Below are 72,089 nucleotides of genomic sequence, written 5' to 3' on the forward strand. Positions count from 1 at the left end.
ACCTGATGTTTTTCTAATTCAAGAAACCAAAATGAGTAGAGAAAAAGTTGAATCTTTGAAGTTTTTCAAAAATGGTAATGTCAATGGTGGTAGTTCGGAAGGTGCTTCTGGAGGCATAGCTACCATCTGGAACCTTAATACTGTCAAAGTCCATGTTCTTATTCAGAAAAATAATTTCTCTTGCATTAAATTCAAGCATTTAAAAGATGGTACTTTATGGGTCCTCACTAACATTTATGCTCCCAATACCTTGAAAGCTAGAAATTCCTTCTGGAAAAAACTTATAGAAGCTAGGGACAACTTCAAAAATCTTAGCTGGTTGGTCATGGGAGACTTCAATACTCCTTTGAGAGAGGAGGAAAAATTTGGAGGAAGCCCCTCTCAGCTGGAAAGTAGGCTGGTCCTTATGGACTCTATTAATACTCAGGCTCTCAATGATGTGGAAATAAAAGGATGCAATTACACTTGGACTAATAGGAGAACTGGTAATGATCTTATCCAAGTTCATCTTGATAGGACTCTCATCTCTGATGACTTGTACAGTCATTATTTCTATTCCCCGTCGGCCCACATTTGGGCTAGGTCAGATCATTTTCCTATCACCTGCATTGCCAAATCAATTAATAAAAGGAGACACTTTCCCTTCATATTTGAAAAAATGTGGACCCTTCACCCAAATATTAAAAGTAATATTAAAAAATGGTGGAGTATCCAAGTTGAGGAAACTGCTATGTACAAAGTTGTTAAGAAGCTTAAAAGTGTAAAGGATAATATAAGACTCTAGAATAAATCCAGCTTTGGGAATATCTTTGAGGCTAAAGGTAAAGTCTAGGAAGATCTTAAAAAAATACAGGCCCAAATTTAGAAGGATGGTTTCAATACTGTGTCCATTGCTGATGAAAATGAGACTCTTAAAAAATACCATGAAATCATTGCTAAAGAGGAAACTTTCTGGAAGCAGAGATCAAGATGCATTTGGCTCAAGGAAGGAGATAGGAATACAAGATTTTTTCATATGTCGACGATCAAGCATAAAGCGGCTAATAGGATAACCAAACTAATTGTGGATAATGGGGAGTTGGTCAAGGAGGAAGAAATAAGGAATGAAGCTAAAAGGTATTTCTCAGAACTGCTCAAGAGGGATCACAGATTGGATGTTGAAGCTCAAACTTATTTCCTTCACAATATCCCCTGTCTCATTGATGAATAGATGAATGTCTCCCTCTCTTCCATTCCTTCGATCTTGGAAATCAAAAATGCTATTTTTTTCTTTTGATGCTAACAAAGCGCCTGACCCAGATGGTTTCCCCATGTTCTTTTTCTACGATTTTTGGGACATTGTCGGGAAAGATGTCTCCAATGGGGTCAAGGAATTTTTTGGGGCTAGAAAAATTTTGAAAGAAATCAATGGTACTTTCATTGCTCTCATCCCCAAAACCCAAGGTGCAGATTCTATGGACAAGTTTAGACCAATCAGTTTATGCAATTATTTTTATAAGATTATCTCCAAGGTTCTTACTACTAGAATTCTGTTTGTCCTTCCTGCTTTGATTAATCATCAACAAAATGGTTTTGTCCCTGGAAGACAAATTCTTGACTCTATTATAACTATCCATGAGAACATTCATTCTCTTGTTAGAGCTAAGAAGTAGGGTCTCATCCTCAAGCTTGATCTCTCCAAGGCCTATGATCGGGTTGAATGGTCTTTTCTTGTGAAGGTTCATATGGCTTATGGTTTTTCCACCTGAGTTATCGACCTCTTCAGCCAGTTTATCACCTCAGCCTCTTTTGTTGTTCTTGTCAATGGTTCCCCTTCCCCCTTTTTCCAAGCTTCTAGAGGACTAAGGCAAGGGGATCCCATTTCCCCCATCCTCTTCATCATTATGGCAGAATGTTTTGGAAGGTCCATGGAAAATATGGTTATGCAAGGTTCGTTTAAGGGACTCCAACCTTCTTTTGCTAACCTTATTTGCTCCCACCAATAGTTTGTGGATGATACTATTATCATGGGGGAATCTAGTATCTCTGAAGCTAAAATCTTGAAGAGTACTCTTTGTAAGTTTGCCTCAGCTTCTAGTCAGCTCATTAATTGGGTCAAAAGTGAAGTTTTTTATAAATACTCCTGAGAGAAGACAACAGAGAATCAACAGAATCTTGGAATGTAGGATTGCTGATCTTCCTATGACCTATCTTGGCCTCCCCATGGGAATTGCACCTCCTAATCCTTTTTGGAGCTCACTAGTGGATAAATTTCATAAAAAACTAGCTGGTTGGAAAGGAGCCCTTTTAAGTCACGTTGGAAAGCTTCAACTTCTAAAATCTTCTCTTCAAAGTATACCAATCTATGCCCTAAGCCTTTTCAGAATTCCAGTTAAGTATACTGATGCAATTAAGAAAATTTTGAAGAAAATTCCTATGGTCAGGGGTTGAGGACAAGAAAAGAATGTCTCTGGTGGCTTGGGATCGGGTTTGTAAACCGAAAAGTAAAGGAGGTCTGGGCCTGAGAAGAATCTGAACCTTAAATGAAGCTCTCCTATCCAAACAGGTCTGGAGAATGTTCCATTTAGACACTGAATGGTGTAAAATCTGGCGAAGTAAGTACTCTCATCTGTCCTCCTCTCTTTCTTCTTTTATCAATTCGGAAATCAATATTAATGGGTCCCATATATGGAATCATGCCTCTAAGTGCAGAGAAAGCATTGCTAAAGGAGTAATTTGGAAAGTAGGAAATGGTAGGAAAGTTAAATTTTGGGAAGACCCCTGGCTTTTTGATAAACCTTTGATTGAAATCCCTAAATGGGCCCCTCATGCTTCCTCCTGTATTAGAATTTTCGGCCCTTTAGTTGCAGAGTATTGCTCTGGCAATAAATGGCAGAATATTGAGAGTATCCACCCTAGCCTCACTAAGATCAAGATCCATCTGTCTTCGGTCTAGTTGAATAAAGAGGAAGACTCCCTTATTTAGAAACATGAACCCAAAGGTATTATAACTATTTCTTCAATGTATGGTGTCCTTTCCTCCACCCCTCCTGTTAATCATTTCTGGTCTAAAGCTTGGATTAAGGGTTTGACCCCCAAAATCAACTTTTTCTATTGGACCATCCTTCAAAATAAGATCTTGACCCTAGACAACCTCAAGGGCAGAGGTTTTGCCTTCCCTAATAGATGTGCATTGTGTCTTCAAGAGGAAGAGTCAGTGGACCACCTGTCCATCCACTGTTCCTATTCTACCTCAGTCTGGGAAAGATTTCTTAAAAGTTTTAGCATTGATTGGGTGTTTCCTAACACTATCAGTGAACTGTTCTCCTCTTGGAATTTTCATTGGACTAACTCCTTTTTGAGATCTTTGTGGTAGCTATCACTTCCTCACATCCTGTGGGGATTATAGAAAGAAAGAAATAATTGTATCTTCAGGGACATATCCCTCAATCAGGATATTGTGTTCTAGAAAATACAATGGGTGATTATGGAGAATATTGGGATCATTGAGGGTCCTTGTTTATCGACCAACCCCCTGGAATCCAACATTTTAAACTCCTAAAATTTTAAGATTGCTAGTAGTTCTGACCCCAATCAAAATAAAATACTTGAAGTTAGGTGGAAAACCCCCCCTCATGGTTGGTTCAAAGTCAATTTTGATGGTGCAAAAAAAGGTAACCCAGGCCCTGTGGGGTGTGGAGCTATTCTTAGAGATAATAAAGGTATTTGCAAGGAAATGGTTGCTATCCCAATAGGGAGCCAAATAAACCATAAAGCAAAAGCAATGGCATCTCTCCAAGGTATTCTCCTTGCAAAAAAATGGAATTGCCCCTACATATGGATTGAAGGGGATTCAAACAACATCATCAAATGTCTCAAGGGGACCTCTAAGCCCTCATGGTCTATCAACAATATCATAAAAGCTGCTAGAGACCTTATTAGCACTTTTGAAAAAAGTTACATATCCCATATCTACCGTGAAGCCAATGGGTCTGCTGACTAGGCAGCCAATGCGGCGGTTAATAAAGATGAAATGATTACGTGGATGGGAGAACAAGGACTCCTTGAGGATGTCAGACTAATCATTTTTAAGGACCGATATAGTAGCACTCCAAAGATTTTTGATGGACAAAATAATAATGAAAAGGACTAAATGGAGTACTTCAAGATATTATAATAATGTCAGCCTCATTTATTATAATACTTATTCTATCACTTCCCACACTTTCTGGGTTAAATTGATAGTTTCGAGAATATTTCTATCTAAAAATCTCTGCAAATTTTCAAAATTCGGCTCTGAATAGCGAAAATATGGGCGGAAATAGATGGCGATACGAACCTAGCAATTGCAAGGAATGGAAATAGAAGGAGGCGGTCTAGAGCATTTTGCAGAAGGGTGGATTTTCGAAATTCATGGAGAGACTCCACGGATGGGATGATACGATTACCAGTTTTTTCTGCAAAAACTGGAGAAAGGGTATGTTGAGAATGGGAGACTAGTCTATTGTAATTGATGAAGACCTTATTTCCCAAGCCATGGGTGTCAGAAGGGAAGGATGCAACTTCTATAGAGACAGAAAAGTCAGTAAGGAGGCCATTGACAGATATCTTGAAACCGAAAAGGAGAAAAATGCCTGGTGAAGCTAAGTAAAACTTACTATCCCCCTAGGGCTTTTATTAAACCATGGTGGGAGGTCCTCTTTGTTTTAATGTGCTACATTACATTGGATGGTAGGTTTACTAAAGTATACAGCTACCATTTTGTTTTGCTGAACCATTTTAGGCATGATGAGAAGGTTAATTTTTCCTTATTTTCTGTTATGCTCGATGAATGCCACTATTAAGGCCTACAAAGAGAACCCTATGGGGGACACTTCCATGCATCAAGGCTTAAAGGTCCTTATTTATGACCATCTCAAGGCCAATCAAATAGCCCACCCGCAACCCTCTATTGAGTTTGAGGAGGATGGGTCTGACTTTGTCTTTTCAGTGGATGAGGATTTTGATAGTGACCCAATGAGTGATTCTGAGGAGAGCTTGGATGTTTCAGATTTTGAAATTGGAAAGAAGAGGAAATATATGAAAACAAGACCTTCTTCCTCAAAGGGTAAATAACCTAAAGGTAGAATCCTCCAGATTAGCTCTTCCTTGGAGGAGGAGGTCTCTGAAGACTCAGAGAAGGAGAAACCTCAGGGTTCTCTGAAAAAGAAAACTAAAGTCCACACTCAGACTAGAAACAAGCATAAGAGGAAGGAGGAGAATGTGAAGGAGCTAGAGGCTTATAAGCAAGAAAGGACGTCGAAAGCTGAACAGAACCTGGAGCAGGTGACCACTGGCGAGGCTCTTAGGGTTGAAGACACAACTACTATTCGTGACACTCCAAAAAAGAAACAGGATATCCCTGGTAAGATTGATCCTCCCCCTAACCCTCCTCCAGAGGGTATGAAAGGTTTTATGGACACTATGGAGTGGCTAATAATTGGTTACAAGAAAGTTGTGGATGACAACAAAAAGCTCAGCCACAGAATTCAGATTCTGGAAACTATCAACACTGGGGAAGGGAAGACTATGGCTGATTACATTGAGGACCTGAAAAATACCATTGCAAAAGCTGAAAACATAAGAGACTCCTTCAATCCCACATTTGAGAAAATAGAGAAAGACTTGCTGGAAAGGAAAACTCTAGATGACGCTATGGATCAAATTGTTTTGGGCACTGCCAGTAAAGTCAACAAAATTGAGGATTGCCTCAAGAGTATTGCAGAATAGAGTTTAAGCATCCTGAAGATTTTTGCTAGCAACACTAATACTCTCATCAACAAATTGGACAAGGAGAAGGAGACCCTGGATATTGACCCTGACACTGAAGGCACAGGAGACGCTCAAAGACCCAAAACTAGAACCAGAGGCAAAAAGGAAGAAAATAAACCTAACAAGGACCTAGATGATCTCAAAGCTATTGGGGCCACCTATGACTAGTTGGTGAAAAAGGCGGAGGACCTTTTGAAGACTATAGTTGTGTAGTGCTTTCCTAGTTTCTTTGTTGTTTTTATCTTTTGCTGTCTTTTTGGTTTGCTGGCTTTTTTGCCAGTCATTTTGTAAGCGGTTTATATGCTCTGGACTTTTAGATGTCTTATCTTAATCTCCTATGTTAAAGGTTTTGGGTCTTGAAAACCTATTGTTCTTAATTAATCAGAACCATAAACACATGCTTGCATGAAGATTGATGTAATTTTATGCTCCATGATGTTGAAAATGTTGGAAGAATATGGTGGGATGAAATGTTGTCTTGAATACTTGATGTTGATTGACGTCATTTAATGAAGTGTAAATATGAATGCAAGATTATGGACAGATGAAAATGAATCAAAGGGATGCTCTTATATAGGGTTACAAAGGTAATTTACTAATTAGGTTGACCTCCAATGGTCAAATTGGGACACCAAGAACCAAAATCACCTAGGAAGGGACGTGCACCAATATTTTCAAAATAGGTCCTATTTAAGGAGGACCAAGGCACCCTGGGCACCCCGGTCCAAGAATATGAAACCTTCATTCCCTAGTCCACCAATAATAGGGTAGACAAGTGCAAAAATAAAGCACACAACCTAAGACACAGGTTCAGTTTGTTATCCCCATTTTCAGCTATTGTGCAAACATGGGACAACCCCTACAAATGTTGTCCAAATTTGTAGCCCATATTCTCTAAGCACTTAAATCAAGGTGTTTTTTATGTTCCCCATTGTCCATATTTTAGTCCTTGTAAAACACCTTGGTTTGAGTCTAGGTTGTCTTTTCAAAAATTGATTGATTGTTATAACACTTGGTTTTTATTTTTAAGTGCATTTTCAGGGTTTAACTCTTATTTTTTACTTGTTCTTATGTCTTGGTGTATTTTAGGGTTATAAACTTGAAATACACATCTTACTGCATTTTGGGTTCATAAATCTAAAATACACCTATTATCATTTGGCACATATGGAATTTAATGCTAGGAGTTTGTAAGATAATCAGTTTCTTCTTCTTTTTTAATCTTTTCTTCTTTCCATTTTTACCAATTTCATGCCCTAGTTTCAAATAAGTTTAGGGTTTTCTACTTTTTCTATGTTTTTAAGCCATGTTTTATTTTATATTTCAATTGAATTAATTACCTCTATAGACACCTAAAATTGTCATAGCCTAATTAAATAAATATTTTATTTATTTAATTATTTTATCCTAAGCTTTCTATTAATTAAATAGATTTTTATTTATTTAATTTATCCTTTTCCTAAATTAAATAAATAGTTTATTTATTTAATTTTTTTATAAGTAATGGGCCGAAGTCGATAAGGCGTACATACCCTACCCCCTTGTGGGATTTGAACTTGTGGCCTCTCTTTCAAGAGCACAAGTTCTCCACCACTAGGCCAACTCAAATTGTACAAATAGTTTATTTATTTAATTGGCCCTATTTTTCTATTAATTTAAAAAAAATTATTTATTTAATTAATTCATTAGCTTTTTCCCTTCATGACTGGTGCAGTCACAGTTAGGAAGGACCTCAAGGAGATCAATCTAGACCATGCAGTAGGAGTAAAACACAACTGAAACAACACAAGACGATGGAGGTAATGCAGAACTGATTGAATTATATCTTGAAAACCAATTACAATTGACTGGCAATGTGTGGGCTACAAGATTCAGCTCATTGACCTGAATACATACATGCTTAATTACGATATCGATCAACTTCAGACCTCTTAATCTCAAGATAGATCTTCTATGTTCTAAAAACTAAATTCTACAAGCTTAACTACATTGATTTATATGATCAAAAGGGATTTGCGTCGACCCAAGATGAATCAAATGCCGATGAACAAGATGAAACATGTAAAACCACTAGGTCGGCCTCTGCTAAAGATAATCCTCCGAAAAATCAAAAGGATGAAGTGCGGACCAAAGGTAAGGTCAGCCACACACCAAGGAGTGTTGGAAACAATGAACTAAATCTTTGCAAGCTACGAAAAGGATCTGCAAGATTCACCAATAGGAAAATAGGTCCAAGTGGTTCCAGTGTTCTAAGTCATAAAATTGTCTCAAATTCTGGAATCAATAACTTGCTGGAAAAAGATCCAAATGTCATGCGGACTTAGGGAAAGGAAGATAATCATGTCCACAAGAAAAATATAGCTCCATGAGATCTAATGAGCAAATGCAAGAAAATGCAGAAAGAAATGCAAAATAGAAAATAATCTGGAAATAAATGTTTTTGGTTGATGCAAGATTGCCAAGAACTAGGGATGCTCTCGCATCAATGACACTTGTAATTCATCTCATAATTTACGTTTAATGACCTTTGTAATATTTTCCTCTTTTCTATACCTACCCTCTAAAGTGATCCAACCATTAATTCCTCCACTTCTTAATCTTATCCCTCCTTTCCTAGGGTACTCTCTATATAAGAGGATCCTTTCATCCTTATCAACCCTAATGCTCTAATATACTAATGCTAATGCAAATCATAAGCAATCAATCAATCAAGTGTCTACACAACCATAGTCCATTCTTTATTGAGCTCTTGTGCACACATAAAATCTGAGAGCAACCAACATATCAAAGCAAGATCAATGGATATAGGCAATAATGGAGATCAAACCCCAATGAGCATGTGAATGGTATAATCTTTTATATTTGTCACTAACTCATTTGGGTGCATTTTCCAATGAACTATGGGATTTCTTTCATTTTGTCAGATCTTACAAGGCAATTTGTGTGAATTTTTTTTTTAATTTGTCGGAATTCTGGCGAACCTTGTTGTCACTGGAATCTTGGAAAGAAAAGGTGATGGGAAATGTTATTGTCCCTGCTTGATTGTGGTCTAGCTTGGAAAGAAAAGGTGATGGGAAATGTTATTGTCCCTGCAAACATTGTAAGGGCTTAAAGACTAGAAGACTTTTAATCACAACAACTGAGAAATATTGTAGGCAACATGGTCACATTGAAGGGGGGCATGATTATCGTCCACTAGTAAGTTATTCATTATATATGTTTATATTGATTGCATTTGTAAATGTTTATATAGCTTTAACAATTTATATACATAAAAAATCACTTCTTAATGAGATCATGATCATGGTTTATTTATGTTGATTGTTTTTATATAGGTGGGGCGCCCTAGGGCACATGATATGGACTACCACGACCCAAAGAATGTGGTTTTCCAAGTGGAGGAACATGGAGGTGTGAATATTGAAGCTGAAGATAATGATCCTATGGAAGAAGATGATCATGCGCCAGAAAACACAGTTGAAGATGATGGTACAAATACATTGATCCATAACACATTTAGTATTGGCACAACTGATCATGATGATCAAGATGACTTTAAAGTTCTTCATGATTTACCTATACTTGAGAAGGCTTACGAGCCCCTTTACAAAGGCTCCCAAACAACTCTTCTCTCTACTGTATTGTTGTTGGTGAACTTGGAGGTTATGAATGATTTATCCAACATAACAATCTCACGTATGTTAAGGTATGTCATATTTGTCATCTTTTTTCATCTATTTTTGTTGTTATTTCATCACTAGTAAATAAAGGGTGAAATATGTACCATTCATATTCTTTATATTAACAAATTATTTTTTTTGTTCAAGAATGATAGGTGATTTTTTGTTACCACCATCAAATATTCTACCTCACTCATATCAAGAATTATCAGCCATTATGAAAGATATTGGAATGGAGTATCAAGCAATTGATGCATATCCCAATGATCATATTATATATCATAAACAACATGAATTTGCAACAGAATACCCTGAATGTCATATCAGTAGATATAAAATAGATCAAATAATTAAAAAGGTGCCTCGCAAGGTTATTCGTCATATTCCCATTATTCCACGTTTGCAACGATTATTTAGGTGCGAAAGCTTGGCGCAATTTATGGATTATCATGCATGCAATAGAATTCGATATGACATTCTTCGAATGCCTATGGATGATTCTGCATTTACGGACATAGAGGAAAAATGGCCACACTTTAAAGAAGAACCTCATAATATCAAGATTTCATTGCCAGCATACGGTGTCAATCCATTTGGAGAGATGAGATCTATTTTGTAATGCCCGCCAAAATACCCTAGAGAAATAAACCAAAATCTACTAACAAAAGATAATTTTTTTTTCTTTTAAGATAACCATTACAACTACGCTATTACCAGTATCTATTAATGCAACATTACTACCATAATTCATCAATGCATCGTTAACTATATACATGAATATATAAATCAACAAGAACATAACCATAGAATCATATTACTCAAGTGAAACATCTATTTAATCATTAACCTAACTACATAATAAAACCATATAATGCATCTCCATTCCCTAGGGTATCTCAATTTCACTACTTGACATCAAACTAACACATCCCATATCCAGCTAGAACACCATATCCTATCATCCAACTAAACATTTATTTCCCATGCAACTATGATAAAACATTAACACATATGTATAACTCTATTCCCTTTCATACTCTTTCTAAGGTTCATTTTTAAGTACCAATTGAATATTTCTAATACCCGTCTTTACTCATTTGAACACTTAATACACCAAGAATACTATCCATAGCCATATGCAAGATCATATCAGCAAGTACTTATCTACATCCAAATAGGATTCCAATCTACTAAACAGGTTCGAGAGTCATATGATTCTACATAAATACAATCTAATATTTCAATCCTCTAATTTAAACATAGGATTTCATTTTCAACATGATAAACATATCTATAATGTGAACCACATACCAATACATCATCTTATAACAATATCAATACCACAGTTCTTCTATATCAAGTTAATTTACATAGAGCACATGGAGCAAGCACATAGTCTCTTTGCTACATCCCATCCTAATTATTAATAATACAAGTTACATAGACACATATTCATATTCCTCATTTACAAGACATCATAATATGGTAGCATCTCGAATACATAGAAATCAGCACCATAGGACAACCACATAATAAAGAGCCATATCTCCTTATGAACCACAACTACTCTCTTAACTTACATATCTCAAGATATCTAACATTGGAGATTAACATCTTTCAAATAAAGACATATATGATAATTAACATAATCACTACTATCCATAAAATATACTCAAGACATAGCATACATATCTCTAAATTATTTAATTCCTTTCTAATCAAGAACAACATCTACAATTAGAATATCCATTTACAACAATCTTATTCAATACATTTTTTTCAGAAATCATCTTACTACATGTTCTATAATACATGATCTCAATATGTTGATTACATAGTATTCTTCACATTTCCATCTTTCATAACATATGATATCAATTCTAATTACATAAATATGATCCAAGAATCTAGACTCATGATGAGATACTATAGATCCAAATCCATACACATTAACATCCAAGAAGAATATCCCAATGGTAGAAGGAATCAAACCACCCCCTGTGCTAGGAGATGACATAAGGTTCCTACTCACACTTAAGACCTAAGTTGACAACTAACAACCATAGGATACAATATGACACTACAAGACTCCAACATAAGAATATAACATCAAAATACATCACATGGCTAAATCAAAACAATCAACCTCCGGAGGCACAATAAACAACAAGGTATATGGATAATAGACACATGTGGGGTAGAGTGTCATCACATGCTAGCCTCATGTGGCATCTATCTCCACCATGGAGTCACTTAAGGGAGATCGGGTATACCGCTCCAACAGTCTTCCCAATCTAGGATCCCAAGAAACACCTCCCTGGGTCTGTCCAATTGGGCCATACAACAACATATTCTTTATCTTGATTAGGTGAATTCCTAAATACCCAACCCACTAATCAATTATTAATAATTTTATCACTTAAAAATTAAACCATAAACTCTTCATGTGGTTCCATAGGTCTAGACCCCCTTCCTAGAGATCTAGTGCTCATAACCTAGGGCCAACACATGCAAGAGCCCACTCTCCCACACACAGACTGTAATGCCCGCCAAAATACCTTAAAAAAACTAAACAATAATATACAAATGGAGATAATTTTTTTTTTCTTAATTAACCTCTAATAACATCTAATGCAACATATAACATCTCCATCTATTTGCATTCTTTAACCAATTAACCAATATGAACATACATCATTGCTCATTTCATCAAATAACGCAAGCGGAAATAACACAACATCAATAATCTTTCTATAGGGTACTTTAACATCATTACTTAATTCATTTCCACAATAAAATACTACACACACGATAGGTATATTTTGCCTTCATTCATGCATCATATTCTAATTCTTTAACCATTAAATATGCAACCTACAACATTACTTTATTCCTCATGATATGCATAATTTCCTTTCTATCAATGCATCTATGTGAATCATTCCCATTTACTAGATCCAATTAACATCTTCTAACATATTCACTTATTAATCTATGAATATTCCTCTTTCAAGACTATTTAACATTCTAACTAGCATTTAAGCATTCCATGCAATAATACAACTAATCCATAAAGAAATTCCATTCTATTCCAACTATAATCCACTTTATTTCCATGAATCATAAAATCACATATCTACAATAGTACAAATACAATGTCTCTAAATTCCAATCTCCAACTACAATTCATCTTACAATTACAACAAGAATGAACTCCCAGAGGCATACAACTCATCAAGACATAAATGCATCCAATAAGCATAATCATAAATCATAAAGGGGAAACACATGTAGGAGTGGAGTGTCATCACATGCCATCCTCATAACATAATAACACAAGGCACTAGCCTGATGGACATGTGGAGCCATCTCAACCTATGAGAGACTAAGGGAGATTAGCTTACCGTCTTCATGGCCTTCCCATGCTTATTCTAAAACATCCTCCCTAGGACTAAGTCATGAGGCACAAATCAATTTATCATCTTATTAATTAATCTAACTACCCAACCCATCAATTATTATGTTATCGCCTATTTACAAATCACGGAAAACTCCAATGTGCCCTAGTGATCTAGACTTCATGCATCCTTACAAGGAACCTCATGCAAACCTATCTCTCATGACACCGGTCATCACAAGGAAGCCCACTCCTCCTAACATGGCCCAACAATAAATCACAAGATGCTCTACCAACATAATTACATGAAAATAATACACAATGCAGCCAACAACTTACACACATTCTCTTACACGTGAACAAGGCTACAACAACATCAATATAACAAAATGAGCCTCTTGGCTAGCAATAAACAAAGGCATATCAAGCCATCAAATGCTTCCGTCAAATAAATAATAACATCATAGCAAGGCCTATTCACTTGCTGGCCCAAAACAACATAGAAAACATCTCAATCATCCATGGCCTATCCACATGGAAGAGAGTCTAAAATACTCACAACGCATAGAAGAACAAATATACTCAAAACTATAAAAATGCATTAAAACTGGGAAATACTAACAAACCTCAAATAAAGCCTCAGGTACAAAAATCATTTCAAGAAAATAATTCAAAAATGACCAAAACTGGGAAAATACAAAACACAGACAGGTTAGCACTTTTGCCCCGCGAGACAATGCTTATGCCACAAAGAACAACACAAATGCTACATAGGACAACGCTTTTGTATTCCACAATCGCGCATATGCATTCTGTAAGAGCGCTTATATTTCCAGATTAGCGCTTATGCATCCTAAGACAATGCTTATGTTGCGCAGAGCAGTGCAAATGCCATACAGAACAATGCAAATGCAATACAGAACAACGCTTTTGCAGAAACAATGCTTTTACACAAAACTTACGGAAGACTCAGAAAACTTTCGGGTAAAATAATAAATTACAGGCTTAATGAAAAGGCTCGAAAAACATATGAAAAGAAATGCCTAGAAACAAAGAATACTTGGGTATAAATACAATAAAATAACTCAATCGATAAACCAAATTTTAAATCAAATAACTTCATAACCATTTCTCACAGAGCCGTGAAATGCCATACACAGGAAACCAAAAACATATATTCCAGCAACTATACAAACCTCAAATATTATAAAGTTTCTCCCCAAATATTTCCTTTCAGCAATAATAAAACTATAGCATATAATATTATTTCAACCCAAGCCCAAAACAATGCAGACACAATGGATACATAGAGAAGCCATTGAAAACAAAATACAAAGTGAAGAACTCCAACCTGCAACTTGAAGTAATGGAAATGAAGCTGCAGAAGAGCTCCCACAAGCCAAACCAAATACAATCCAAGCTCCAGCCAAAAACCAAGAGAGAAGAAAACCAGAACCAAGGAAGACGCTTGCTGAAATTTTTTCCAGAGAAGAGCAAAAATCAACCCGGAAAACTTCACGAGAAAGAAAATAAAAAGCAACAATAATCCAAAACGCTAGCCTCAACTTCGGCCAATCAAAATATTCCATTTTGGAGTATATTTTACCAACCCACCATATAATATAATTTATTCACCCATTTTGAATTCGACCAATGAGAGTGAAGGGTAGGTAAGGTAAATGAAATATTCTTATCTAGCTAAGTGGGATTGTTTTTATTTCTTTATTTAATTTAATGTGTTCATACACCCCACTTAGGAATAAAAGTGAGACTATTAAATAAATATAAGTTGTAAATAAATAATCCAAACGGGGATTAAAATCAAATAAACCAAAAGCTAATAAAATAAATTAAAGAACCAAATAAATATTAAACCATAGAAAGTGAAATAAATAATTAAATAATCAAATACCATTAAAGATTAAATCACAAATATTAAATAAATATTCAAATACAATAAAGCTCATCAATTATTAAATAATCATAAAATCAATAAACATTAATTATCAAATAAATATAAATACCAAATAATTAAATATTCAAAACTTATAAATTAAATTCACTAAAATGAACATTACCAAATATAGAACTACACATCAAGAGCCACATAATTACTCTAACATAATCAAGAAAATCAACCGGCATAAACTGAACTCACAATACCAAAAGACCAAGCTTACTAACTGACATGGCAAATTATGCCAAGACACTGACTACTCATGGTGAACAACTTAGACCTAGAGTATGTGAGGGGAAACTCATGCCATCTTTGAACCACATAAGCCATTGGAACTAAAGACATGCTCGGACCTGTGAAGCCAGGTGGAGTCGATGTCTGGTACCTGCAAAATCTTGCAACCACAAAACAACAATACAACATATACATATACATATATAGAACAAGCAGGTGATAGAGAATTACAACGACACATCCCACTCACAATGAGTGATGTGGAATCGTCTCTATCACGAAGATAGTCAAACAATAGTCAAACACATCTCATAAACATCTCATCATATGTATTCATGAAGTAGGGTTAGCGTAATCATAATCATCATCAAAACCATGATAAATCTAATCTATCAATAATCCATCACATAATGAGCATATAAAATCCATCAAGTACATGTATCATCAAATCACATGATCAATCATGATAGTACCAACATCCATATAGATAATCAAAATAACATATGTCCAATAGTGTCTAACATCAATCATAAGTCACTAAAGTACATGAGTAATCCTCATCCAAATCATCAAAATATAGTCTAGATAAGTCTATCAAGCATAATATAAAAGTCAACTCTAGTCAAAATAAGTTGAGTCAAGGGTGGACACTACATTCTCCCCCCCTTTGCCTAGGCTTACTCCTGGAAGCCTGAGAACAAATAGGGATATAGCTCTCTCATCCACACTACATCCTCCCAAGTAGCTGAAGAATCATCAATCGGATCCCACTAGACCCTTACCTGATATACACTCTGACCTCTGAGATACATCTCTCTATGCTATAGAATGCGCACGGGCTCCATAGAAAGCTACATGTCCTTGACCTGTAAAGCATTCCAATCTAGCACATGCCAAATACCAGGATGATATAACCTCAAAATTGAAACATAAAAGACATCATGGATGTGAGAAAATCTAGGCAACAAGGCAAGGAGATAAGCCACAAGACCAATCCGCTCCAAAATCTCAAAAGGTCCAACAAACCGAGGTGCCAACTTATAGCCTTTTCTGTAATGGATCAGACTCTTTCGCGGGCGAACTCTCAAAAATACCCTATCACTAATAGAAAACTGCCTGTCCACTCAATGGGCATCCGCATATTTCTTCTGTCTATCTTGAGTGGCTAATAAATGCTCTCTAATGTGAGCCACCTGCTCCTCCATATCCTGCAACATCTCTGATCCAATACGCACTCTATCCTCTAAATGGTCCCAACTCAAGGGCATGCGACATGGTCTACCATATAATGCATGATAAGAATACATACCAATAGAGCTATGGTAACCATTATTGTACGCAAACTCAACCAAATAGAGATAATCCTCCCAATGAGATTGCTGATCCATCACATACATCCTCAAAATATCCTCCAGAGCCTGGTTCACCCTCTTTGTCTATCCATCTGTCTTAGGGTGATAAGCTAAACTAAAGTTCAACTGCGTACCCAGATCATGCTAAAGAGCTATCCAAAATGTTGATGTGAACATTGGATTGTGATCTGATATGATCCATCGAGGAATACCATGCAACCTCACAACTCCCTCCAAGAAAACCCGAGCTATTGTTGTTGTTGTATACAAAGAATTGAATAGAGAAAAGTGTGCTACTTTGGGCAATCTATATACAGTGACCATAATAACATCATGATAGGGTGAAGACATGGGAAATCCAACTATAAAATCCATAGATATAATATCCCATTTCCATCTTGGAACCAAATGTGATTGTAATAATCCTGCGGGATGGTGATGCTCTGCCTTCACTCGCTGACACTCTAGGCAACATGCCACAAAATCTGCAATATCTCTCCTCATACCAGACCAATGATATATCTATCTCAAATCCACGTGCATCTTCTTGACACCTGGATGTACCGAGTAAGGTGCATGATATGCCTCTGACATGATCAAATCTCAAAGACTATCTGATGGTGGAACATAAATACGTCTCAAATGTCTAAGAAGTCCATCTAATTCTACTGAGTAACTTGCATACTTGCCCTCAAGAGCTCTACCTATGGAAACCTCTACAATAATCTCCTGATACCATACATTTGAAGGAAGGGCACTAAGAATACAGCTCCCCAAATCCACACTAAGAGACATTGCTGAAATCTCATGCCTCCTGCGACTTAATGCATCTGCTACCACATTCTCCTTACCCTGAATATATCTCACCTCAAAGTCGTACTCGCATAAGAACTCCATCCATTGCCTTTGCCTAGCATTCAAATTTGGTTGCATGAAGATATACTGCAAACTATGATGATCACTATGCAACTCAAATCTATGTCCAAGAAGGAAGTGCCTCCATCTAACCAAAGCATGAACCACTGCCACTAACTCAAGATCATGGGTGGGATAATTCTACTCATGATTCTTAAGTTTACGCGACTCATAGGAAATCACACAACCATCTTGCATCAACACTGCTCCTGGACCTTCCAAAGAAGCATTTGTGCACACTACAAAATTCCCCAAAGGATCTAGCACTGCTAAAATAGATGCAGTGGTCAAACGCTCCTTAAGGATCTGAAATGCTATCTCACACTATTCTATCCAAACAAACTTCTTCCCTTTTCTCTAAAGAGAAGTGATAGGATGAGCTATCCTGGAGAAATCCTGAACATATCTGCAATAATATCTTGTTAAACCCATGAAACTACGCACCTCTCCCACATTAGTGGGTGTTGGCCAATCAACAATCATTTGAATCTTCAAGCGATCGACTACGGTACCCTCTCCAAAAATCACATGACCAAGATACCTCACCTCTATCTGGAAGAAATCACACTTCGCCAAATTGGCGTATAACTGATTCTCCCTAAGACACTGTAAAACCTGCCTCACATGACCCTCATGCTCTTCAACCGATCTCGAATAAATCAAAATATCATCCAGAAATACTAATACAAATCTATCCAAATACAACCTGAATACACCATTCATCAAGCTCATGAAAACCGAAGGTGCATTCATGAGACCAAAAGGTACCACTGTGAAATCATAATGACCATATCCAGTGCGAAAAGTTGTGCGATGAATGCCTGTCTCCTGAATCCTTAACTGGTGATACCCGGACTTAAGGTCAATCTTAGAGAAGATTTTGGCATCCTTAATCTGGTCAAATAGATCATCTATCTGAGGAAAGGGATATCGGTTCTTCACCATCACCTTATTAAGCTGTCTGTAATCAATGCACAATCGAAGAGATTTGTCCTTCTTTTTCACAAATAACACAAGTGCACCCCAAGGGGACTCACTAGGATGAATAAACCCCTTTGCCAACAACTCCTCCAACTAAACCCGCAACTCATTCAACTCTTGCATGGTCATCCGATAGGGAGCTTTAGAAATAGGCTCAACTCTTGGCACCAAATCAATCCTGAAATCTATATCTCGTCGAGGGGGCATACCTGGAATCTCACTAGGAAAAACATTTGCAAACTCCTGAAGAATGGGATATTGCTGCAATAAATCCTCTGGGCTAACTCCCTCATCCACATCCTTCACTCTAACCGCAAACAACTGGCAACCCTTACGCGCACACCTCTTCATCTGCATAGCAAAAAACATGCAAAGAGAGATAGGTCTCTGAATACCCACAATCTCCACATTCTTCCCACTATCATCCTTCCACTGCATTCTCTTACCTCTACAATCTATCTGCACTTGGTGAGATCCAAGCCAATCCATACCAAGAACCACATCATAAGATCCCAAAGACATAACATGAAGATCCACAAAAGTATGGAAATCTCCTAAAACTAAAGGACAATTAAGCACAAGGGGATCCACTACAACTTTGGACCTCGTAGCTAACTCTACCTACCACCTATCATCTTGCTTTGCCGTAGCAAGCCCACATCACTCTACTAGAAAAGGAGAAATAAAAGAGTCTGACGCTCCAGAATCAAATAACACTGAACAAGAGATACCACCTATCACACCTGATGTCTCTAAAATGGTGGCCCAATGCTCAGCCTGATGGTTATCAACCACCACAAAAACATGATGAGACCTTCCTGCATCTCCAATTGTAGGCTCAGAAGTGGTTGGCTTTTGCTGCCCTAACATCTGAGAAGTACGCTAAGGGCAATGAATGACAATGTGACCTGGCTATCCACATGCGAAACAATCTCTCCTGATGAACACTCTACTACCTGGTGCTGTACTTGATTGTTGAACACTGCCTCTACTAGAAGTTGGCTGCAAACTCTACGTTGGCTGAGAAGGAGTAGGTCTCCTATCACGCTGATGATTGTGACTCCTATCAACCTAAAATCAGGCACCTCGAGCAAAGCTCCACCCCTGAGAAAACCTCTTCTTAAACCGCTGACCACTATGAAAAGAAGAAGGATGGCTCCTAGCATATCCTAAAGACTGCTGCTGTAGTCCTCTCACTATAGATCCTGTGATAAGTGCACTAATTGTCTGTCCTCCAGTCACTCCTCTTGATGCTAATGACAGATTATCCTCTGCTAATCTTGCCTTCTCCATAGCTGCCTCCAAGGTCTTAGGTCCGTGCATCCAAACCTCTCCACCAATATGATCATTAAGACCTCTCACAAAGTGCTGAATCAACATTGACTCATCATCTGTATATCTAGCATACTATCTAAGCTCAAAGAATTTGCTCTCATACTGCTCCACAGTCATCCTCTGTTGTCTCAAATCATGGAACTCATTGGCCTTCCTCTGCCTCCAGTGATCTGAAAGAAATCTAGCATGAAAACACTCCAAGAATAATTCCCATGATATCGTTGCTATGTCCAAATGCAACTTTTGTTCCTCCATGTGCCACCATGTCATCGCAAAATCATGAAGATACAAAATCGCACATCTCGCCTTGGTGTTACTGCTACACTGATGCATAGAAAAACACCTACCTAAGTCCAATAACCATGTCTCTGCCTCCATGCCACTGCGTAAGCCATCAAAAGTAGGAGGATGAGTCCTATTCAGATCTCTAATGTGCCTAGCTACAAGCACCTCCTGATCCACCTCCATTCTCCTCCTAGGAGAATGCAAACACTCTCTCTCCCAATGCTTCGAATGATGAGAACCCTCCTGCTGGTTCTCCTCCTGTCTCGGTCCTAGGCGACCAAGAAGCTTCTGAAGCACATTCACCAACCATGGAATCGAATCATCTCTAGGTTGCTCCTGTTCCTATTCCTCATGATGTGACTCTTCAAAAACCTCGGTGTGAGGGTTCCTACGAGTACCCATGCGACCAACACGATGAAAATCTCTACCCCTAACAGGCATCTTATCTAAGCAAATGCAAAGGAAACTATGAGCTAAACATCTAAGGGAACTATTACAAGAAAATAAATAGCAGGGATAAAACTGCTAGGCTACCCCATGCCAAATGCTAAAATGCACAATGGGCTCAATCAAAACCAGAGTACCCAGTGTTGAACATGGGCTCTGATACCAAGTTGTAATGGCCGCCAAAATACCCTAAAGAAACTAAACAATAATATACAAATGGAGATAATTTTTTTTTTCTTAATTAACCTCTAATAACATCTAATGCAACATATAACATCTCCATCTATTTACATTCATTAACCAATTAACCAATATGAACATACATCATTGCTCATTTCATCAAATAACGCAAGCGGAAATAACACAAAATCAATAATCTTTGTCTAGGGTATTTTAATATCATTACTTAATTCATTTCCACAATAACATACTACACACACGATAGGTATATTTTGCCTTCATTAATGCATCATATTCTAATTCTTTAATCATGAAATATGCAACCTACAACATTACTTTATTCCTCATGATGTGCATAATTTCCTTTATATCAATGCATCTATATGAATCATTCCCATTTACTAGATCCAATTAACATCTTCTAACATATTCACTTATTAATCTACAAATATTCCTCTTTTAAGATTATTTAACATTCTAATTAGCATTTAAACATTCCATGCAATAATACAACTAATCCATAAAGCAATTCCATTCTATTACAACTATAATCCACTTTATTTCCATGAATCATAAAATCACATCTCTACAATAGTACAAATACAATGTCTCTAAATTCCAATCTCCAACTGCAATTCATCTTACAATTATAAGTACATTAAATACATTATGAGCATAGCTCTTTCTACTAAAAGATTCTATCTACTATATACCAAAATATTACATTCCATCTTATCCATCACATAAATTTGCTACAAGGTACATCCATAGTACATCATGAAGAATCCAAGAGAACATCCAAATGGCTAAAAATCATGAAGAATCCAAGAGAACATCCATGCAAGAAGAATCCAAGAGAACATCCCAATGGCTAAAAATAACCAACCTCCCGACCATGTGGAATCAAAGGAACCACCCCTCATGCTAGGAGATGACACAAGGTCCCAACACATACTCTAAACCTAAGCTAGCACCTATAACCAAGGAGACTAACCACACAAGGACTCTCAAGCAAGAACTCACACATACAACAAGAATGAACTCCCAGAGGCATAAAACTCATCAAGACATAAATGCATCCAATAAGCATAATCATAAATCATAAAGGGGAAACACATGTAGGAGTGGAGTGTCATCACATGCCATCCTCATAACATAATAACACAAGGCACTAGCCTGATGTACATGTGGAGCCATCTCAACCTATGAGAGACTAATGGAGATTATCTTACCATCTTCATGGCCTTCTCATGCCTATCCTAAAACATCCTCCCTAGGAATAAGTCACGAGGCACAAATCAATTTATCATTTTATTAATTAATCTAACTACCCAACCCCTCAATTATTATGTTATCACCTATTTACAAATCATGGAAAACTCCAATGTGCCTTGGTGGTCTAGACTTTATGCATCCTTACAAGGAACCTCATGCTAGCATATCTCTCGTGATCCCGATCATCACAAGGAATCCCACTCCTCTTAACATGGCCCAATAATAAATCACAAGAGGCTCTACCAACATAATTATATGAAAATAATACATAATGCAGCCAACAACTTACACACATTCTCTTACATGTGAACAAGGCTACAACAACATCAATATAACAAAATGAGCCTCTTGGTTAGCAATAAACAAAGGCATATCAAGCCATCAAATGCTGCCATCAAATAAAGAATAACATCATAGGAAGGCCAAATTTTTGAACAATCAAGGAAACATCAACCAAGGTAACAACCTTCCGGAAATGGAGCGAACAACGCAAGTAGGGGGGAATTTGAAAACTGGAAATGGAGGGAACAACAAGGTTGGATCCTTTGGTTTAGATGCCACTATAGCTCAAGGACAAGCGATGGATGATGAGGATGGGAGACCGGATGGGGACCCATGGCTACGGGACCCTCCTCCTGACCGCAAAAAGATGATAGATTCCCCAAAATCGGGTCCCGAGGCTATGAAAGTTGACTTAGAAAAGATCAAGGAGGTGCAAGCCCTCAAACCTTGGAGTAGTCTTTTTGCAAGGAAAGCAACTGGAAAACCAACTGGTAAATTGTCCTTTCCCTTTGTGAAAGATATATCTGATAGAAAAATGGGTAAACTTGCTATTGAGGTTCTAGATTTGGTTATCGATCATAGCATTTCTTTAATGGCTTTCTCTCTGGTGGGGAATTCTGTTGGACCATGACCCAATATTGAGGATGTTAGGTCTTTTGTAAAGAGAAAATGGAGAATGAAAGGTTATGTTGATGTTTTTGCCATGTCCAGAGGATTTTTTGTTTTCTCCTTCTCTTGTGGGGAAGATATGGAAGCAACATTAAGCAGTGGCCCTTGGATGTTTGGTAAATCCTCTTTATCTATGAGAAAATGGTCTCCTAACATGGAACTCAATGACTCTTTCTTTGAATCTATTCTGGTCTGGATAAGGCTGCCAGGCTTGCCGATGAAATTTTGGGTTGAGGATGTCTTCTCATGAATTGCTAACTCTTTTGGGGAGCTTGTTGCAATCGATCCAATGACTGTAGCTCGCAAAAGTTTGGTTTATGCACGCATCTGTGTCAATATTTCGTAGAAGATGGACCTTCCTAGCACTATTGATATAAGTTCCAAACTTGGATTATGGGAACAGACAATAGAGTTTGAATCACTCCCCTTTGTGTTCTTTTCTTGCAAAAAAGCTGGTCACTAGGCTAAGGCCTGCCCTAGCAACCCTAAAAAACTTGTGACAGTAAACACCCACAAACAGGTTTGGAAAGAAAAGAATAATAATAAGGAAGGTAACAAAGTGGAAGGAAGAAGGGAAAGTCCTGGTAATATACCAGAACTTTCAGAAGGAGATAGAAATGACCCTCCTAAGAATCCCCCTTTGAAGGAGGATAAAAAGAATGAAATCAGGGAGTTTGAGATCAAAACAATCAATACTTTTGAGGCTCTATAGATTCTGGAGGAGGAGAATGCTATCAGTGAAGAGACACTTGAAGATGGTGAGATTGAGAATATCACTAACTCTCATCATGAGGTCCCTCAAGTTTCTATAACAAAAAGAGATGAACAGTGCCTAGATGAATTTGATGGACATAAAATTAAACTTTGAAGGAGTAACAAGTTTGGATTGCCTCAGGTTAATCTAAATGCGTTATTCCAGAATATTGGAGTTGATAGACCCACATCATCCCAGAAAAAGAGGAGAACTATGGAGTAATATGCAAGATGATCCCAGAGAGGAGCAAGAAGAAGAAATAACAGGGAATGGAAAAAAGAAAAAAAACAAGAAGGCAGGAGGCCTTAATGGGGTGAAAACTATGACTAGGTCCAAGGCTGATTTTGGTGCATCAAAATCCCCATTGGGACGTAAAACTATGAAATGGCATAGGGACCAGGAGAGCAAGAAAAACATAGTTGATGGAAGGCAGCGAACTATAAAGGAATCCTACCCCCAAGTTTCCAAATGAAGGTAATATCATGGAATATCAGAGGCCTAAATGTTCTCAATAAATAGGATATATTATAGAATCTCATTCGAGACCAAAAATCGAATATTATCCTTGTTCAGGAAACCAAAATGAGTAAGAAGAAAGTGGATAATTCAAACTTCTTTAAAAATGGAGGGGTATGTGGTAGCAGCTCGAATGGGGCATTTGGTGGGGTGGTGATATTCTGGAACAAGAAAACTATTTCAGGAGAAATGATTGATGAAGATGGTAATATAATATCCATGAAAGTTAAAAGCATTTATGAAGGAAAGGAATGTGTGATTACTGATATCTATGCCCCTAATTCCAAATCTCCTAGAAGCAAATTTTGGGATAAAATCCAGCAAAAAGAAGATCTTTCCCTAAGAACAGTTGGGTTGTGATGGGAGACTTCAATACTCCTCTGCAAGGCATTGATAAATTTAGAGGTACTCAAGATCAATCAGATAGCAGATCTGACTTGATGGACTTTATCAATGTCAATGCTCTTATTGATATGGATCTTAATGGAGCTTCCTACACCTGGTCTAACCATAGGGATGGTGAAGACCTCATTCAGGTAAGACTTTATAGATCCCTTGTTACTAATGATTGGATTCTTTCTCATAGATGCTCCCTATCTGTCATCAATAGAATTGGTTTGGATCATTATCCCATTTCTTTTGTTGCTAAGAACTTTACGAATAATCAAAGTTTCCCTTTCCGGTTTGAGAAGATGTGGATTTCTCACCCCTATCTTGAAAAATCTATTGCCAACTGGTGGAATATGGATGTGAATGGAACTGCCATGTATAAAGTTGCTAAAAAACTTAAAAACATCAAAGTCAACATTAAAATATGGAACAAGAAGGTTTTTGGTGATATTTTTGATTCAAAGAAAAAGCTGAAGGAGGAACTAGAACAGATCCAAAACTCAATACAAAATGATGGTTATAAAAAGTATCCCAAAGCTATGGAAGATGATGTATTAGTCAAACTTCACAACATCATTTCTAGGGAGGAAATCTACTAGAGGCAGAGATCTAGGGCGATTTGGTTGGAGGCTGGGGACAGAAACACTAAATTTTTCCACATGACTTCTTTGAAACATAAAGCTGTGAACAGAATTTCTAGATTAATTGCTGAGGACAAAATTCTTCTTAATAAGGATGAAATTAGGGATGAAGTTGTTAGTTTCTTCTCTCAGCTCCTCACCAGGAACAAGGATATTGATTATACCCAACAACAAGATTTGGTTAATATCATTCCCAAGATCATTAATCCTAATTAGAATAAGGCCCTTTCTGCTATCCCTTCTGTTGGGGAAATTAAAAAAGTTGTCTTTTCTTTTCAAGGGGATAAAGCTCTGGGTCTTGATGGCTTCCCTATGTTTTTCTTCCAGGAATTCTGGCATATTGTGGGAGAAGACATGGTCAATGCGGTAAAAGAAATTTTTGGCTCTAGAAGAATCCTTAAGGAATTCAATTCCACTTTTATTGCCTTAATTCCTAAAGTTGCTGGGGTGGATTCAATGGGAAAATTTAGGCCAATAAGTCTTTGTAACTCTTTCTGTAAGATCATATCCAAAGTTTTGACTACTAGAATTTTGGCTGTCCTCCCCTTCATCATCTCTGAGGAGCAGAAAGGTTTTGTTCCTGGTAGGCAGATTTTGGACTCTAACATTCTTGTGCATGAGAATATTTATTCCCTCAATGCTGCTAATAAAGAAGGATTTTTGATAAAGTTGGATCTGGCGAAAGCTTATGACAGAGTGGATTGGCAAGTTCTTTTCAGAATCATGGAGGCTTTTGGATTTGATGAGAAGATAATCAAAATTATCAGAGAGCTGATCTCCACTCCTATGTTTTCAATTCTCATTAATGGATCTCCTACTAAATTCTTTAAATCATCAAGGGGGCTCAAACAAGGAGATCCCATATCTCCTATTCTTTTCACCATCTTGGCAGAGAGCATGAGCAGATTGATCCATAATCTGAAAGTGAATAAAATCATCAAAGGCCTTCAACCTTCCTTTGCTAATGTTTTTTGTTCTCACCAATAGTTTGTTGATGATACTATCCTTATGGGATATTCATCTGTTGGGGAGGCTGATGCCTTCAAAACTGCTCTTAATTCTTATGCTTTGGCTATTGGCCAACAATTCAATTGGGACAAATCAGCTATATACTTCATGAACACTCCGGTCATAAGACAACAGAGAATTGCTAAAATTATTGGTTGCAAGGTGGACATGCTCCCTTCCACCTACCTGGGTCTCCCTTTGGGTTTAGTTCCCCCAAACTCCTTCTGGAATATGATTATTGACAAAATCAACAAAAAACTTACTGGATGGAAAGGATCCATTTTATCTCAGGTTGGGAAGTTGCAGCTTCTTCAAGCTACACTCCAGAATCTCCCTATTTATGCTCTTAGTTTATTTGGTATCCCGGCTAAATTTGCTGAAGCATTAGAAAGAATCCAGAAGAGATTTCTATGGTTAGGAGTTGAAGAAAAAAAGAGGATATCCTTGGTTTCTTGGGACAAAGTGTATAAACCAAAGAGAAAAGGAGGGCTTGGGATTAAAGCCCTAAAAACCTTTAATAAATCTCTCCTAGCAAAACAATTATGGAGAGCTTATGAAATCAAGAAAGATTGGAACTGAATCTAATTTGACAAATATATTCAAAATCAGCCTATCCAGGATTTCCTTAACTCTGAAGACATCCCTGTCAGATCCTTCATTTGGAATTGTATTATCAAATCCATAAAAGTGGCCAAAGTTGGAGTTGGATGGGTCCTTGGAAAAGGTGACAAAATAAGGTTTTGGGAGGATCCTTAGATGAATAATGAATCCCTCTTTGATCAAGGCAACAGTCAATTTATTGAGGAATGTAAAAGGAGGTTTGGACCTATGGTGTGTGACTACTAGAAGGAGAAAAAATGGGTGAGGCTTGATGTTATACATGCTGGATTTTGCCTACTTCAGAAGGAGTTGCTGTCTTTTTCTATTAACAAAGACTATGATGATGTGTTTCTCTGGAAAAGTAATCCTAGAGGCGACTTTACTGTTGCTTCTGCCTACAAAAACACTTTCTCTCAAACCAGTAACCCCATTTGGGGTAAAGTTTGGAACATAATTCTGATCCCTAAAGTCAATATGTTCCTTTGGCTTGCTACTCACAATAAGATCCTAACTATTGACAATTTGGTCCGAAGAGGTTTCAAATTCCCTAACAGGTGCGAGCTATGCTAGAAAAAGGAAGAATCAGTTGATCATCTATTTTTCCACTACTCATTTACCTGGGAAATTTGGAGTAAGTTGTGGGAGAAATGAAAAGTTGATTGGGTCATGAACAAGAGTCTCAAGGAAATTATCTGGCAATGGACATTCCCCACCAATTGTCCTCTTATCAAGAACCTTTGGTCCCTGATCCTCCCCATAATTTGCTGGGGAATTTGGAAAGAGAGAAATAACAAAATATTTAGGGAAGCTAAGTGCACCTCTCAGGTGGTCTTTGAAAAAATTTGTAGGGCTATAAAAGAGAACATAAATATTCCTCACACGAATAATAAGCAATGGCTTGTTATTGATATGAATGAAACTGAAAAAGGCATCCTCACTGAATGGAACTTAATACAAAAAGTTTGCAAATCTGACAATAAGAATAGGAGAGATAATATTGTCTGGCACTTTCCATATCATGATTGGATAAAGGTGAATTTCGATGGGGCGGCTAAAGGCAACCCTGAGAAGTCTGGTGGTGGAGGAGTCATCAGAAATGCTCAAGGTGTCTATATTGCGGCTATTGCTTCTCCTTTTGGGGTAAAAAATAATCATGTGGCTGAAGCTCTCACCATGCTAAAAAGCCTCCAGCTTGCTTAGGGATTCAAATTTAAAAAAAATTGGCTGGAAGGGGACTCTCTAAATATCATCCAAGCCCTTAAAGGTACTAATTCTGTTTCTTGGAATATTACTAACTTAGTTGAAAGTGCTAAAAAATTATTAAATAACTATGTTAGTATTATCATAACTCATACTCTAAGAGAAGGCAATAAGGTTGCAGACCTCCTAGCTAATGAAGGGGTCAATTTAAAGGTGGATGTTAAATATATTGGAGAGACCCATTGTAAAAAGGATGTTAGAGAGCAATTATTTTTTGATTGCATCAATGGGTCAAGTTAATATCATGATTATCTTTTGGGGTCCAGATTCCAAAGACAGAGTTTGGGGGAAGATTAACTATCAGGTAATGATTGCCTTTAGGCATCATTTCTATGATCAAATGTGTGAGGAGGATTATAATAATAAATATTGGTTTTGTGCGGCCATTAACATAAGCTTTAAAACTACAAAAGAGACTATGTTCTGTTATTCCAGAATTTTACAAAAGAACTTGGGGTTTAACCTGCGGACTGTGAAATACATCTTTGGGTACTTCTACTTGCTATTCAAAATGGGTGGTAACTTAAAAAGGAATGAGCCCCCTGGCTGCAAAAACTGGAAGAGTGAACGAAAAGTATGGAGAAGGCTTCATAGATATGGTTTTACTGACTATATGGAAAAGCTACACGGAAGCAGAAATTCAGTGTCACATGGTTTTGCTAGAAGCTGGAACAACAACAGAGTCACCTTGTTCGAGGAGATATGGCAAATTAATGAGGACCTGGTTGCGGAGGTCACATGTCTTCAAAAGGAGGGCACTAAGTTCTATAGAGATCGGAAGTATGCTGCCGAAGCATTCAAAAACTTCCCGAAATCGGAGGATGAGAAGGTCAAGCTTGTCAAGAAAGACAACATCTCCTACTACCTTCCCCAGCAGGTAAAGTCCTTTTAGCAGAAAGTTTTAAGGGTTTTGATGGAGTTTCTCACTGTTGATGGTAGATTCACTAAAATATATAACTATCATTTTGAAATTCTTAATCACTTCTGTCATGGGTTTAAAATCTCCCTGCCTTATTACTTAGCATCCTCTCTGAATGAGAGTTTGGCTGATCACGCTAAAAAACCTAATTCTTACCCTATAGCCCATCAGGGGCTCATCTTGCTCATTTATGAATACCTGAAGGAAAAAGCTAGGGCTAGCAAAGATGATCCCCTGGTCACTAATGCACATATTTGTGAGAGTTGTAAAGATTCTGACTCAGATGAGGATCATCCTAATGCCCCTACCCATAAAAAATGGAGAGCTGATACAGATAATGTGGAAACGGAGGTGCACTGTGATTTGGAGGAGGAAAAGGGGAAGGATATTGAGACAAAAATGGAGAGTGAGAAGGATGAGAACATTGGTGAAGAGGAAGAAGGGGTTAACTCTGATAACCCTTACTCTAATCCTATGGGCTCGGATAGTAGGAATTTCGCTCTGAATTCTAAGGAGGAAGACAACCTTAATTCTGTGGGTACTAAGCAGGGTAGGGATTCAACGAATACTATTTTGAATATTGCCCGTAACTATACTCTGGAATCCTTCAACTTCTAGAAATGGGTTATTGACAACATTACTAGCATTTAGAGAAAATAGAGGGACTTGGAAAATAAGATAAACAATTTGATTAAGGAAACAAATTTGGGGAAAAAGAATGAGGAGATGGAAACCAGTGAAGCTGAGGAGGAAATTGAGATGGAGGACTGGCTGGAAAAAGACCTGATTAAAGGGGATTTGAAACATATGGAGGATGTTATCAGAATTGTGAAAGAACAGGCTGAGGAGGATAAAGACAATATCAACACCCAGGTTGCTTATACTGAGAAGGCTCTGAAAAGTTTCATGAACCACAGTCTTGAGGTCCTAAAATTTTTGTCACATAATATGAATGCCTTGGTGGATCACTTAGAATGCTGAGGAGTCTATAAAAGTGTTTAATTGATATGTAATGCTGGGTTTTGGATGCCAATTTATTATTGGCTCCTTGTTGTCTTTTTGTTCTAGCTGCTGGTTTTTGTGTTGGTCTTTTGTAGCTGTTTTGTCTTGTTTCTTTCATGCTCTTCTTTCATATTGTAAGTGGGTTTCGGGTCCCTTAAAACCTATTTTTTCTTAATCAAAAACATCATAGCAAGGCCTATTCACTTGCTAGTCCAAAACAACATAGAAAACATCTCAATCATCCATGGCCTATCCACATGGAAGAGAGTCTAAAATACTTACAATGCATAGAAGAACAAATATACTCAAAACTATCAAAATGCATCAAAACTAGTCAAACCCAAAACTGGGAAATACTAACAGACCTCGAATAAATCCTTTGGTACAAAAATCATTTCGGGAAAATACTTCAAAAATGACCAAAAATGGGAAAATACAAAACACACACAGGTTAGCGCTTTTGCCCCGCAGGACAATGCTTATGCCACAAAGAACAGCACAAATGCAACACAGGACAATGCTTTTGCATTCCAAAATCATGCATATGCATTCTAAAACAGTGCTTATGTTTCCAGATTCACGCTTATGCATCCTAAGACAATGCTTATGTTGCGCAGAGCAGCACAAATGCAATACAGAACATCGCTTTTGCAGAAAGAGGGCTTTTGCACAAAACTTACGGAAAACTTAGAAAAGTTTCAGCTAAAATAATAAATTACAGGCTTAACAAAAAGGCTTGAAAAACATATGAAAAGAAATGCCCAGAAACAAGGAATACTTGGGTATAAACACAATAAAATAACTCAATCGATAAACCAAGATTTAAATCAAATAACTTCAAAACCATTTCTCACAGAGCCGTGAAATGTCATACACAAGAAACCAAAAACATATATTCCAGCAACTATACAAAACTCAAATATTATAAAGTTTCTCCCCAAATATTTCCTTTCAGCAATAATAAAACTATAACATATAATATTATTTCAACCCAAGCCCAAAACAATGCATACACAGAGAAGCCATTGAAAATAAAATACAAAGTGAAGAACTCCAACCTCTAACTTGAAGTAATGAAAATGAAGCTGAAGAAGAGCTCCCACAAGCCAAACCAAATCTAATCCAAGCTCTAGCCAAAAACCAAGAGAGAAGAAAACTAGAACCAAGGAAGAAACTTGTTGAATGTTTTTCCAGAGAAGAGCAAAAACCAACCCGAAAAACTTCACGGGAAAGAAAATAAAAAGAAACAATAATCCAAAGCCCTAGCCTCAATTTCGGCCAATCAAAATATTTCATTTTGGATTATATTTTACCAACCCACCATATAATATAATTTATTCACCCATTTTGAATTCGACCAATGAGAGTGAAGGGTAGGTAAGGTAAATGAAATATTCTTATCTAGCTAAGTGGGATTGTTTTTATTTCTTTATTTAATTTAATGTGTTCATACACCCCACTTAGGAATAAAAGTCAAACTATTAAATAAATATAAGCTGTAAATAAATAATCCAAATGGGGATTAAAATCAAATAAACCAAAAGCTAATAAAATAAATTAAAGAACCAAATAAATATAAGATATCAAATAAATATTAAACCATAGAAAGTGAAATATATAATTAAATAATCAAATACCATTAAAGATTAAATCACAAATATTAAATAAATATTAAACAGCAATAAAGCTCATCAATTATTAAATAATCATAAAATCAATAAACATTAATTATCAAATAAATATAAATACCAAATAATGAAATATTCAAAACTTATAAATTAAATACACTAAAATGAACATTACCAAATATAGAACTACACATCAAGAGCCACATAATTACTCTAACATAATCAAGTAAATCAACCAGCATAAACTGAATTCACAATACCAAAAGACCAAGTTTACCTAACTGACATGGCAAATTATGCCAAGACACTGACTACTCACGGTGAACAACTTAGACCTAGAGTATGTGAGGGGAAACTCATTCCATCTCCGAACCACATAAGCCATTGGAACTAAAGACATGCTCAAACCTGTGAAGCCAGGTGGAGTCGATGTCTGGTACCTGTGAAATCCTGCAACCACAAAATGACAATACAACATATACATATACATATATAGAACAAGCAAGTGATATAGAATCATGACGACACATCCCGCTCGCAATGAGTGATGTGGAATCGTCTCTATCACGAAGACAGTCAAACAATAGTCAAACACATCTCATAAACATCTCATCATATGTATTCATGAAGTAGGGTTAGTGTAATCATAATCATCATCAAAACCATGATAAATCTAATCTATCAATAATCCATCACATAATGAGCATATAAAATCCATCAAGTACATGTATCATCAAATCACATGATCAATCATGATAGTACCAACATCCATATAGATAATCAAAATAGCATATGTCCAATAGTGTCTAATGACCCTCTGATCATGAATGCACATATCTCTGAGAGCGGCAAAGATTTAGATTCGGATGAGGAACAACCTAGTGCTTCTACCCACAAAAAAAGGAAAGCTGACACAGAAAATGCGAACATGGAGGTGCACTGTGATGTGGATGAGGAAAAGGGTAAGGAATCTGAAAATGATATGGAGTATGAAAAGGATGAGAACATTGGTGAAGAGGATGAAGGGGGTAACTCTGAAAACCCTCACTCTAACCCTATGGGATCGAACAACAGGAATGTGGCTCTAAATTCTAAGGAGGATGACAATCCTAACTCTATGGGCACAAAACAGGGTAGGGATTCTATGAACACCATCCTGAATACTGCCCGTAACTATGCTCTGGAGACCTTCAACTTCTAGAAATGGGTTGTCGACAACATTACCAACATGCAAAGTAAACAGAGGGAGTTGGACAACAAGATTAATAAGTTGATTAAGGACACTGGGAAAAAGAATGATGAGACGGAAACCAGTAAAGCTGAAGAGGAAATCGAGATGGAGGATTGGCTGGAAAAGGATTTGATCAAAGGGGATTTGAGACACCTGGAAGATGTTATAAGAACCTTGAAAGAATAGGCTGAAGAGGATAAAGACAACATCAACTCCAGGGTCAACCGTACCGAGAAGGCTCTAAAAAACTTCATGAACCATAGTCTCCAGGTCCTCAAAGTCTCACCACAGAACATGAATGCTTTGGTGGATCATCTGGAAAGGAAAAATGAGGAAAAGAATCTAGTTGTTATTGATGATATTCCAACTTCAAACACCACCCACCAGACTCCCAGGCGCAGAACAAGGCAAAACACTATTGGGACGTAGATCAATACGAAAGATAGCTAGCTGAGAGAGGAAAACAACGACATGAGGGAAGCGGCCAAAGCGATGATGCTCTTGGTTCAAAATGCTGAGGAATCTATTAAAGTTTTCAAGTAATTTGTAATGTTGGGTTTGGATCCAACTTCTTGTTGGCTTCTTGTTGTCCTTTTCTTTACTATTGGTTTTTGTGCTGGTGTTTGCAGCTGTTTTGTTTCATCTCTTTAATGCTTTTCTTTCGAATTGTAATAGAGTTTCGGGTCCCCTAAAACCCGTTTTTACTTAATCAAAAACATCAATCATGTCACTGAAGCACATGATTAATCCTCATCCAAATCATCAAAATATAGTCTAGATAAGTCTATCAAGCATAATATAAAAGTCAACTCTAGTCAAAATGAGTCAAATCAAGGGTGGACACTACATAGACCAAGACCATAGGGTAAACATAACAAGATACATCTTACAACAACATGAAACTCAACATGGGAAGCATCCAAATGTCATTACAAAACTTATACAACCGAATCACAAAGATAGCCATCAACATACAACCAACAACCACTTAACAAGGATCAAGCCATAAGCTCATAATGCCAAAATGCAATAATAAAGAGAGCCTTAAGAATGTCAAATACACATAAATAGGGGCAATACATGAATCCAATAACATAGAATGATCCTCCACAATGAGGCACAACATAACCTCTCATTGGAGCTACAATTAACCATCCTCAACAATAAGGAATCACTCAACTTGCTGGAGAAACATATCAAAACATCAACGAACAAGCACAAAACCACTTGCCAGAGCCAAAATGGATTCACACATATCACAAATAAATGGCACAATTCCCCAAAACCATCAAACATAACAAAACAAGCCTCTGGAATAAAGACCAAGTAGAGAAATCAACTAAGAAACTCAAAAACCAACCCATAAATCTGTTGACACTAATTTGGTGCTATTGAAGCCCATAGTAGTGCTATTGTAACAAGGGACCAACTCACAAAAAATGCAATACACAGATATTCAAATTTGCCCAGATTCGGGCACGGGCCTTACAATGGCATAAATATGACCAAGAAGTCACTAAAAGCCAATAAGAAACCAAAACAAAGCCTTGTTAAGGCCAACAATACAACACATCCAAGAATTCCAACTTATACTGACAATAACTTGCACATAAATGATTACAGACATAGCCACTTCAGATCTAATCAAACCAAAAGGACACAAGACATGGTATCAAACAATAAATAAACCTCACAAAACCAATCATTACCACAATGCATTCACAAACAAATTATAATCAACATATTAACATACACAAATGCCCTTTTCTGGCAATACAACACACACATATTCATAAAATCACATATAAATCTTACTCCCAGTTACTGATAATAGAATAATCATTCATTCCCATATCTCCCCAAACAATCTTTTAGTAGTCACGAAGAAAATAACTCTTTTAAAAAATTAAAATGCAAGAATAGAAAAAGATCTCCAACCTGGAAGTAGAGTGATGGTAATGTATTCGTAGAAGAGAAAAAATCCAAACAAACGAGCTTTCCAAAATTCAACCCAACCAAGCAATTCTAAAATTCAAAAGTCGCATAAAAATATCCCGAAGCACACCCACAAAAATGCTCACAAAGCCAATAAATAGAATCTCATTCAAAACTATAGAAGAATATCTGCCAATCAAAATATTCCAATAAAATATATTCTATACTAACCCCCCCACCAAAAATTGAGGTAAGAGTATTAAATAATATTATTTACTTACCCTCAAATCTTAACCAATAAAATAATAGGGTAGGTATAAACATAATATTTAATTACTCAATTAGTAACAAGAGAATATAATAAACAATAATACTAAATTAAAGCCCAATAAAATAAATCAAAGGCAATATAAATAAATGCTCCAATTAAATATAAAACCACAATTAACATAACTAAATAAACAAACAATTAAATAATTTTATCCACGTAATCACAACTCCCAAGAGGGCCAATCATAACAAGGGGTAGGTACTATTGGGAGTATTTAAAACTGAGTCAAGTTTATAGGCCCATTTCAAAATTTTGCCCTGCATTTCCAAATGATTAAAATAAGTCAGTTTGAATGGCCTAGTTAGCAAGGGGGTAAAATGGAGCCGGTTGATTTTCAGAGGGTAAGGCTTGGGATTCATGTCCCACACCTTTCATTTGGCCTATGCAGTGACATGCAACTTTCAGAATTCAGTTTGGATAAGTTTACTAGGTACCCATTCGGATCCCTCAACCGATTTTGTGGTATGCACAGATGCTTCCTTGGATGGTTTGGGAGTAGTACTTATGCAGGGTGGTCAAGCTATTGCATATGAGTCTAGGAAACTTAAGACTCAAGAGATTAACTACCCTACTCATGACCTTGAGCTTGCAGCAGTGGTGCATGCACTAGTGAGATGGAGACACTTTCTTTTAGGACATCACTTTGAGCTTCATTTTGATCATTAGAGCTTGCAATACATATTTACATAGCCTAACCTTAATGCTCATCAGAGGAGATGGATGGAGTTCTTGTGTGAGTATGATTTTGATGTTCACTACATCAAGGGGAAGGAGAACCTAGTTGCAGATGCATTGAGTAGGAGATGTCATGAGTTATACTCTATGACCATAGATACAGATTTGGGAGATCACATATTGCAACACTTGCTTGAGGATGAGTGGTATTTAGAGGTGTGTCAGGTAGTGCGATCTCAGGGGGCCTTAGAAGGGAAATATATAGATTATTCATTGGAATCTGATGGACTACTATGCCATAGAGGGTGCATTTATGTACCTTCTTCCAGGAAATTGCGTGATTTCATTGTGATTGAGGCTCATAAAGTACCCTATGCAGCACATCCTAGGGTTAAGAAGATGCATGTAGATTTGAGACTGTTGTATCATTGGCCAGGTATGCAGCAACTCATTGCAGAACTAGTAGCCTGATGCCTTGAGTGCCAAAGAGTTAAGGAAGATCACCACCATCCAGGTGGATTGATCCAATCTCATGCGATACTAGAGTGGAAGTGGGACACAATTTTGATGGATTTCATAATTGGTCTTTCTATGTCATCTTGCCATCATGATGCCATCATAGTGACAGTTGACAAGTTGACCAAAGTAGCTCACTTCTCACCAGTCCGAACTACTTTTATAGCACCAGTAGTGGCACAGGTGTTCTTTTGGAATATTGCTAGACTTCACGACATTCCATGCAAGATCATTTCAAATAGGGATTCCCTCTTTACTTCTTCCTTTTGGAAGGCATTACAAGAAGCATTGGGCACCAAACTCAACTTTAGCACAACGTATCATCCGGAAACGGATGGATAGAGAGAGAGGGTGAACCAGGTATTGGAGGATATGCTTCGTATGTATGTCATGGATCATCAAACTAAATGGGAAGAGTATATTCACTTGGTGGAATTTTCCTATAACAATGGACATCACACTTCCTTGGGGATGCCACCATATCAGGAATTGTACAATGGACCTTGTAGGACACCTTTGAGTTGGGATTGCATTGAGGATAGAGTAGCCATTGGTCTTGAGTTAGTTAGAGATATGGAGTAGTAGGCATATTTGATTAGACAACGCCTTAGAGAGACTCGAGATAGACAAAATAAGTATGCAGATGTGAAGAGGATAAATTGTAGCTACATGGTCGGAGATAGAGAGTTTTTGAGAGTGCGACTACATAAGAGTCCAATCCATTATGGAAAGGGTTCTAAGCTCGCACCTCGCTTTGTTGGACCATTTGAGATCCTTGAGAGGATAGGACCAGTTGCATATCATCTAACTTTGCCAACTAGCTTGTCACACATCCACGATATGTTTCATTTATCTATTCTGAGAAAATATATTTATGATGAGTCTCATATCCTAGATTGGGATGCCTTGCAGGTGGAGTCGAATGGGTAGCTGGCTTTGGAGCCCTTTTGCATTTTAGCCCGCTGGACACTAGCTCTTCGAGGCCGAGAGCTGGACTAGGTTAGCGTCCAGTGGGACTATTATGACGAGGTTACAACATCATGGGAGGATGCAACGCAAATGAGATATCAGTACCCCCATATTTTTTATGAACTCTAGGAGGAATTTCATGCTTAGAAGGGGAGGGTGTGAGGCCCTACCCCGAGCCCATCATCGTGCTTCATTTATTTTCATGATAGACTTATTATTTGATACACTATTTTGATGAATTATGGATTTTGCTACTATTTGACAGGTGATTTGATATCATTGGATATGATGTATCCCATCTTATGTTGATTTTAGTACTTATGTTGATGATGATATGATATTTTCATGCATGTCTTATAGAGAGTTGATTTATATGATTCCTATGATGATGCAATTGAGTAATTGATTACATATGGATTTCTAGGAAAAATGGTAATTGGATACTATCTTTATTGTTCTTTGATTTTGATCAATTTATGAGATGTTATGAATTGGATTTTATGTGTCTGATGTGTATTTCCTTTCATATACTTATATATGCATGTGGTTTTGGACTACTGATGTGTTAAATGAGATGTGCAGGAAATTAATCCATGTGACCATGAAAATACACGAAGAACTAAGGCCAAACCTATGTATGATAGTAAAGTCAAGGTTTATCTATTTGGAGAGACAATATCTCATATTTGATGTGTTTAATTTTGTATTAGTGAATGGTTGAGTGTATGTTCAAATTGCTTTTTGTTAATTTTAATTATTCCATAAAAAAAACATGCCAAGTGTATTTTGTGATGAGTATTTTATGGTGTCACTTGACACTTGTGATGTGTTGTGAGTTGACATATGACATTTCCTTAGGAGGGAAATTGTGAAACCCTATGTATTTTCAAATATCTTGTAGTATTCCCAAAAGACCACTTGGTTAGAGAGCCTTTAGTTTGGTCAAATCAATCTTGTCCCGTAGGTAAACTTTAGGTGGATTTTTGGGGGGTCAAACTAACTCCTATGGTTGTGGTTAGATCACTTTTGAAGGCTTACTTGATATACATATGGGTAAAGAACATTTTTAGCCATGTAATCACTCACATGTGATTTCAGAGTCACTTCAATAGTGGGTTTTCCAAGATGGATGAAAATTCAGCTTTTTGAAGATTGACCCTTGGTAAGACAACCTTCCATTTCAGTGATTGATGCACTTCCCCACCTTACACTTACATTTTTAGTTTCCATTTCTATAAACCATGTAAGAGGTTGGGAAGACCAACCTATGGGATCTCACATCCTTTCCAAGGAAGTTGGAAAGTGTGAGGAGAGACTACTTAGGGAAGAAATTTAAACTTGGAATTTTGATCACCCACTCTCCAATCTTGGAGACTAAGTTTTGAGTAGGAATTGAGATTGAGGAAATAAATTTTTGTTAAGTAAGGAGAGTTGTAGGGGGAATTGGGCAGATCTTATACAACACATAAACCATTGGCTAGATTAAAGGTTGGTGTAATTCTTTCCATAGCTTAGTTGCATTCATGTTGCTTGTGTGTAAATCTGATTTTGTTTATGAGTTGAGTGTGCTTCTATATCTTTGAACTATGTTTTGAGTTGTTATTAGTTGATTTTTATTTTGGATTTCTTGTATATATGTTCATGGGATTCAAGACTAAACTCACCCTTGGGAGGGAAGAGTAGTCTTGGGGTGAAGGGTTTTGGGATGGCCTTTGGGTGTAAAGTATCTCTTCTAGGAAGAGAGGGATAAACAAGGATCTGGGATCCTTGCTACTGTTATTTTTGTATAAAAATTTGGGGGTCATAAGGGAAGTTTTGGCTTGAAGCCTTAGGGGGTCATAAGAAATATTTTTGGTTATGTGAGAGACCATGTAGGAGGTAATTTTAGCCTTGTGAAGGCATTTGAATGCATTGGTTATATTGTAGATCTCTCCTTAGATACTTGGTCCACCTTCACCCCTTGTTTTTAGTCACTTGGTAACTATGTGCTACCTTTGGGTTGGGCATTAAGTGTGAAAATGTTTTCCCTTGTGAAATTTGAAAGTGTGTTTGTGTTTTGAGTATGCTTGTTGTTGGCATTCTGATGCAATTTTGTATGACCGGTAAACAATGTGGTTGTCATTGTTGGCAACATCATCTCCTTAGTCTTCCCAATCCTTAGGGAGTAAGCAAACCGAGAAGTGAGTAAACAGGAAGACAATAAGTATACCAGCAAGAAGTAGATCGACAAGTAGTAGACCAGCCAGTAGCAAAGCAATTGGGTAGTAGTGAGTAGATCAGTAAGGAAGACATCTACCGGCTAAGCAAAGACTAAACCAATACACTAGAAGAAATCGGCTAGTCAAGGTATTGATCGGTTCACCAAAAAAGTCGATAGTCTTCTCTCAGTCAAGCAATAGACATATGTCATGCCCAACTTTTGGGCACGAACGGAAATATTTTTTTTTAAAAATACTTAACCAATTATCGACTAACTAAATTAAAATAATGCAATTTAGTGCGATTAACTTAACTAAATAATGCATCTTTGGTTCGGCCTCAACTACGTTAATATCATTCTGGTAGTTAAGCCCAATTTAGTAATAAGGATGACTAGGTTATTCCATGCGCTATATTCTCTCCAAAAAGGAAATTCACTAAGCTTCATTGATAAATAATTTAAAGTTTAAGTGTGACGATTAATTTCAGATTTAAGCTTCTCAAATTTTATCTTGCTTTCTTATCCTCTAGAATTTTTATTTTTTTTATTTTATTTAATATTCATCGTGTTTTAAAAACACCTTATTTACATTCGGACCTCCATGAGTTATAATTACGTTGCATTCATGTACTAAATTTGGCCTTATTTGGCCCTACTAAATCTTAGTAATTACACCCCTAATATATTTTTTTTCTTTTTTTTTACACTAACTCACCTAGGTACTTAAATCATTTTATAACGTTCCTTCTTCTTATTATCACAAGTGTTCAAAATTTATCTTCACATCTTATCAACTTTAATACCAATTAATTTCCAATTTTAATCCTACTAATTTCATATATACCTAAATATATAAATATATATATATATATATATTTGAATATATATATATATATATACATATATATATATCTACGTAATTACCCATACATGCACTTATTTCTTTATACTAATACTTATCCCTTTAAAACGCCATTTCCCCCCCCCCCTCTCATATTTTTAAACTTTATGAGTGTTGCCCTAACCCGAAATTAGGGTTAGGGCGAAACACGTCATACCCACATATGTTTGTTTTACTTAAAATTTAACTCTAAATTTCTTTTCGCACTTCCTACTTCCCTAACCCTAACTTGCTGAGCATTGTTGTTTCCTTCTTTTTTTTTACTGGTGTGCGTTTTGCGGGCTTGTGCAGGGGGGAGACGGTGCGAAGGGAACCGGGAGAGGAGGAGGCGAGCCGAGGGCACGCAGCGGCCGAAGTAAGGAAGCGGGAGGGGTTTCTGGGCGGCGCCACCAGTGGGTCTCTCCACTGCGTGGGCTGCGGCCCGCACAGTGGGCACAACCCGCTGTGCAGGTCGCGGCCCGCACAGTGGTGCGGCCCACTGTGTGGGTCGCGGCCTGCGCAGCGCCGCTACCCCCGTGAGGGCCACGGCCGGCACACTTGGTGCTGCCGTGGTGACCTCCGCGATGTTGTTGTTTTTCCCCTATTTTTTTTTTAAAAAAAAAAACAAGAACGGTTTAATCATTGTTTAGTTTTATCTTTGATATTTAAAACGATATATATATATATATATATATATATATATATATATATATATATATATATATATGTTCTGTTTAAATTTGTGGAACAATGGTTTTATATGGCCTGGCAGTTACAATGTATATACCTGATTTTATTTGGATATATATATATATATATATATATATATATATATATCATGAGTATATCATTAAATCTCTATTTGTAACAGGTTTATGAGCAATGAGTTTTCTCTTTTTTTTTATCAGACATGGATTCAGTTTTCATCTTATATATATATATTTAAAATGTGGAAATGGGTTTAATAAAACCCCCTTTTTTTTTTGTTTCTTTGCTGGAATATAACTGAATATCAGACTGTAATCATGAGGGTAAAATGTATTCAAATGTACATATATAGATATATTATCTCTCTCTCTTTTTTTTTGCTATTCCTTTAAAAATAAGAAAATATAACTAACTTTATTTTCTAACCACATTTACAAAATGAAAAGGCAAGCAGATTTTAGTGTTATTACAGCTGCAATCAATGTTGCCTAATATGCATTTAAACAATAACAATTGATGATGTATTACCAAAAGAAAACACTACATTTTTCATTTCTTTTCAAAAACTTATTAGTACACAAAGATAACTTTCTGTCATAATACAGTCCAGCAAGTAAACATTAACTTAAACTTGATACCTATAAGAAATATTTATATTCCTTCATTACTAGGTAACACTAACTAGAGTGTGGACATTATACTTTTTTTTTGAAACTTATTATTAGTAAAGATGAACACAAAGATTTGGAAAAAAAAATACACATTTACCTTTTTTTCCTTTCCAATACATTGCTTTTCTATTTGAAAAAAATAAATACATCATGGCCTATCTTTTCTTTTACAAGCAATCATGGAGTACAAAATCCTCTTTCCTTATGAATAACAAAATCTAGCTCCTTTCCTTTCTTTTTATTTACAACTCCCAAAAGAGAATAAAATGTCTTCTTAACTAATTTCTGCAACATAAACAGGAACTTGGTCTTTCAACACTTCTTTTCCCATTCCCATGCAACCTGCAAAAAAAACAACACACCTTGACCATGGGAAGCTCACCTCCCAGCCTAGGCTTACTAGAAGCCACCCCCGAGCTTGGAGAACCAAGCACTAGACGGGTTACAAACATGCAAACCCCACAACAAGCATAAAATAAACACATTTACATTCAAATATCCCTTCCCAAGCTACACATTCACCACTTTCATGGTGACTCTTCCATGGGTGGAAGTGGACCAAGTACCTATGGGGAGAATGCATGCCAAACAACAATACTACACTAGCCACCTCATGGCAACACAATTGCAACCCAAACATTTCACAAACCTTATGCCCCCCAAAAAGGCTCAAGGCCATATATGCTCCCCTTATGACCCCCAAATGCATATACAAGGCTATGCATCAAGGGTCACCAAGGACTCCCTTGAGAACACTCTCCATAAGGAGAGCCTCTCACCCATGGCTGTCAAACTCCTTCCACCCCAAGATCTTCCTACCCTCCCAAGGATAGGAGATCTTGGACACTCCCAAAAACAACAAGAAACACACAAACACATAGAAAGGAAAACTATACATTTTACTTCAACACAAAAACTTCTTAAAACACAATCTTTCAAGCAACTCTTTTCTTGTTACAAAACAACATAAACTATCATTTTCAACATAATAAGAGAAGAAGAGAGTAACCAACCTAATTCTGCCAAAAGGTTTGCTAACTTTAGTTGGGGATGAGCTGCCCAATTTCCACTATCTTTTCTCCCAAAATTCCACTAAAAGTGCCAACTCCTACTAACTTTTTCAAAACAAGCCAAAATCTCCCAGAAAGGAGAGTGGGTGATTACTCACTAAGTTTGCAAAATCTTGCCTAAGAAGGCCTCTCACACACTTCCCAACCCCTTGGGTGAGGTGTGAGTTCCCATTGGTTGCCCTTCCCAAACTCTTACACACTACCAAAATTGGAAAGGGAAAAGGTGGAGGAAGATGGGGAAGAGAGTTTGACTCCTAAAAGGAAGGTTCTCTATCCTAGGGAGAACTTTCTAAGTTCAATTTTCGTGCATCTTGGAATTATCACTTTTTGAAGTGACTTCATAGTCACATGGGAGAAGCCACATGTTGCAAAACACCCTTAACCCATAGGTATACCCTTAGGACCTTTGGAAAAGCCTAAAAACTTACCCTAGGAGTCCATTAAACCCTTTGGAAACCCCACTGAAGTTTACCTACGGGTCAAGCATGAGTTGACCACTCCCATGACTCCCTACCCAAGACAAATTTGGGACCACACTCATGCTTTTGAATGGCTTTGGTAGAAACAAAACTCCCTCCAAGAGACAAGTCAACTCAATGACACTTAATCAGCACATGTGTCAAGTGACACAACAAAAATAAAATATAAAAATCACACATGGAAAATTTGTCTCTTGAAGGATTACACAATTACATATAAATTAAATTTTACATTCAAGCCTTATACACATCACAAATAAAATACATTACAAGGGGCGGGGTGTTGTCTCTCCAAATAGACAACTCCCGGCTTAACAAACGCACATTGGTCTAGGCTTGGTTCTCCATAAATTCCATGGTCACATGGATAATTTCCTGCGCATCTCAATTAACACATTAGTAACTCCAAATAATCACAATTATTCATAATCAAATACATGGATTCTATTGCAAATCAAACACTCATACATTAGACAACAATAATTCAATTCCTCATTTGTTTTCACATTCAATTTCACATAAGCAAACAACATAATTTCCCAAAAAAAGAACCATTCATAAATATGCATCATTTTTCTTTCATCACAATAAAATCCTGCAAATGACATTTATCATCGTAATGTAATTCTATTCTAGTAACATATCTAAGGTTCCATAATCATCATGCATGAAATAAAACATCAACAAATGTCAGTGCGGTCCAAATCATGGTATCATATGTGTCCTAAGTCCATAATGCATAAAATAAAGCATCCATAATAGTCTCAATATGCAAATAACTGAAAATGTCAAACTGAATCGGGGTAGGGCCTCACACCCTTCCCCTCTAGGCATGAACTTCCTCCTGGAGTTCATCAAAAAGGTGGGGGTACTGTGATCTCATAAGTGCTGCATCCTCCCATGAGGCTGTGACCTCATCATAGCAATCCCACTGGACTCTAACCTGGTCCAACTCTCGCCCTCGAAGGCTCAGCGTCCGGCGTGCCAAAATGCGAATGGGCTCCAAAGCTAGCTGCCCGTCCGACTCCACCTGCAAGGCATCCCAATCTAGAATATGAGACTCATCATAGATATACTTCCTCAAAACTGAAACATGAAACACATCGTGGATGCGTGATAGGCTAGGTGGCAATGCTAGACGGTAGGCAACTGGCCCTATCCTCTCAAGGATCTCAAATGGTCCTACAAATCGAGGTGCGAGCTTAGAACCCTTTCCATATCGGATTGGACTCTTATGCGGTCGCACTCTCAAGAAGACTCTATCTCCAACTGAGTAGTTACGATCAACCCTCTTTGCATCTGCATATTTCTTCTGTCTATCCTGTGCCTCTCTAAGACGCTGCCTAATCAAATCCACCTGCTGCTCCATATCCCGAACTATCTCTGGACCAATAGCAACCCTGTCCTCTATGCGATCCCAACTCAACGGTGTCCTACAAGGCCTGCCATATAATGCCTGATAGGGTGGCATTCCCAAGGACGTGTGATGCCCATTGTTATAGGCAAACTCCACTAAAGGAAGATACTCCTCCCATCTGGACTGGTGATCCATGACGTACATGCGAAGCATATCTTCTAACACCTGGTTAACTCTCTCTGTCTGGCCATCCGTCTCTGGATGATAGGCTGTACTGAAATTGAGCTTGGTGCCCATAGCTGCCTGTAATGCCTTCCAAAAAGAGGAAGTGAAGAGGGAATCCCTGTCAGAAATGATCTTACGTGGAACACCATGTAGTCTGACAATGTCTCGCAAAAACACCTGTGCTACTGCTGGTGCTGTGAAGGTGGTACGAACTGGTGAAAAGTGAGCCACTTTGGTCAACTTGTCAACCGTCACTAAGATGGCATCATGGCGGCGAGATGACATAGGGAGACCAATGATAAAATCCATGGATATAGTGTCCCACTTCCACTCTGGTATAGCATGAGGTTGGAGCAACCCTCCTGGATGGCTGTGCTCCGCCTTGACTCTCTGACACTCAAGGCATCGGGCTACCAACTCGGCGATAAGCTGACGCATTCCTGGCCAATGATATAGTTCTCTCAAATCTGCATGCAACTTCTTGACCCCGGGATGTGCTGCATAAGGAGCTCTATGTGCCTCTATGATAATGAACTCTCGCAATCCCCCGGTAGAAGGTACATAGATGCGCCCTCTATGGCGTAATAAACCATCGGGCTCTAAGGAATAATCCACATATTTCCCTTCCAAAGTTTCCTGAGATCGAATAGCCTCGCAAACCTCTAAATACCATCTGTCCTCTGGCAATCGCTGCATGATCCGATCTCTCAAATCCGTGCTCATAGACATGGTGAATACCTCGTGACGTCTCCTACTCAAAGCATCTGCAACTACATTTTCTTTCCCTTTGATGTAGTGAACGTCAAAATCATACTCACACAAGAATTCCATCCATCTCCTCTGTCGGGCATTAAGATTCGGCTGAGTGAATATGTACTGAAGGCTCTGATGGTCTGAGTGCAACTCAAAATGATGACCCAAAAGGAAATGTCTCCATCTCACAAGTGCATGCACTACGGCTGCGAGCTCAAGGTCATGAGTGGGGTAATTAAGCTCGTGAGTCTTGAGTTTCCTAGACTCAAACGCTATAGCTCTGCCATTCTGCATAAGTACTGCTCCTAAACCATCTAGGGAAGCATCTGTGCAAACCATGAAATCTGCTGAAGGATCTGGTACTACAAGAATAGGTGCGGTAGTAAGTGCCTTTTTAAGTTCCTGAAAGGCCTTCTCGCACTTCTCCGTCCACTCAAACTTCTTCCCTTTGCGCTGAAGAGAAGTGATAGGATGAGCAACTCTAGAGAATCCCTCAACAAAACGTCGGTAATAACCTGCTAAGCCCATGAAGCTCCTGACCTCTGTCACACTGGTAGGTGCTGGCCAATCCATAATGGCTCTGATCTTTGACGGGTCTACTGAGATCCCATCACCGGATATAACATGACCAAGGTACTTGATCTCAGTTTTAAAGAAAGCACACTTCGACAAACTGCCATACAACTGATTTTCCCTCAAACACTGCAAAACCTGTCTCAAGTGCTCCTCATGTTCCTCCTCATTCCGTGAATATATCAAAATGTCGTCGAGAAACACAATCACAAAGCGGTCGAGGAATGTACGGAATACTCCATTCATGAGACTCATAAAAACTGCTGGGGCATTCGTAAGACCGAATGGGACCACGGTGAACTCATAGTGGCCATATCTAGTGCGAAATGCGGTCTTGTGGATATCACTTTCCACTATTCTCAACTGATGGTACCCTGATTTTAGATCAATCTTGGAAAATACCTTAGCACCTTGAAGTTGGTCAAACAAATCATCGATCCTGGGCAATGGATATCGGTTCTTGATGGTCACTTTGTTCAACTGACGGTAGTCCATGCATAGTCGGAGGGATCCATCTTTCTTCTTCACGAAGATGACTGGTGCACCCCAAGGGGATACACTAGGGCGAATGTGGCCCTTCTCTAGGAGTTCCTCAAGCTGAATCTTGAGCTCATTAAGCTCATTTGTAGTCATTCTATATGGTGCTCTAGAAATTGGTTCGGCTCCTGGAACAAGGTCTATATGAAAATCAATCTCTCTACGAGGCGGCATACCAGGTAACTCTGAAGGAAAAACGTCGGAAAATTCTCTAAGGATAGGATAGTCGTCAATAGATGGTTCCTTTTCCTCTTCTTCTTCTCTATCACTAATGGTGATGGCAAATAATTGACATCCCTTTCGCATGCTCCGCTTAAGCTGCATGGCGGAGATCATACGAAGAGACACGGGTCTCTGAATTCCAGTGATCACTATAGGAGAGCCTTGATCATCCTCGCACTCGATCCTTTTCAGGCGACAATCCATCTTGGCTCTGTGGGCATAAAGCCAATCCATGCCAAGTACTACGCCATATGATCCAAGTGGTGTAACTCTAAGGTCTACTAAGGTGGTGATGTTGCCAATCTGAAGCTGACATCCCTTAACCTCTGATTCCACTGACACTCTAGCCCCTGAAGCTAATTCCACTTCCCAACTGACCTCTTGCCTAGTTGCCACTAGCCCGCAACGCTCCACAACCAATGGAGATATAAAAGAATCAGTAGCTCCTGAATCAAATAATATAGATACACTGCTACCTCTGATCATACCTGCTACCTCAATAACCGTGGCCTGATGCTCTGCCTGGCGGTTGTCAACCGCTGCGAAGACTCTGTGGGACTTGCCCATGTCCCCAACTGTCGGCTCTGATGCTGCCATCCTCTGATTTCCTGTCATCTGACCCTGGGGACACTCTCTCGCTATGTGTCCCATGGCTCCACATGTGAAGCAAGGGCCTCGTGCCTGAAACTGTACTCCCTGTGGTCTGGAGAAAGACTGTCCTCCTGTCCTACTAGAACCACTGTACCCACCTCTAGAGGACTGCTGAGTCCTAGCCGGAGGTGTGTAAGGAGCCTGAGATTTCTGATCTCGCCTCTGACCCTGTGACTGCCACTACTTGGGCTTTGTGCCCTGCTGATTCTGCGGAGGCTTTTGCCTCTGGTTTTGCTGTGACTGCTGCGGAGGAGGGGGTTTGGAGAACCCCGATGAGTGCCTGTTGTTACCTTTCCAATGGGGTTTCTGAAACCCATAAGTCTGTGGTGAAGGATTACGGTTTTGAAACCGATCCTTCGAGTCATGTGGTCTGGCCTGAATCTCCTCGGCTATCAAAGCCTTCTCCACGGCAACCCGGAGGCTCCCTGGAGCGGCCATTCTCACTGGACCTGCTATGCCGGAATTCAATCCTCTGATAAATCGGTTGACGAGAAGCTTTTCATCTTTCAGGTAGTCTACATAAGGTAATAGTTCAAAGAACTTGTTCTCGTACTGTGTCACTGACATACCCTTCTGCTGGAGGTCATGAAACTCATCCACCCTACGCTGTCTGAAATGCTCTGACAAATACCTCTCCCTGAATCTCTCTGTGAAAATCTCCCAAGTGAGGGTCTCTATCTCTAACCCACACTTATATTCTTCCTGTCTCCACCATGTGGAGGCTGTTCCTCGCAATAGGTGAACCGCTGCACGTGCTTTTAGATTGCTCTCATAAGAGCGCAATGCAAAGCACCTATCTAGGCTTAAAAGCCATGCCTCTGCCTCTACCCCATCGGTAGATCCTCCAAATGATGGTGGCTGAAGTCGCATAACCTCTCTGATTAGATCCCCTGGATCTCTACGTGCCCTCTCAATATACACTGGTGCTACGGCTGGAGGTGGTGCTGGTAGGTGAATGGGTTCGGGCTCATGCACAGCCTGACTCTCTACGGGATTAGGAGGTGGACTCCTACTCCATTCCCGTTCCACTGTCCTATGACTTCCTGAGTTCTGGTTTTCAACATTATGATCTACTGCTGGAAGCCTATCCTGTACTAATCCAATCAGGTTCTGAAGGGCTACCAAGATGTCTCGGTTTGGGTCAACTGGTTGCTCGGGAGGTACTACTGGGTCCACTTCCTGAACCGATTCCTCCCTAATGACCTCTTCGCGTGACATGCGTGCACGCCTAGGGCCTCTACCACGTTTGCGAGCTTGTCGCGTAGCTGGAGGCATCCTTTTTAAGAGAATAAAATAAAATGAAATAAATAACTATTTTTAGGAGAAAATATTTAGCTAGTTTAAAAATAAAATGAATTACAATTTAAATTAATTAAATAATTATAGCGAAACGTAATGGAGTAAGGTTCCCTAGTGTTGGCAACTTGGCTCTGATACCAAAATGTCATGCCCAACTTTTGGGCACGAACGGAAATATTTTTTTTTTAAAAATACTTAACCAATTATCGACTAACTAAATTAAAATAATGCAATTTAGTGCGATTAACTTAACTAAATAATGCATCTTTGGTTCGGCCTCAACTACGTTAATATCATTCTGGTAGTTAAGCCCAATTTAGTAATAAGGATGACTAGGTTATTCCATGCGCTATATTCTCTCCAAAAAGGAAATTCACTAAGCTTCATTGATAAATAATTTAAAGTTTAAGTGTGACGATTAATTTCAGATTTAAGCTTCTCAAATTTTATCTTGCTTTCTTATCCTCTAGAATTTTTATTTTTTTTATTTTATTTAATATTCATCGTGTTTTAAAAACACCTTATTTACATTCGGACCTCCATGAGTTATAATTACGTTGCATTCATGTACTAAATTTGGCCTTATTTGGCCCTACTAAATCTTAGTAATTACACCCCTAATATATTTTTTTTCTTTTTTTTTACACTAACTCACCTAGGTACTTAAATCATTTTATAACGTTCCTTCTTCTTATTATCACAAGTGTTCAAAATTTATCTTCACATCTTATCAACTTTAATACCAATTAATTTCCAATTTTAATCCTACTAATTTCATATATACCTAAATATATAAATATATATATATATATATATTTGAATATATATATATATATATACATATATATATATCTACGTAATTACCCATACATGCACTTATTTCTTTATACTAATACTTATCCCTTTAAAACGCCATTTCCCCCCCCCCCTCTCATATTTTTAAACTTTATGAGTGTTGCCCTAACCCGAAATTAGGGTTAGGGCGAAACACGTCATACCCACATATGTTTGTTTTACTTAAAATTTAACTCTAAATTTCTTTTCGCACTTCCTACTTCCCTAACCCTAACTTGCTGAGCATTGTTGTTTCCTTCTTTTTTTTTACTGGTGTGCGTTTTGCGGGCTTGTGCAGGGGGGAGACGGTGCGAAGGGAACCGGGAGAGGAGGAGGCGAGCCGAGGGCACGCAGCGGCCGAAGTAAGGAAGCGGGAGGGGTTTCTGGGCGGCGCCACCAGTGGGTCTCTCCACTGCGTGGGCTGCGGCCCGCACAGTGGGCACAACCCGCTGTGCAGGTCGCGGCCCGCACAGTGGTGCGGCCCACTGTGTGGGTCGCGGCCTGCGCAGCGCCGCTACCCCCGTGAGGGCCACGGCCGGCACACTTGGTGCTGCCGTGGTGACCTCCGCGATGTTGTTGTTTTTCCCCTATTTTTTTTTTAAAAAAAAAAACAAGAACGGTTTAATCATTGTTTAGTTTTATCTTTGATATTTAAAACGATATATATATATATATATATATATATATATATATATATATATATATATATATATATATGTTCTGTTTAAATTTGTGGAACAATGGTTTTATATGGCCTGGCAGTTACAATGTATATACCTGATTTTATTTGGATATATATATATATATATATATATATATATATATATCATGAGTATATCATTAAATCTCTATTTGTAACAGGTTTATGAGCAATGAGTTTTCTCTTTTTTTTTATCAGACATGGATTCAGTTTTCATCTTATATATATATATTTAAAATGTGGAAATGGGTTTAATAAAACCCCCTTTTTTTTTTGTTTCTTTGCTGGAATATAACTGAATATCAGACTGTAATCATGAGGGTAAAATGTATTCAAATGTACATATATAGATATATTATCTCTCTCTCTTTTTTTTTGCTATTCCTTTAAAAATAAGAAAATATAACTAACTTTATTTTCTAACCACATTTACAAAATGAAAAGGCAAGCAGATTTTAGTGTTATTACAGCTGCAATCAATGTTGCCTAATATGCATTTAAACAATAACAATTGATGATGTATTACCAAAAGAAAACACTACATTTTTCATTTCTTTTCAAAAACTTATTAGTACACAAAGATAACTTTCTGTCATAATACAGTCCAGCAAGTAAACATTAACTTAAACTTGATACCTATAAGAAATATTTATATTCCTTCATTACTAGGTAACACTAACTAGAGTGTGGACATTATACTTTTTTTTTGAAACTTATTATTAGTAAAGATGAACACAAAGATTTGGAAAAAAAAATACACATTTACCTTTTTTTCCTTTCCAATACATTGCTTTTCTATTTGAAAAAAATAAATACATCATGGCCTATCTTTTCTTTTACAAGCAATCATGGAGTACAAAATCCTCTTTCCTTATGAATAACAAAATCTAGCTCCTTTCCTTTCTTTTTATTTACAACTCCCAAAAGAGAATAAAATGTCTTCTTAACTAATTTCTGCAACATAAACAGGAACTTGGTCTTTCAACACTTCTTTTCCCATTCCCATGCAACCTGCAAAAAAAACAACACACCTTGACCATGGGAAGCTCACCTCCCAGCCTAGGCTTACTAGAAGCCACCCCCGAGCTTGGAGAACCAAGCACTAGACGGGTTACAAACATGCAAACCCCACAACAAGCATAAAATAAACACATTTACATTCAAATATCCCTTCCCAAGCTACACATTCACCACTTTCATGGTGACTCTTCCATGGGTGGAAGTGGACCAAGTACCTATGGGGAGAATGCATGCCAAACAACAATACTACACTAGCCACCTCATGGCAACACAATTGCAACCCAAACATTTCACAAACCTTATGCCCCCCAAAAAGGCTCAAGGCCATATATGCTCCCCTTATGACCCCCAAATGCATATACAAGGCTATGCATCAAGGGTCACCAAGGACTCCCTTGAGAACACTCTCCATAAGGAGAGCCTCTCACCCATGGCTGTCAAACTCCTTCCACCCCAAGATCTTCCTACCCTCCCAAGGATAGGAGATCTTGGACACTCCCAAAAACAACAAGAAACACACAAACACATAGAAAGGAAAACTATACATTTTACTTCAACACAAAAACTTCTTAAAACACAATCTTTCAAGCAACTCTTTTCTTGTTACAAAACAACATAAACTATCATTTTCAACATAATAAGAGAAGAAGAGAGTAACCAACCTAATTCTGCCAAAAGGTTTGCTAACTTTAGTTGGGGATGAGCTGCCCAATTTCCACTATCTTTTCTCCCAAAATTCCACTAAAAGTGCCAACTCCTACTAACTTTTTCAAAACAAGCCAAAATCTCCCAGAAAGGAGAGTGGGTGATTACTCACTAAGTTTGCAAAATCTTGCCTAAGAAGGCCTCTCACACACTTCCCAACCCCTTGGGTGAGGTGTGAGTTCCCATTGGTTGCCCTTCCCAAACTCTTACACACTACCAAAATTGGAAAGGGAAAAGGTGGAGGAAGATGGGGAAGAGAGTTTGACTCCTAAAAGGAAGGTTCTCTATCCTAGGGAGAACTTTCTAAGTTCAATTTTCGTGCATCTTGGAATTATCACTTTTTGAAGTGACTTCATAGTCACATGGGAGAAGCCACATGTTGCAAAACACCCTTAACCCATAGGTATACCCTTAGGACCTTTGGAAAAGCCTAAAAACTTACCCTAGGAGTCCATTAAACCCTTTGGAAACCCCACTGAAGTTTACCTACGGGTCAAGCATGAGTTGACCACTCCCATGACTCCCTACCCAAGACAAATTTGGGACCACACTCATGCTTTTGAATGGCTTTGGTAGAAACAAAACTCCCTCCAAGAGACAAGTCAACTCAATGACACTTAATCAGCACATGTGTCAAGTGACACAACAAAAATAAAATATAAAAATCACACATGGAAAATTTGTCTCTTGAAGGATTACACAATTACATATAAATTAAATTTTACATTCAAGCCTTATACACATCACAAATAAAATACATTACAAGGGGCGGGGTGTTGTCTCTCCAAATAGACAACTCCCGGCTTAACAAACGCACATTGGTCTAGGCTTGGTTCTCCATAAATTCCATGGTCACATGGATAATTTCCTGCGCATCTCAATTAACACATTAGTAACTCCAAATAATCACAATTATTCATAATCAAATACATGGATTCTATTGCAAATCAAACACTCATACATTAGACAACAATAATTCAATTCCTCATTTGTTTTCACATTCAATTTCACATAAGCAAACAACATAATTTCCCAAAAAAAGAACCATTCATAAATATGCATCATTTTTCTTTCATCACAATAAAATCCTGCAAATGACATTTATCATCGTAATGTAATTCTATTCTAGTAACATATCTAAGGTTCCATAATCATCATGCATGAAATAAAACATCAACAAATGTCAGTGCGGTCCAAATCATGGTATCATATGTGTCCTAAGTCCATAATGCATAAAATAAAGCATCCATAATAGTCTCAATATGCAAATAACTGAAAATGTCAAACTGAATCGGGGTAGGGCCTCACACCCTTCCCCTCTAGGCATGAACTTCCTCCTGGAGTTCATCAAAAAGGTGGGGGTACTGTGATCTCATAAGTGCTGCATCCTCCCATGAGGCTGTGACCTCATCATAGCAATCCCACTGGACTCTAACCTGGTCCAACTCTCGCCCTCGAAGGCTCAGCGTCCGGCGTGCCAAAATGCGAATGGGCTCCAAAGCTAGCTGCCCGTCCGACTCCACCTGCAAGGCATCCCAATCTAGAATATGAGACTCATCATAGATATACTTCCTCAAAACTGAAACATGAAACACATCGTGGATGCGTGATAGGCTAGGTGGCAATGCTAGACGGTAGGCAACTGGCCCTATCCTCTCAAGGATCTCAAATGGTCCTACAAATCGAGGTGCGAGCTTAGAACCCTTTCCATATCGGATTGGACTCTTATGCGGTCGCACTCTCAAGAAGACTCTATCTCCAACTGAGTAGTTACGATCAACCCTCTTTGCATCTGCATATTTCTTCTGTCTATCCTGTGCCTCTCTAAGACGCTGCCTAATCAAATCCACCTGCTGCTCCATATCCCGAACTATCTCTGGACCAATAGCAACCCTGTCCTCTATGCGATCCCAACTCAACGGTGTCCTACAAGGCCTGCCATATAATGCCTGATAGGGTGGCATTCCCAAGGACGTGTGATGCCCATTGTTATAGGCAAACTCCACTAAAGGAAGATACTCCTCCCATCTGGACTGGTGATCCATGACGTACATGCGAAGCATATCTTCTAACACCTGGTTAACTCTCTCTGTCTGGCCATCCGTCTCTGGATGATAGGCTGTACTGAAATTGAGCTTGGTGCCCATAGCTGCCTGTAATGCCTTCCAAAAAGAGGAAGTGAAGAGGGAATCCCTGTCAGAAATGATCTTACGTGGAACACCATGTAGTCTGACAATGTCTCGCAAAAACACCTGTGCTACTGCTGGTGCTGTGAAGGTGGTACGAACTGGTGAAAAGTGAGCCACTTTGGTCAACTTGTCAACCGTCACTAAGATGGCATCATGGCGGCGAGATGACATAGGGAGACCAATGATAAAATCCATGGATATAGTGTCCCACTTCCACTCTGGTATAGCATGAGGTTGGAGCAACCCTCCTGGATGGCTGTGCTCCGCCTTGACTCTCTGACACTCAAGGCATCGGGCTACCAACTCGGCGATAAGCTGACGCATTCCTGGCCAATGATATAGTTCTCTCAAATCTGCATGCAACTTCTTGACCCCGGGATGTGCTGCATAAGGAGCTCTATGTGCCTCTATGATAATGAACTCTCGCAATCCCCCGGTAGAAGGTACATAGATGCGCCCTCTATGGCGTAATAAACCATCGGGCTCTAAGGAATAATCCACATATTTCCCTTCCAAAGTTTCCTGAGATCGAATAGCCTCGCAAACCTCTAAATACCATCTGTCCTCTGGCAATCGCTGCATGATCCGATCTCTCAAATCCGTGCTCATAGACATGGTGAATACCTCGTGACGTCTCCTACTCAAAGCATCTGCAACTACATTTTCTTTCCCTTTGATGTAGTGAACGTCAAAATCATACTCACACAAGAATTCCATCCATCTCCTCTGTCGGGCATTAAGATTCGGCTGAGTGAATATGTACTGAAGGCTCTGATGGTCTGAGTGCAACTCAAAATGATGACCCAAAAGGAAATGTCTCCATCTCACAAGTGCATGCACTACGGCTGCGAGCTCAAGGTCATGAGTGGGGTAATTAAGCTCGTGAGTCTTGAGTTTCCTAGACTCAAACGCTATAGCTCTGCCATTCTGCATAAGTACTGCTCCTAAACCATCTAGGGAAGCATCTGTGCAAACCATGAAATCTGCTGAAGGATCTGGTACTACAAGAATAGGTGCGGTAGTAAGTGCCTTTTTAAGTTCCTGAAAGGCCTTCTCGCACTTCTCCGTCCACTCAAACTTCTTCCCTTTGCGCTGAAGAGAAGTGATAGGATGAGCAACTCTAGAGAATCCCTCAACAAAACGTCGGTAATAACCTGCTAAGCCCATGAAGCTCCTGACCTCTGTCACACTGGTAGGTGCTGGCCAATCCATAATGGCTCTGATCTTTGACGGGTCTACTGAGATCCCATCACCGGATATAACATGACCAAGGTACTTGATCTCAGTTTTAAAGAAAGCACACTTCGACAAACTGCCATACAACTGATTTTCCCTCAAACACTGCAAAACCTGTCTCAAGTGCTCCTCATGTTCCTCCTCATTCCGTGAATATATCAAAATGTCGTCGAGAAACACAATCACAAAGCGGTCGAGGAATGTACGGAATACTCCATTCATGAGACTCATAAAAACTGCTGGGGCATTCGTAAGACCGAATGGGACCACGGTGAACTCATAGTGGCCATATCTAGTGCGAAATGCGGTCTTGTGGATATCACTTTCCACTATTCTCAACTGATGGTACCCTGATTTTAGATCAATCTTGGAAAATACCTTAGCACCTTGAAGTTGGTCAAACAAATCATCGATCCTGGGCAATGGATATCGGTTCTTGATGGTCACTTTGTTCAACTGACGGTAGTCCATGCATAGTCGGAGGGATCCATCTTTCTTCTTCACGAAGATGACTGGTGCACCCCAAGGGGATACACTAGGGCGAATGTGGCCCTTCTCTAGGAGTTCCTCAAGCTGAATCTTGAGCTCATTAAGCTCATTTGTAGTCATTCTATATGGTGCTCTAGAAATTGGTTCGGCTCCTGGAACAAGGTCTATATGAAAATCAATCTCTCTACGAGGCGGCATACCAGGTAACTCTGAAGGAAAAACGTCGGAAAATTCTCTAAGGATAGGATAGTCGTCAATAGATGGTTCCTTTTCCTCTTCTTCTTCTCTATCACTAATGGTGATGGCAAATAATTGACATCCCTTTCGCATGCTCCGCTTAAGCTGCATGGCGGAGATCATACGAAGAGACACGGGTCTCTGAATTCCAGTGATCACTATAGGAGAGCCTTGATCATCCTCGCACTCGATCCTTTTCAGGCGACAATCCATCTTGGCTCTGTGGGCATAAAGCCAATCCATGCCAAGTACTACGCCATATGATCCAAGTGGTGTAACTCTAAGGTCTACTAAGGTGGTGATGTTGCCAATCTGAAGCTGACATCCCTTAACCTCTGATTCCACTGACACTCTAGCCCCTGAAGCTAATTCCACTTCCCAACTGACCTCTTGCCTAGTTGCCACTAGCCCGCAACGCTCCACAACCAATGGAGATATAAAAGAATCAGTAGCTCCTGAATCAAATAATATAGATACACTGCTACCTCTGATCATACCTGCTACCTCAATAACCGTGGCCTGATGCTCTGCCTGGCGGTTGTCAACCGCTGCGAAGACTCTGTGGGACTTGCCCATGTCCCCAACTGTCGGCTCTGATGCTGCCATCCTCTGATTTCCTGTCATCTGACCCTGGGGACACTCTCTCGCTATGTGTCCCATGGCTCCACATGTGAAGCAAGGGCCTCGTGCCTGAAACTGTACTCCCTGTGGTCTGGAGAAAGACTGTCCTCCTGTCCTACTAGAACCACTGTACCCACCTCTAGAGGACTGCTGAGTCCTAGCCGGAGGTGTGTAAGGAGCCTGAGATTTCTGATCTCGCCTCTGACCCTGTGACTGCCACTACTTGGGCTTTGTGCCCTGCTGATTCTGCGGAGGCTTTTGCCTCTGGTTTTGCTGTGACTGCTGCGGAGGAGGGGGTTTGGAGAACCCCGATGAGTGCCTGTTGTTACCTTTCCAATGGGGTTTCTGAAACCCATAAGTCTGTGGTGAAGGATTACGGTTTTGAAACCGATCCTTCGAGTCATGTGGTCTGGCCTGAATCTCCTCGGCTATCAAAGCCTTCTCCACGGCAACCCGGAGGCTCCCTGGAGCGGCCATTCTCACTGGACCTGCTATGCCGGAATTCAATCCTCTGATAAATCGGTTGACGAGAAGCTTTTCATCTTTCAGGTAGTCTACATAAGGTAATAGTTCAAAGAACTTGTTCTCGTACTGTGTCACTGACATACCCTTCTGCTGGAGGTCATGAAACTCATCCACCCTACGCTGTCTGAAATGCTCTGACAAATACCTCTCCCTGAATCTCTCTGTGAAAATCTCCCAAGTGAGGGTCTCTATCTCTAACCCACACTTATATTCTTCCTGTCTCCACCATGTGGAGGCTGTTCCTCGCAATAGGTGAACCGCTGCACGTGCTTTTAGATTGCTCTCATAAGAGCGCAATGCAAAGCACCTATCTAGGCTTAAAAGCCATGCCTCTGCCTCTACCCCATCGGTAGATCCTCCAAATGATGGTGGCTGAAGTCGCATAACCTCTCTGATTAGATCCCCTGGATCTCTACGTGCCCTCTCAATATACACTGGTGCTACGGCTGGAGGTGGTGCTGGTAGGTGAATGGGTTCGGGCTCATGCACAGCCTGACTCTCTACGGGATTAGGAGGTGGACTCCTACTCCATTCCCGTTCCACTGTCCTATGACTTCCTGAGTTCTGGTTTTCAACATTATGATCTACTGCTGGAAGCCTATCCTGTACTAATCCAATCAGGTTCTGAAGGGCTACCAAGATGTCTCGGTTTGGGTCAACTGGTTGCTCGGGAGGTACTACTGGGTCCACTTCCTGAACCGATTCCTCCCTAATGACCTCTTCGCGTGACATGCGTGCACGCCTAGGGCCTCTACCACGTTTGCGAGCTTGTCGCGTAGCTGGAGGCATCCTTTTTAAGAGAATAAAATAAAATGAAATAAATAACTATTTTTAGGAGAAAATATTTAGCTAGTTTAAAAATAAAATGAATTACAATTTAAATTAATTAAATAATTATAGCGAAACGTAATGGAGTAAGGTTCCCTAGTGTTGGCAACTTGGCTCTGATACCAAAATGTCATGCCCAACTTTTGGGCACGAACGGAAATATTTTTTTTTTAAAAATACTTAACCAATTATCGACTAACTAAATTAAAATAATGCAATTTAGTGCGATTAACTTAACTAAATAATGCATCTTTGGTTCGGCCTCAACTACGTTAATATCATTCTGGTAGTTAAGCCCAATTTAGTAATAAGGATGACTAGGTTATTCCATGCGCTATATTCTCTCCAAAAAGGAAATTCACTAAGCTTCATTGATAAATAATTTAAAGTTTAAGTGTGACGATTAATTTCAGATTTAAGCTTCTCAAATTTTATCTTGCTTTCTTATCCTCTAGAATTTTTATTTTTTTTATTTTATTTAATATTCATCGTGTTTTAAAAACACCTTATTTACATTCGGACCTCCATGAGTTATAATTACGTTGCATTCATGTACTAAATTTGGCCTTATTTGGCCCTACTAAATCTTAGTAATTACACCCCTAATATATTTTTTTTCTTTTTTTTTACACTAACTCACCTAGGTACTTAAATCATTTTATAACGTTCCTTCTTCTTATTATCACAAGTGTTCAAAATTTATCTTCACATCTTATCAACTTTAATACCAATTAATTTCCAATTTTAATCCTACTAATTTCATATATACCTAAATATATAAATATATATATATATATATATTTGAATATATATATATATATATACATATATATATATCTACGTAATTACCCATACATGCACTTATTTCTTTATACTAATACTTATCCCTTTAAAACGCCATTTCCCCCCCCCCCTCTCATATTTTTAAACTTTATGAGTGTTGCCCTAACCCGAAATTAGGGTTAGGGCGAAACACGTCATACCCACATATGTTTGTTTTACTTAAAATTTAACTCTAAATTTCTTTTCGCACTTCCTACTTCCCTAACCCTAACTTGCTGAGCATTGTTGTTTCCTTCTTTTTTTTTACTGGTGTGCGTTTTGCGGGCTTGTGCAGGGGGGAGACGGTGCGAAGGGAACCGGGAGAGGAGGAGGCGAGCCGAGGGCACGCAGCGGCCGAAGTAAGGAAGCGGGAGGGGTTTCTGGGCGGCGCCACCAGTGGGTCTCTCCACTGCGTGGGCTGCGGCCCGCACAGTGGGCACAACCCGCTGTGCAGGTCGCGGCCCGCACAGTGGTGCGGCCCACTGTGTGGGTCGCGGCCTGCGCAGCGCCGCTACCCCCGTGAGGGCCACGGCCGGCACACTTGGTGCTGCCGTGGTGACCTCCGCGATGTTGTTGTTTTTCCCCTATTTTTTTTTTAAAAAAAAAAACAAGAACGGTTTAATCATTGTTTAGTTTTATCTTTGATATTTAAAACGATATATATATATATATATATATATATATATATATATATATATATATATATATATATATATGTTCTGTTTAAATTTGTGGAACAATGGTTTTATATGGCCTGGCAGTTACAATGTATATACCTGATTTTATTTGGATATATATATATATATATATATATATATATATATATCATGAGTATATCATTAAATCTCTATTTGTAACAGGTTTATGAGCAATGAGTTTTCTCTTTTTTTTTATCAGACATGGATTCAGTTTTCATCTTATATATATATATTTAAAATGTGGAAATGGGTTTAATAAAACCCCCTTTTTTTTTTGTTTCTTTGCTGGAATATAACTGAATATCAGACTGTAATCATGAGGGTAAAATGTATTCAAATGTACATATATAGATATATTATCTCTCTCTCTTTTTTTTTGCTATTCCTTTAAAAATAAGAAAATATAACTAACTTTATTTTCTAACCACATTTACAAAATGAAAAGGCAAGCAGATTTTAGTGTTATTACAGCTGCAATCAATGTTGCCTAATATGCATTTAAACAATAACAATTGATGATGTATTACCAAAAGAAAACACTACATTTTTCATTTCTTTTCAAAAACTTATTAGTACACAAAGATAACTTTCTGTCATAATACAGTCCAGCAAGTAAACATTAACTTAAACTTGATACCTATAAGAAATATTTATATTCCTTCATTACTAGGTAACACTAACTAGAGTGTGGACATTATACTTTTTTTTTGAAACTTATTATTAGTAAAGATGAACACAAAGATTTGGAAAAAAAAATACACATTTACCTTTTTTTCCTTTCCAATACATTGCTTTTCTATTTGAAAAAAATAAATACATCATGGCCTATCTTTTCTTTTACAAGCAATCATGGAGTACAAAATCCTCTTTCCTTATGAATAACAAAATCTAGCTCCTTTCCTTTCTTTTTATTTACAACTCCCAAAAGAGAATAAAATGTCTTCTTAACTAATTTCTGCAACATAAACAGGAACTTGGTCTTTCAACACTTCTTTTCCCATTCCCATGCAACCTGCAAAAAAAACAACACACCTTGACCATGGGAAGCTCACCTCCCAGCCTAGGCTTACTAGAAGCCACCCCCGAGCTTGGAGAACCAAGCACTAGACGGGTTACAAACATGCAAACCCCACAACAAGCATAAAATAAACACATTTACATTCAAATATCCCTTCCCAAGCTACACATTCACCACTTTCATGGTGACTCTTCCATGGGTGGAAGTGGACCAAGTACCTATGGGGAGAATGCATGCCAAACAACAATACTACACTAGCCACCTCATGGCAACACAATTGCAACCCAAACATTTCACAAACCTTATGCCCCCCAAAAAGGCTCAAGGCCATATATGCTCCCCTTATGACCCCCAAATGCATATACAAGGCTATGCATCAAGGGTCACCAAGGACTCCCTTGAGAACACTCTCCATAAGGAGAGCCTCTCACCCATGGCTGTCAAACTCCTTCCACCCCAAGATCTTCCTACCCTCCCAAGGATAGGAGATCTTGGACACTCCCAAAAACAACAAGAAACACACAAACACATAGAAAGGAAAACTATACATTTTACTTCAACACAAAAACTTCTTAAAACACAATCTTTCAAGCAACTCTTTTCTTGTTACAAAACAACATAAACTATCATTTTCAACATAATAAGAGAAGAAGAGAGTAACCAACCTAATTCTGCCAAAAGGTTTGCTAACTTTAGTTGGGGATGAGCTGCCCAATTTCCACTATCTTTTCTCCCAAAATTCCACTAAAAGTGCCAACTCCTACTAACTTTTTCAAAACAAGCCAAAATCTCCCAGAAAGGAGAGTGGGTGATTACTCACTAAGTTTGCAAAATCTTGCCTAAGAAGGCCTCTCACACACTTCCCAACCCCTTGGGTGAGGTGTGAGTTCCCATTGGTTGCCCTTCCCAAACTCTTACACACTACCAAAATTGGAAAGGGAAAAGGTGGAGGAAGATGGGGAAGAGAGTTTGACTCCTAAAAGGAAGGTTCTCTATCCTAGGGAGAACTTTCTAAGTTCAATTTTCGTGCATCTTGGAATTATCACTTTTTGAAGTGACTTCATAGTCACATGGGAGAAGCCACATGTTGCAAAACACCCTTAACCCATAGGTATACCCTTAGGACCTTTGGAAAAGCCTAAAAACTTACCCTAGGAGTCCATTAAACCCTTTGGAAACCCCACTGAAGTTTACCTACGGGTCAAGCATGAGTTGACCACTCCCATGACTCCCTACCCAAGACAAATTTGGGACCACACTCATGCTTTTGAATGGCTTTGGTAGAAACAAAACTCCCTCCAAGAGACAAGTCAACTCAATGACACTTAATCAGCACATGTGTCAAGTGACACAACAAAAATAAAATATAAAAATCACACATGGAAAATTTGTCTCTTGAAGGATTACACAATTACATATAAATTAAATTTTACATTCAAGCCTTATACACATCACAAATAAAATACATTACAAGGGGCGGGGTGTTGTCTCTCCAAATAGACAACTCCCGGCTTAACAAACGCACATTGGTCTAGGCTTGGTTCTCCATAAATTCCATGGTCACATGGATAATTTCCTGCGCATCTCAATTAACACATTAGTAACTCCAAATAATCACAATTATTCATAATCAAATACATGGATTCTATTGCAAATCAAACACTCATACATTAGACAACAATAATTCAATTCCTCATTTGTTTTCACATTCAATTTCACATAAGCAAACAACATAATTTCCCAAAAAAAGAACCATTCATAAATATGCATCATTTTTCTTTCATCACAATAAAATCCTGCAAATGACATTTATCATCGTAATGTAATTCTATTCTAGTAACATATCTAAGGTTCCATAATCATCATGCATGAAATAAAACATCAACAAATGTCAGTGCGGTCCAAATCATGGTATCATATGTGTCCTAAGTCCATAATGCATAAAATAAAGCATCCATAATAGTCTCAATATGCAAATAACTGAAAATGTCAAACTGAATCGGGGTAGGGCCTCACAACATATCAGCATGTTTGATAGAATTGACAGAGATTCCTGCATGATTCCAGAAGCGCATTTTAAGGCTTGACAACGGAATTTTGAAAGGTATGTTTTGGAGGGAAAAGTTGGCGAAAGACTTAAGGATCTATAAATACACAAATCTCATTGTTGAGAAGGTTGTTGTCAAGATGATTAAAGTTAAATGTGAAAAAGAACACAGGGGGAGTTTCAAAGTGCACAAAGCCAAGTGACAAAAGACCGGTAGAGTGGGGTTTTATAGAGCAGTGACTTAGGTGACAGAGGACTAGCAGTGCAGGATTCAAGTATCAACAAACCGGTAGAAGGCAGAGTTTTGAATTATAGGCACAACCAATGCAGACCAAGACTGATGACTAACTGTGATCTGATCAGGCTAATGTGTAGCTTCATGTATATGATCATTTTATCTGTTGTTTTGAAATGACTGCAATATAAATCCCTTAACTGGGTAGACTTTAATAGGTCCCATTGTATAAATCCCTTAACTGGGTAACATCTTAACTGATGTTCTAAGTCCTTTAACCAGGCTACCTTTAATAGGGTAAAGACACTAATCAACCTTCATCAAAATCCCTTAACTCGGTGGCACCTAAGTAGTGTCTTTGTAATATCCTAACAGGGATGGCTCTTCACCGGGCGTACTCCAGAAGAGTACAAATTTTGTGAGTTCCTACTCACACCATGGTTTTCTCCTTATTGGGTTTCCACGAGATAAATTTGTGTGTCTTTGTGTATCTTTTCATGCATGCTTAATCTTATGCAGTAATTGTGTACATTGGTGAATGGTTAATTAGTTCATATTTAAAGCTAAAGTTTCAATTAGTAAAAACTGGTAATGTACTGATTCACCCCTCCCCTCTCAGTACCGGTTGGATCTAACAATTGGTATCAAAGCACAGTTCCTCTGAAGTGAATCTTAATAGCTTGAGGATAAAGATCATGGAAGAGTACCGATATCAGAAGCATATTGATGAAGCCAATGAGATCATTTCTCAGCTGAAAGAGAGATTGAGAAAATCTCTTGCAAAAAGGAAGGAATTAGCTCAACAGCTAAATGAAAGTTAGGATATCATAGATCAACTCTCTAAATAGAGTGGATCTGAAGAAGCTGAAGAAGCAGTTTCAGAACTCATGGAAAAGAACAAGAAGCTGACCAAAGAAGTCACACATCTCAAAAGAGAACATGAAGGTCAGGCCCTGAGAATGACTGAGATACTGGAAGCCAACAGAAGTGTTGATGAAAGAAAAAGAGAGGCAAAAGAAGAACTATCAAAAGCCAAAAGATCCAAGAGACTTGTTGAAGATGCCCTGAGAGAAAATAATGCAATCATGATTCAGAAAGATGAAGAAATCCAAGTTCTTACTCAGGAGAATGAATACATACACAAACATTTGAATGACAATGTGGAAGAAAAGGAGAAGATGATGAAAGAGATTGAACAACTCAAAAGTGAGTTGAAAACTGAGAATGAGAGAAATGAGAAGCTGAGAAAGTTCAATGAAAGCTTTGAGAAGGTAGATAAACAGTTGAAGGCTCAGAGAAGAACAAAGGATACAACCGGTCTTGGTTACCCAAATTCAGGTCCTATGGAATCTAGAGAATCATCTAAATCCAAAAGAATGAAGGATGATAAAAGAAATCATTCAGAAGCAAGAGGTATGAATTATTTCAAATTCTCTTGTAATCATTCTAGAAAATCGGGTCATAAGACCAATGACTATAGGAATAAACCGGTTAATCAAAATAAGTCTTTTACTTTTGATGGTTACAGTCACAATTGTCATAAGTGTGGTCACACTGCTTCTGAGTGTAGATCTCAATCAAGCAACATGTCAAGTGCAAAAATATTTAATGGACATTGCTTCACTTGCAATAAGTTTGGACACGGATCAGAAGAATGCAGATTCAAGACAAAGGTATCAAGGCCACAATTCAAACTGGTTAGTTCCAACAAAAAAATTAATTAGTTGAATGCCACATGTTCCATGTGTGGTAATTTTGGTCATGTTGCTGAAACATGCAGAATGAGGATGGGTCAGAAAAGCAATCCAGGACCATGAAGGACAACTGGTATGGCATGTTTTAACTACCATAAGATCAGCCATCTAGCCAGAGAATGTAGAAGCTGATCCTACAATCGGTCTGCAGACAAGAATCGGTTTAGCAAGAAAAAGGAACAAAATGACTTGAAAGGAAAGAAAACACTTGAAGAAATAAGAGATGAAATGAAAAAGACATGGATCAAGAAGGATGAAGGAAAAGAAGGACAAGGACATTCTGAAACCAAGTCATCATCCATCAGTGATGACAGTTCCACTTCCAACTAGGCATATTGATGCCCAAGGGGAGCACATATGGTAAGATTACTCTTGAATCCCCTCAACAAATGTAAGGATGTGTTTATCTGCATAGTTGTGATGCACAAAATTTGGTCTTAAAGTTCTTAATTGAAGTTTGTCTTGTGAGTTATTTATTTTGAGTATTGGTATCGGCAATAAATAACTGGTGAAGTCAAATCGGTGTAGTTTAAGTTGTGAGCTTCAATCTGACCATTGGATCCCAGCACTGATAAAACTCAATAGATAAATAAGGAAATGATAGCGCAATTTCATTTACCTAATGACTTGTGAATTTTCTTGAGCTCCCAAGTGTTCCAAGGCGATTTGAAAATTGCTAAGCTTTGTTTGTGCGAAAAAAAGAGAGAGGGGAAATTCAAGCAGAGCATTAATGGTGTTTGGCATTCCCTAAGAAAGGATTTTCAACTGCATCTGAGAAAATATTGATTGAAGGTCATCATGGCAGCAAAATTATTGACTCCTGTGTTGGTTGAACCTATCAAGGAACCCCAACCTAAGTTCAAGCTGCACCCGATGAAAGCCGATGAAATTGACAAAACAGGTCCTTTATCATCTGTGCCCTCTGGTGTATTGTTGGTAGAAGATATTCACTCCTACATTCATTGCAAGCTCTAATAACTTGGAGATAAGTTCATTCTAAATGAGTTTAATGGGTTCTGTGACAATGATCAATTGAAGCCAGAATTTCTATCTCCAAAGATAAAGGGTCTGGCAAATGTGATTGATTTTCCTATTCCGTTTTATGACGACTGGGTTAGATATGTACTAAGAAAGGTTCATGATCATTTTTTGTGGCTGGAGGCTAATGCATTGATCAATATTTCAAAGGAGGTAATTCAAAGAGTGACTAGGTTCAAATCTACTGGTGAAGCATTAACCCTATGAATGATTTCATCAAATGAAGTCATCCAATTAACCAAATCCCAGTGTGACAGTCAAGAAATTACTATCACTCATATTGAGGATTCTAAAGTAAGATTTTCCTCTACGGTGTTGGGTTATAGTGTATATCAATCAAGTCGGATGAACAGTGTGCCAAGCGGTGCCATCCATGTGGGATATTGGATTATCAAAGAAGATGAAACATATGATATATGCGGGATGATTCAAAGTCAGTTCATGGTGAACACGGAAAGAACAAAGAAGGATAAGAAGCAATCCTTCAAATATGGCTCTCTACTGGTATGTATATTCTTCTATGTGCTAAAACACTTTCCTAGTAAGGGTAATAGAGTATGGTCATAGGAGAAACCTATCATGGTTTAGATAGGTGAAATGATTAGGGATCTGGGAGATAATTTTGAGGAACCAATGTGGGGTTATTTCAAAGAATTCCAAACTAGAATGCACAAGAGGGAAAACATTCCAACCAGAATAGTGCAGAAATACAAGAACAACATCTTTTTTCTTGTAGATACAAATTGTTTTATTATCCAAGCAGTTGAACCCAAAACATTTTGGGTTCCACCTATGGGATATGAGGTTTTAACAGATCTGGTTAAAATTCATATCAATATGCTTCTATCTAAACTGGTAGATTTGAAGGCAAAAAGGTTTGGAACATATGAGGAGGTAAGTTCTAAAATAAAACAAGAACTTTAGGCGCATATCATGAAAATAAAAGTAAATAAAATGATAGATACCTTTGACAAGAAATACAAAGGTGAAGCATCTGGTGCCACTACCTTCATCAATGTGAGTGAGAAAGTAGGGGTCACACCTGTCAAAGATGAAGAACTGACCAGTGAAAAGAAGAAAGTGACAAAAACAAAACCAAAGGGCACTGCAACAACTAAACTGACAACATACACAAAGGAAAAGAATCCAGGTACTCCAGTATCTTCACCAAGAAAAGATAGACCGGTAGGCGTAACTTACACCAGAAAGAGGAAGAGTGATCCAAAACTTAAAGAGGATAAGAAAGAATGTGACATTGGGTCAGATGTGGAAGTAACAGAGGTTAGAAGAAGTCAAAGGAATAAAGCTCCAACAATTGATGAGATGGTGCATGGCATCAAATAATTTGGAGGTTTTTCTAGGTGTTGGAAGGAGATATTCTCTTAGTAATGATGAAGACAAGAGGAAAATTAAACAAGCTTTGATCTGGAACCTGCACACCTTTTGTAGAACTCCTAGTTAATTGTATGGAATTATTCAATCAGATTTGTTGGATAAAATTGAAGGAAGATGGAAGTTTTCTGTAGCTATTGAAAAAGAGCTCAGAATAAAAGCTCTCATGGAAGTGCAACATGAATTAGATTTTGATCAAGCTTCACTGGTGGCTGAAGCATGCATTCAACATTTCAAGATAAGGAACAGAACTAGAAGAGTGGCAGTAGGTAAAATTAGAGAAGCGCACACTGAAGGTGTTGCCCTGTGGAAGGAAATTATGGACCAGGGAAAGAAGGTTGAAGAAGTAATTGAACAAGAAACTAAACAGGGCAAAGGGACAGATATCCTTGATAAAGGGAAAGCTAAAGACTCCACTGAAGGATTTGATACATTCTTTGTTGAGGACATCATAGGAGATGTTGTGTCAGACATTCCCAATCTGACAACAAGTATTGAACAACCAATTCACATTTCACCGGTAGAGGAAGCTGATAAAACTAAATTGTTAGGTCAAGATGAAGTGTTAGTTGAAGATATTCCTTATGAGGATACAACTCACAAAAACTTACCAACACCAAATCCTAGTCTCTCTCAAGATGGAAAAGAGGAAGAAAAGAAGATAGAGGAAGAGAAGAGAACAAAGGAAGGAAATGAGGTAGAGAAGAGAACAGAGAAAGAAAAAGAGGAAGAAAAGAAAATAAAAGAAGGTAAAGAGGAAGAAAAGAACACAGAGGAAGAGAAGAGAACAAAAGAAGGAAATAAAGAAGAAAAGAAAACAAAGGAAGGCAAAGAAGAAGAAAAGAAATCAGAGGAAAAGAGGAAGAGAAGAAAGAAGATGAAGGAAAATAGGAAGAGAAGATAAAAGATAACACAGTAGTGTTGGATACCCCTCCAGTAAAAAGGAAATTAGACTTAGATAAGGAAAATGTAAAGCAAAAGGTAAGAATTGTCACAACAACTAGCTTAGAAGATGAACCCTCAAAAATTGAAGAAGGAACAAAGGAAGAAGAAGAAGAAGGTGATTTAGTTATAGATATAATGAAGATGACCCCAAAATAGTTGATGAAAGTCTCAGAAAAATTGAGAATCCAAGCTGAAGAGGTAAAACTAAGAGAAAAGAAAAAGAAGGCAAGAATCCTCACCTCTACCCAAACAATTCTCTCTGATCTCATACCTGACATTGTAGTTGATGATACTACACTCATTATTGATCAACTGAATACTTTGGTCAAAGCAATAAGTTCAGAGGCAACCGATCTGGAGAAGGTTGCAATAAGACAATATGAATCTAAGCAAGGAGATAACCTAATGGAGTAGATATTAGTTGGCAAAGTTTCTCTATCAACCAGAACAGAAGAAGTTAAGACCACACTACAACAAGTTGGTGAACTCCTGTTGAAATCTTCAAACTTTCCTATCTTAATCAAAGATTTGGATGATAAAAGAAATCAGATTCAAAAGGAGATTCAAGATCTGGTAAGCTCATTTGATCCTCTTAGTAGTTCAACATCAACTTTCACTGGAAAAATCAAAATGCTCATTCATCAACTCAGAAAGTTGAAATATGAAGAAGACAAAAGAAGTCTTAGCATGTTAGAGCTCCAGCGTTGTTTAGCACCAATTATAGACTTCATGCAACTGAACATTAAAGAGGTAGGCCACCTAATTAATGCACCAGACTGCAAGACAGTTGACAATATGGAGGTCTTCATTGCAGTATTACATGACCACTTTACTACCATGAAACAAATTCAATATTCATGGAAATCTTCCTTAAAAGTGGCTCAAGAAACCTTCAACGAGATTTTTGCTTTATTTTGAGAAATCATCTTGGATAGTCTTTTCCATTGATGGCAAAAGGAGGAATTTGGCTTTTATGGAGTCTTGTCAGGAACAAGGGCCATGAGACTGGCACAGTAGATGGGACTGGATGGGACCGACTCACTAGTTTGTAGAATTTGCCACCAATGCCAAAGGGGGAGTTTGTTGGCATTCTGATGCAATTTTGTATGACCGGTAAACAATATGGTTGTCATTGTTGACAACATCACCTCCTTAGTCTTCCCAATCCTTAGGGAGTAAGAAAACCAGGTAGTGAGTAAACAGGCAGACAGTAAGTATATTGGCAAGCAGTAGACCGACAAGTAGTAGACCGACCAGCAGCAAGGCGATCAGGTACCGGTGAGTAGATCGGTAAGGAAGACGTCCATCGGCTAAGCAAAGACTAAACCGGTACACTGGAAGAAATTGACTAGTCAAGGTATTTATCGGTTCACCGAAAAAGTCAGTAACTGATAGATTGGCAACGTTCAGTTACAATCTGCTAAATCAGAAGTCTTCTCTCAGTCAACCAACAGACATATCGGCATGTTTGACAGAATTGACAGACATTCCTGCATGATTCCAGAAGCGCATTTTAAGGCTTGACAACAGAATTTTGAAAGGTATGTTCTGGAGGGAAAAGTTGGTGAAGGACTTAAGGATCTATAAATACACAAATCTCATTGTTGAGAATTTTGTTGTCAAGGTGATTAAAGTTAAATGTGAAAAAGAACACATGGGGAGTTTTAGAGCGCACATAGCTGAGTGACAGAAGACCAGTAGAGTGGGGTTTCACAGAGTAGTGACTCAGGTGATAGAGGACTGGCAGTGTAGGATTCAAGTATCAACAAACTGACATACACCATAGTTGTGAAGGACAGACACAACCAATACAGACCAAAACTAATGACTAATTGTGATCTGATCAGGCTAATGTGTAGCTTCATGTATCTGATCATTTTATCTGTTGTTTTGAAATGAATGCAATATAAATCCCTTAATTGGGTGGACTTTTATAGGTCCCATTGTATAAATACCTTAACCAAGTAACATCTTAACTGATGTTCTAAGTCCTTTAACTAGGCTACCTTTAATAGGGTAAAGGCACTAATCGGCTTTCATCAAAATCCCTTAACCAGGTGGCACCTAACTAGTGTCTTTGTAATCTCCTAACAGGGATGGCTCTTCATCGAGCGTACTCTAGAAGAGTGCAAATTTTATGAGTTCCTACTCACACCATGGTTTTCTCCCTATTGGGTTTCCACGAGATAAATCTGTGTGTCTATCTGTATCTTTTCATGCATGCTTAATCTTCTGCAGTAATTGTGTACACTGGTGAATGGTTAATTAGTTCATATTTAAAGCTAAAGGTTCAATTAGTAAAAATTGGTAATGTACTGATTCACCCCTCCCCTCTCAGTACCGGTTGGATCTAACACTTGTATCCCATTTGATTCTTAGTTCTCCTAGCTCGAGGGTGGCCTCTTGTAGTCCTAGGTTGGGAGGTGAGCCTCCATGGTCACAACCAAAGCTACATTTGCTTGCAGGTCTGCAACTTGTTTAAAAGATGGAGAAAAGAAAGACTTATAAGTGGTTGTCAAAGTGTGATTGCAAGTGCACCTCATTGTTCATTTTCAGATTTAATTTCTCCTATTACATTTGGTTGTATTTCAAAAAATGTTGTAAGAAGGAAAAAGACAATGAAATCCTTGTATTCAATGTATTCAAAAAAGGGTGTATTACTTCCTCTAGTTAGTTTATTCATTAACATGTAAAAGAAGTTAAAGATGTAGTTATGTTTTCAGTTGTAATTCCTTATTGAGGAAAAGAAATAAAGAGTTTAAAAGTTCAGATGTGTTTGAGTTGAATCATTTATTATTTTGTAAAAATTGTTGTAGATTTATTCTTACAAAAAAGAAAAGAGAAAAGAAAATATTATTTGCACTTTCTGTTTATATTTTTAGAATTGTTATATAAAAAAATAACATTTTGTTTTCTGATTCTATCTTGCAAAGGTTGTTGAAAATAAATTAGTTTGAAAAGTTAACTAGAATTCAAGTTTACTTAAAAAGAAGATTATAAACAAGAAATTAGTGAAGTTATTTTTTCGTATTTAACTAGTATGAGTACATGTATATATCTAATAAAATATATAAGCTTCATATTTAAACATATGTGTGTGTGTGTATATTATACATTTAATAAAACAAATGTTGCTACTAAAATAAATTGTTCTTAGAAAACATTGTGTTTACACAATGTGTATATATTTATAAATATAAATATATAAACACACACACACACAGACACACACACACATATATATAACCATCATTTTAATCATAATATATATATATATATATATATTAAAAAATAATAATTAACAAAGGGCTAAATGGGTATCGTGTGGGGGAGCCTGTGGCTCTACCCCACACCACCGAGGGGTGCGGCCATGGTTGTGGGTCACGCCCCATAGTCGTGGGTGACCACGATTGTGTGCCAAGACCCACAGGCGTGGTGACACACAACAGTGGGTCTCCAACCCCGCCCCCTCTTCAAAATGTTGTTGTCCCTACAAACCCTCGCGTCCATCTCATGAGCTGACCCTGCAAACACAAAAAAAAATAGAATGTGTTTAGAGTTTTCCCAACATGTTATAAAGAAAATAAAATAAAAAGGGATGCATGATTTTAGGGTTTGTTATAAAAGAAAAGGGGATATATGTATATACAACTTTATACATATATCTAGATTTAAATGAATATTAAGAGGGGTGTATATGTACAATAGATTTAAATATCCTATATTTAAATTATAAATGTACTTTATATTTATATGTATAATAGATTTAAATGTCATTTATCTAAATTTATAAATATACTTTATATATATATATATATATATATATATATATATATATATATATATATATATATATATATATATATATATATATATATATATATATATATATATATAAAATAGATTTTAATGGATATTAAGGGGGGTGTAATTTTATAGACCTTTTTTTTGAGGTAAATATGGATTTATATATATTC

The sequence above is a fragment of the Cryptomeria japonica genome, chromosome 5, assembly GCF_030272615.1.
Source record: "Cryptomeria japonica chromosome 5, Sugi_1.0, whole genome shotgun sequence".
In the NCBI taxonomy this organism is placed as follows: Eukaryota; Viridiplantae; Streptophyta; class Pinopsida; order Cupressales; family Cupressaceae; genus Cryptomeria; species Cryptomeria japonica.